General features: G+C 36.9%; 1 protein-coding gene across 1 annotated transcript; it reads left to right on the forward strand.

Moving 5' to 3' along the window:
* Positions 1-18,204: 18,204 nt before the first annotated feature.
* LOC105233444 (anosmin-1) lies at positions 18,205-22,831 on the forward strand. The gene is made up of 7 exons (XM_011215536.4): positions 18,205-18,383; positions 20,240-20,919; positions 20,994-21,112; positions 21,194-21,387; positions 22,014-22,366; positions 22,428-22,494; positions 22,558-22,831. The coding sequence occupies exons 2-7, from the start codon at positions 20,258-20,260 to the stop codon at positions 22,729-22,731; spliced, it is 1,569 nt and encodes a 522-aa protein (XP_011213838.2). The 5' UTR covers positions 18,205-18,383; positions 20,240-20,257; the 3' UTR covers positions 22,732-22,831.
* The last annotated feature ends 49,258 nt before the right edge of the window (positions 22,832-72,089 follow it).

The raw sequence follows: 72,089 nt of genomic DNA on the forward strand, positions 1-72,089 counted from the left end.
GAAGATTGCCAATCCCGTAGCAGAGTGCACGAGTGGCTCCAACGTTTCCAAAGTGGCCGTGAGGACATAAATGACAATGAACATGTGGGCCAATCAAAATCCGTGATCACCGGAAATTCCATGGAAACTGTGCGTGAATTCATCAAAAATCAGCCGTAATCAACATTGAAATTCATGGAAATGGAACTGAATATCTCCAGAACATCATTACCGCATTTTGACCACACATTTGGGATTACGAAAGGTGTGTGCAGAGTTTGCTCTGCACAAATTGACTGACGACCAAAAATTGCTCAGAATCCAACAATCGAAGGACGATTATTTGACCAAAAATCACATTTTAACCATTAACCGCTCCCAGTACTCACCTGATATGGCACCGTGTGACTTCTTCTTTTTCGGAAAAATACGTTTGCTCATGAAAGGAAAGCGTTATGCAGACGTAGAGGCCATTCAAAAGGCTTGCACCGGTATACTGGCGGCATTACGGGCAACGAGCTAAAAAACTCGTTCGAAATACTTTTGAACCGTGCAAAAAGATGTATTGAAGCAGAAGGAGACTATTTTGAATAAAATAAATTGATTTTGTCGAAAAAACCATTTGTTTTAATGTTTTTTTAAACGTAACATTTTTTAGTGTTAAAAATGAAATAAATTGTTCTCTCTCATATACCTATAACGAGTACTATAATAAATTCCAATTATTTGACTGACTTTTTTCCTCATATTACCCAGTATTTTAATTGAGTCTCTTTGATTGACGTTTGACGTTATTTCCAAAATATCTTCTTTGAGGTTGAGGATCTAATAGCATAGTAGGTAAATGTATGGAACACGAAATAAAATATAATAATAACTTGACATACATGATTGCTATCCAATCCCTGAAATTCTTTCCTAGCAAATGTGCGTTTGCACCGGAACTTAGACATTCCTTACTTGTTTAAATTGAATATTTCAAATGCATTTTTATATTCTTGAAAACTTTCTTATACAGAATCGTATTCCGTGTTTTCTTTGGTACTCTAACAGTGTTCAAAAAAATTTTGCTAAGCCATAAAGTACGATTGCTAATATTGACAGCATACAAACTACTTTTTATCAGCAAAATACATTTCTGCGTACGCTGCACACACCATAAAAACGCTATAAACGGAAAATAGCTACAAATAAGTAGTGAAAATCACGGATATTAACAAGTTTTTCGCTTTCGCGCTACCCACTCGACATTTTCCTATTTTGCTTAGTCGGTTTTGTTCCCACGCTCAGAATTCCTCTAAGTTTCGTTCAATTTTTAAGAATATGTGCGCTCAGCAGAATCGTGTAAGACAAAAAAGCGCACAAAATGACTGCAATGTTCGCTTTTTTCTATAAACTACTTCCTGCGTTTCGTACCACATTTCCTGTTGCACTTCCTTCGTTGCTGCCTCGTAGTCAGCAAGGCTCTGTAGCTGCAGCAGTGCAAATATTTGCCCACCAACACAAGCTCTTAACACCGCCACATGCGCATCCAAATGGCCAACACTCACAATCGCACAGTTTGCCGCCCAAATGAAAACTTCAAACACCGCCAACGTGGCTACAAACGCCGCGCCGTAAATAGGATTTCACATCATACCGGAGGCGTTTCCTACGCCATCACCATAGTTGGCTTATTGGCGTGGCGCCTCGGCAGCAACCAAGTCACCAAGCTTTTCGCCTAGGCGTACAGCATGGCTAGCCTGTAGTTCGCGGTCGCTATCCTACACTTTCTTTGTAAAGTGGTACGTTCAAGAAAACACAAATGTGATTCGTTGCTGCACATATTTTTCCCATCAACGGCTTACAATTCGTCACTGAAATAAAGCTCGGTACGCAGCAGGCATGAGGCAACAGATATTGCAGCCAGACGGTAATATAATAGAGGATATAATATTTGGAAGACATTTTTCATATTCGCGGTTGAGAAGTTTAGCGGGAGAAATCGTACTTGTATGAACGCTGTATACATCTACACTTTATTCATATACAAGTAGAGTTAAGTGCCAACTATTTGTTGAAGTACTTGTGCCAATTCATGTTGCTTTGGTGGATTGCAAGGAGTTTTTAATGGCTGACATTCTCTATTCGCCAGTAAAGTCAGCAGGAAATTGAAAGCCGTTTATAATTCTAGCAGCATCTTCTAACAGCTCAGTTTTATCCTCTCCATCGAATTTTCCAAGAATTTAGTTTTTTTTGAAATGATAAGGAACTTTATAACCGAGTTTACGACACTGCGCCAGTCGTTCTCACTTTTCGCTTTTTGGCGCCAATTGGAGTTTGTAAAAAAAGTACTGGTCTTAAGTAATATCAATGTGCAACACACCGCCTGGTGACCAGCACAAATGGTTTCTTTTAACAACGTAATTCGGGCTGCAGAAACAACTGCTTTGGTTACTTTGACCGGAACTATGGAAATTTAATCGACAACTAAGTAAATTCTTGTGTCGTTTTCGATAACTGCGTATTTGATTTATCATAATTACGACATGGTAAAATGGTCTCACGACGGGACACAAAATTAAGCACAAGTAAATTGAATGTATTTCCTTATTCTTATTCTTTTCATTATACCCTGAATAGCGTATATAAAGTTTGCACGAAGTTAGTAAAACCCAGAATACTGATCAGCATAACAAGTTGAGTCGATATATCCTTGCTTGTCTGTATATATGAGAACTAGTCCCTCAGTTTTTGAGATATTGTTCTGAAAACTTTCCCACGTCTCTTTCTTCCTGGAAATCTGCTCATCTGTAATTTGTCAACCGACAAATTAAAATCAATGTCCTGTATGGGTCCTGTATGGGGAACTTTTTTTGACTTTTTGGATGTTTTTTTGTTATTTGTGAACGGTATAATGTTTACTGTGCAACCGAAATTAACGTTTCTATTTCGCTTTTGGAAGCAACAGCTTGCGAGTATACTCGTATGAGCTGCTCAATACAAACTGCGTGGATGTAGTAGATGGTAGTGGCGTCTCACTTGGAGCGAATTAGAGCATAAGAAGGATATCGAACTTTGTATTTGCCGCAAATAAATGAGAGGCAAAAATTAAGAAGTTTTAGTACAAAAAAGTTGATAAATAGATCAAAAATGACATACGCCAATTTAAATACGTTAAATCTGTTATTTGTATCAATATAACAATAGCGTTTAAATACGATTTTTCACAATTTTCGAGATAAAATGATCTAACAGTGAAATTAAAGACTAAAGGCAAAATTTGCTAACGACGTTGATTCGCCCTTTTCATTGTGGCTGAACATTTGTTTGACAAATATATTTATTAAGATTATTATCGCTGTCAAAGTAGGCGCCTTGTGCCAAATCCTGCTGATTCCATATTAGAAAATATCCCGAAATGAATTATTGTATCGAAACGTCAGCTTTTTCTAAAATTCTAGGAGCTAAAAAATATCATTCTTAGAAAAATTGTGCGAAATTATAAAAATTTTAAAAGATACGTAATCATCGCTTTTATGATGAAGATCTAAACGTTCCAAAATTTGTGGTTTTATATGGCTGAACCCACACCGGATTAGTTTAAAACAGTTTTTCTTGTCTCATACAACTGCCCGTAGCTTCATATGTGACATCCTACACCGAACAAGACGAAACAAAAACGCATGTTCGACTTTTTTGAAGAGCTGTTGTCCAACTTCTTATTTATTTTCATACAGCCAACGCACACCAAATACGACAAAACCGTCTTTGTTGCAACCCACACCGAATGAAACAGACAAGACAAAAACAGAAACAGTAAGGAGGGGCTAAGTTCGGGTGTCACCGAACATTTTATACTCTCGCTCTCTGATAAAGTGATAATCGAGATTTCATTATCCGTTATTTACACATTTTTTTATTTTGTTGTAAAATTAATTAGAATTAAATTCTGAGAGATTTACCGACATTTTCGATGAAAAATTAGGTTAGGTTAGGTTAAGCACTGAGTTCTTCGTGTTCGATATATTGGAAGAAGGCGTGGTTGTGAACCGATTTCACCCATATTTCGTACATGTCATTAGGGTGTTAGGAAAATATTATATACTGAATTTCATTGAAATCGGTCGAGTAGTTCCTGAGATATGGTTTTTGGTCCATAAGTGGGCGACGCCAAGCCATTTTCAATTTAAAAAAAAAGTCTGGGTGCAGCTTCCTTCTGCCATTTCTGTTTCTACGGCAAAAATCCAAATGCCGTGGAAATCTACGGTATCCTACAGCAAACCGGAAGGTAGAAGCTGTGTCGGCTGATCACTTACATTGCGCGCCCATAAGATAGGTCGTATCAGCTGAAACGGGCCACGGGTTTACGTTGTTCGCTGATCGCTGATCCAGCTATTAGAGCACAAGACATTTTTGTGTCTTATTAGCCAAAGTTTTGATATTTTATATTTTGACTAATTCGGTGTGGCGGTTCAGCCTAAGGGCACACCGAGGTAGGCACGACTCTTCAAAGTATATTATACCCTGTCGGAACCAATATTGAACCATATCAGATTTGCAGTTCCTTTTAGTTACATCACTGCTTTCTATCATTGTGAATATTCACAGTGAACAAATCAAAAATTACACATCTATTACTTTTTCTATTACAACGAAATATGTACTTTTGCCTTTGAATTTTAATAAATATATATATATGCATATGTGAATGGCGAGTTGGCCACACGCGTTCGAAATAAAGCATTATAAAAAGTTGAACTTTGGATCTAATTATTTTATAAAAGAAAATTCAACAGACCACTATAGGCCATATAAACTGATCGCTGGAAATTAGGCGCTTCAATGGAAACCCTTTTTGTCTGACAAGGTGTCATCACTAAATTTAAGTTGAATTATTGTTGATTATCTCCGGTCAAATTGTTAGCCTGGAAATCCAACGCAGGATTACTCTTGCCAACAGGTGCTACTTCGGACTGAGTAGGCAATTGAAAAGTAAAGTCCTCTCTCGACGAACAAAAACCAAACTCTATAAGTCACTCATTATTCCCTTCCTGCTATATGTATATGGTGCAGAGGCTTGGACGATACAACAACTGTTGAGTCCATGTTTCGAGTTTCGAGAGAAAAGTTCTGCGAAAGATTTATGGTCCTTTGCGCGTTGGCCACGGCGAATATCGCATTCGATGGAACGATGAGCTGTACGAGATATACGACGACATTGACATAGTTCAGCGAATTAAAAGACAGCGGCTACGCTGGCTAGGTCATGTTGTCCGGATGGATGAAACACTCCAGCTCTGAAAGTATTCGACGCAGTACCCGCCGCGGGAAGCAGAGGAAGAGGAAGACCTCCACTCTGGTGGAAGGACCAAGTGGAGAAGGACCGGGGGTCGCTTTGAATATAGAATTTGCGCCACGTAGCGAAGAGAAGAAACGACTGGCGCGCTGTTGTTGACTCGGCTATAATCGCGTAAGCGGTTTCTACGCCAGTAAAGAAGAAAAAGAAATTGTTAATTTCGGATCACTATAATAAAGGGTGATTTTTAAGAGCTTGATAACTTTTAAAAAAAAAAAACGCATAAATTTGCAAAATCTCATCGGTTCTTTATTTGAAACGTTAGATTGGTTCATGACATTTACTTTTTGAAGATAATTTCATTTAAATGTTGACCGGCTGCGTCTTAGGTGGTCCATTGGAAAGTCCAATTTTGGGCAACTTTTTCGAGCATTTCGGCCGGAATAGCCCGAATTTCTTCGGAAATGTTGTCTTCCAAAGCTGGAATAGTTGCTGGCTTATTTCTGTAGACTTTAGACTTGAAAAAAATAGTCTAAAGGCGTTAAATCGCATGATCTTGGTGGCCAACTTACGGGTCCATTTCTTGAGATGAATTGTTGTCCGAAGTTTTCCCTCAAAATGGCCATAGAATCGCGAGCTGTGTGGCATGTAGCGCCATCTTGTTGAAACCACATGTCAACCAAGTTCAGTTCTTCCATTTTTGGCAACAAAAAGTTTGTTAGCATCGAACGATAGCGATCGCCATTCACCGTAACGTTGCGTCCAACATCATCTTTGAAAAAATACGGTCCAATGATTCCACCAGCGTACAAACCACACCAAACAGTGCATTTTTTCGGGATGAATGGGCTTTTCTTGAACGGCTTCTGGTTGCTCTTCACCCCAAATGCGGCATTTTTGATTATTTACTTAGCAATTAAACCAGAAATGAGCCTCATCGCTTAAAAAAATTTGGTCGATAAACACATTTCGAACCGAACACTGATTTTGGTAATAAAATTCAATGATTTGCAAGCGTTGCTCGTTAGTAAGTCTATTCATGATGAAATGTCAAAGCATACTGAGCATCTTTCTCTTTGACACCATGTCTGAAATCCCACGTGATCTTTGTCAAATAATGCATGAAAATCCTAACCTCAAAAAAATCACCCGTTATATATTGTATAATATAGGTATATATTTTAAGTGTTTACCTTTATCTTGTCTGCCCTTATTTCTATTGAAGCACAGAAAAGAATTCTACTGACTAAGGGTTATGATCCTGAGCGTGTTCATGGACGGAGGCCGCAGGGCCTCGGACGAACAACGCCACCTTTTCTTGATTTGTCGGTATTGTGATTTATCGATGTTTCGATTTGTCGGCATTTTGGTTTGTCGGTATTTTGATTTTTTCGTATTCTGATTTGTCGGTGTTTGAATTTACGGTATTTTGATTTAGCTGCATATTTAAATTTTGTCGGTATTTTGATGTGTCGGCATTTTAAATTTCGATATTTTAAGTGTATCCCAAAAAAATCACCTTAATAAAACTAAATATTTTTAAACAATACTAGCACGATTCGTTCACCACTTCCAAAAAGAATTCTCTTTGAACGAAATTTTGCGACAATAAAGAAGTACTCGTAATCTAATACCTGTCTAGAAGCAAAAGCTTAAGCTTTTCTCGGTCTGGACAGAGAACAAAAAATTTCGGCAGCTCCCTCTACCACTTCGTGATTCCATCTTCATCGATATTCATGGCTTAAGCTGACGGCTCTAAGAAAGCATGTCCAGGCACGATAGCAACTAGCATGATTAATAAAATAAAATATCCAACAAAATGCTTTTACAACGGCTTTTGCGACTTTTGTTTTTATTGGAAGACATTTTATACATAAGGTACTACTACTTTTTACCTAGTTGTTTTACAAGTTAAGTTAGGTTAGGTTTTATGACTTATTTTCGAGACGAGGATAACACTTGGACAGTTAAAGTCGAGGCATTTGTTAAACGAAAAGCTTTCAAAATCCATGTCATTTATAGGCAAAGTGCCTTGAACCCAACGCAAATCTGCTTTAGAGACTTATTGCGCTTCCAGCGTTTTTTAAACCAACTATTTACAAAAGTATATATCAGTGGTGTTTTTTCTTACGTCAATATATATCCGACATAAATTAAGACTTTTGGCTAACCCAGTATTAACACTTAAACGAGCGCAGACTTCTTGGACGAGTCAATCTGAGAATCTAGTTCTTTTATTAGTAACCAAAGTTGTACGAGTATATGATATTCTAATCAATATGACTTACGAGAAGTATACGCTTTATTCATTCTCTGAGTGCTTCCGTTGAAGTCCTTTTCAGCACAATGTTTCGCTGTATTCCTTACGTAAATGCGATTGTATAAATTGAGAATTTTCTTTTTAATTGCCTTGATAGAATGGACTTGTGGAGTACATGCCGAGTTGGGTGACTTTCTCATGTCTTCACAGCTCATTAAATTGAAATTGAGAAAGCGCAGTAATTCACAGGAAATTCCCAAGCGCAGTACAACAATGACGTTGTAACAAGACGAGCGCAAATATAAGAAAAGATACGGTACATGAGCACACGTATTGCCAAAGTACACTAAAGAAGGAGTCCAAGACGACGAGCAAATTAAGCGCTGCAAAGCGGTTTGCTCTTGCAAAAGCATCGTAAATTATCGACGTTGAGGTGGCGAATGACAGAGAGTGCGGCGCGTAAGAAACTTTATTAACAAAACATAATAAATGAGCTCCAACGGCGAGTGATGAAACAACGTCCGATAGCAGAGGTACGAACTCGCGCTGGCTCGGCTTGAGCGCAAGGGATGGTGCGAAACAATAACACAGCTGTCGACACTTAAAATGTCATTACGCTGAAGGCTGAGGTCTGCCAAAAGAAAATGCCACGCTATAGACTTACGGTTGGAGGCCAACTCGCTCCTGTGGATTGGTGTGTGCGAGGCATATATGTATGTAAGTATGTACGTATGTAGCTCGAACGCGTGGTCAGCAATTTCCTTGACTCGAAGCTTGCCGCTAGTGCTTGTTGCATACACTTTGTATTTGTATTGTCCCCAGTCTGCGAAGCTCCCTATAAGAACAGTGACAATCATTTTATCGGTTTTCAATCACAGCTGAAAAAATTGTGTCAGTGCGTAGAATAAGGTTTCTATAATTTTCTTAAAGGCAGTATGCTAAAACTTATGTATAGAAATGTATATGTGAGTTTTCATCGCTCTTTGATACATGTATAGGTATTAGGCATTGACATATAGTATAATATGATACATTGCTAACCATAAAGTCATCAAAGCTGAAAATTATTCCTTCACGAAAGAAAAATTCATTGATAAACTATTCCGTATATCTCCTACAGCTCATCGTTGCAACGACTGGGGTATTCTTTGTTGCTAAAGAATAAAGAACCATTAATCTTTCACAAAACCTTTCTCTATAACACTCGTAATGTCGAGTTGTTGTGATTTTCCTTGTCTCCGAACCAGACAGGACGGTAATGTTGGATGCCTTGTAGAGTTTACTATTGAGTCAAAAGTATCATCTCTCAATGCTGTCATTGTTGTCGGTGTTAATGATATTTCCCTTTGTCACATTATCCAGGCTAGAAAAAGTAGATCTAATGGAGCAGTTGTTGAGGCTGATGTCAATATCGTCGATAGAACCATATTAGCCCGACTTCTCTGCACTACGTGCGTCTTTCACTAATATATGGATAGTTCGTAATTGAAAAATGTCTAAATTAAAATGAACTTTGAAACGTATATGATTTACACCCTTAACAGGGTATAATATCTTTGGCACGAAGTTTGAAGGAAACGTCCAAGACCCTATAAAATATATGCATACATAAATGATCAGCGTGATGAGTTCAGCTTTTGAGATATCGATCTGCAGATTGTGCATACGTTCCTTTCTCCCCAAGAAAATATTTGTCGGAACCACCGATATCGGCCCACTATAGTATATAGCTGCCATACAAACTGACTGATTAAACTCAATTCCTTGTATGGAAAACTATTTTATTTTTCAATCGTCACGATATTTGTCGTACATTATTATACAAAGCATAGCTACAATATCCGAAGTAATTTTTTAGATCGGACTACTACTATCAAGAGCTTCCTGTAGGGTAGCAGTTTCTTGTAGGGCTGTTAGTCACTTTTCAGTAGTAGTAATTAATGCAATTTCAGTTGCTGCTGTAGTAGTATGCCATAGTCATAGATTTTGTGACATATCAATTAATCCTCAATTAATTTGTAGGCACAGCTGGACACTTAATTAGATGCATTAGAAATTTAATTTAGTTACAGCTAGTACGGGGTTACAACATGTCGCCAGAGTGTCAGCACACGTCCAGCTGTGAGGACGGGGTTAAGCAAACATATCGTTCGATAGATAACGCTAGTGTATGTGTATAACTAAAATCTTACAATATCGCGCTTTAAATTAATTCCGCCCACGAGCGCAACATATCTATGTATATGTATGGGGCTATGAGTTTTATGAACTTTGCGAACCAATAAAGCCAATGTAAAGTGGGCTCCCTCAATAAATTCTCACAATGCGGGCGCCCCTTTTGATACACTCATTGACTATAGAAGCGTTTATCGATGTCAATTTATTGACTAGCTAATATAAAAGTGGTCGAGCCTGTGGCCTACATACAAACGAACACATATGTGTATATACATACTTAGATGTATGTAGTTCACGAGCTAACAGCACACATTTCGCCAACTTAGCAGTGCCGCAATCAACCCCCACACAAGCATTCAGGCAGAGTTATGTCTGGGTGTGCGAGTATTTGTGACCTAAATCGCAAAATTTTGGCATCGCCATCAATGTGGCCATTTTTAATTTGCAGCTCTTGCCTCCGCCACCTACAAACACGTACCACCTTCTTCCCTCGCCATGGTGGTTCGACCACCATTTGTTGCATCCTTACGAATTGGCCAAGTTGTTGCCAATGTTGTATAGCATTGACGACCGAACCGCAGCCGCAAAGCAAAGTAAGCAGTCGTAACTTTGCAAGTTCAATATACTCGTATACTCGTAGTCCATACTTGTAGGCTTGGGTATTGCTATAGGCAGTTTTGGGAGATGCCGGCAGGTTGACGTGTTTCGCCAATACAATATCCTAAATCTTATCAATTTGACATTTTTGTCTTCTTGGATTTTCGTAATTTATTGCGAAAGTTGGTGTTGCTAGTAGAATGTGGCATGTCTGAAGCTGGAATAAGAAGGTGTACCTACATATACAGTGGTGGTCTCATAATTAAAAACGACGGTAAAAACTTAAAAATATTTATATAAAACTGGAAAAATTGATTAATGTTTTGTAATTTGTTAGATATCCCTTATTTTTAACAAGATTGTGTAGCCTTCGCGGTAAACTTTGGATTAATTGTTGGCATATGTATTTGCACTGATATGCTGTTCCAACTTTGTTGAACCATTTGAATCAACTCGTCATTATTTCGTGGTTTTTTTCCTTAAGATCTCGTTCCACAATTGCCCATAAATTTTCAATTGGGTTGAGATCAGGACTTCAATCAATATTTTTATCCGAAAGCCAGCTTTTCACTAACCTTGAAGTATGTTTAGGGTAATTTTCGTGTTGGAAAATGTAATGGACTGTCATGTTCTCAAAGGAATACGTTTCCATTACATTCTCCAGAATGTTTTTATATTGATGTTGGTCCATTATCCCTTGAACAAGCACAATTGGGCCAACACCACGAGAAGAAAAGGCTCCACAAACCATAACAGTTCCGCCACCATGTTTTACTGTTTTCACAGTGTACCTGGGGTTCAACGCCATGTTGGGAGGACATCTTACATATGATTTTCGGTCGGACTGGATTAAATTGAACTTAGATTCGTCACTCCAGAGAACTCTATTCTAGTGTTCGGGATTTTTCTTCACCATTTCCTTTACAAATAGCAACCGCTTCTCAATATTTTTTTTTTTTTTGATACAAGCGGTGTTTTGCGCAATGCACCCACGAAGTCCCGACTCCTGTAGACGCCTTCTTATCGTCCCAGCTGAGATTTCTACATACACTTCTTGTCCAACTTAGTCTTTATTTCACGCGAAGTCATGAAAGGGTTGTTTTTGCTCGTTCTACAAATTATGCGGTCTTCTGCTGGAGTGGTTTTTCGTAGTCTACTCTTCCTGGTAGGGGTTTCAAATCTCTTTGTTTTTTATACAAATGAATAGCTCCAAATACCGTTTTTTTGGAGCAGGAAAACCTTTGTGCGATAGACATTGACAAATTCTTCTTTTGATAGCACCTTACAATTAACTCTCTCATTTTGGGTGTACATGACTTTTTGGCCCATTCTGATAATTAAAACGTTTTTAATTGAACATTGTTTAATTGAAGTATACTCACTTTATCGCTAAGTTCAAAAAAATCCAAGAATCAAAAGAAAAAACTGCGCGTCTCTAATTACGTGGCCAGCCAAGAAACACAATCCGGGAAATAATTTTAATTTTTTCAATAACCAATCAGCAAATAGTCACGTGTTTATTTAACAATAACGTTCAAAGCCCACACTACGAATAACGGGGATTATAATTTACAGTGCGCGTCTTAAAAAAGTATGCAGTGTTTTGATTTTTTCTAGCATATCGTTTCTAATTATAATGCCACCACTGTATGTGTGTATATAGATAAATTCTCAATTTGATCTGTGAATATTAGATCTTTGAGAATAAAACACCTAGCCACTTTGATATGATATTTATTATACCCCGAAGAGTGATATTAATATTTCCACGATGTTTGTAACACTCAAAAGGAAATGCCGGAGACCCCATAAAATATAAGTATATTATATATTTATTATATATAAACGAAAGGTCGACGTGCTGAGTTGATTTAGCCATGTCCGTGTGTCTGTGTATACGTGAATTAGTATCTCAGTTTTTGGTTTAACGCACTGAAATTTTGTATACTTCTTCCCCTAGAAGCTGCTCATTTGTCGGAGCGGTTGATATCGAAATGATAAAGACAATAATCTCAATATTTTATACGCTTGAAGTAATTTTGCAGGCAGTTCCTTGCTTAATTTGGATTGCTGAAATCGAAACTAATAGTAAAAAATTTCTCAACGCGTAGGAGTAGTCCAAAAATCACCAATTAAAAAATTTGACAAAAATAGATGTTCGTAATGGAAATTTTTTTAACTCAAATTCGTAATTATTACATCTGAAATACCCACAGATCTCTTAGCACACCAGTCGCAAATTTTTCCTTCAGCTTTGTTGAGTAGTGTAATCCAAGAAAAAAGCTATAGCAAAGGAATATAATTTTAATTTTAACTTCCTCTGAGATATGAATGAACGTAGTTTGCCTTTTATATTTCGGAGGCTTGGCAAGCTATGTATATTGCAATCCGACAACTCACAACGTAAAATTTGACATTTTTAATGTTATCATACTCAGAACGTTTGAACATATGAGCGCGACTTGTATTGCCTACAGTACGAGTATATTAAAATAGTCATCTCGGCCAACAAATGGAATTAACACAGCAAGAGTTCATCGAAAAACTTCATTGATTTTTTGCCGATTAGGCGCGATGAAGGACCAGTGTTTATCGGTGGTATGGTGAATTGAATCGAAATCGTAGATCCGAATTGCGCTGCTGTTGTCCGAAATGAGTTGTTGTTCCGGAAACTATAGATGCTGGGCGCAAACTGATATTTCATTACCGACATTGAGCCAACCACAGGCATTACTGTTAACAGCATACATTCAATATTGCATTCAAAATTTGAATGTTAAAAATATTTATTCACCTTAGAGCCCACACAATATGTCGATCGCTCAAAAACAGGCTCGCGTAGATTGGTCGAGAGAAATTAAAAAAAAAACGATAGTGGTGTCTCGAAACACTTCTATGACATGATGTGAGGTGGTAAATTGTGCATTTATGCGTACGAGACTGAAAATGAACAGCAGTCGACTGGATGTGATTTTCAAGATAAGCCGAATTTGACAAAAGATGGGATGTTGACGCATGAAGCTCTTCAAAGCAATTGGATGCCTGTTTTTTGAAAAAACTGAACATATCGTAACCATAACACTAGATCAACACAGAACGGTAAATTCTGAGTGATACACAATCATTTGTTTTTCAGTTGTTTTTCGAGAAATCAAAAAAACCAACCGCCGAAAATGGATCTGAATCAACTGCATTATTGAGCACTCAAAGCATCGATGAGTCATTCTCCGTATAGTCCTGACTTGGCACCGATTGACTTCTTTTTATTCCAGTACAAACATAATAAACTAAGAGGTCAACTATTTTTTACATCTGAAAATGCGTTAGAAGCGTTCAGAAGGCATGTTTTGAGGATACTTTATACAGGTAGCAAAAGTGCTTCGACAACTGGTTCAAACGCATGCATAAGTTTATAGATCTTAATAAATTATTGTCATTGGCTACCGTGTTTATGAGGTACTTCTGCATACTTCCTGAATAATGGAGAAATAATAAATCAAGTTTTATTTGTTTGGAATAAATCCAGACAGCGTCTTGGTCAAATTATGAAATTACGCTCAATATCAGCTCTTAGAACTCTCTTTCGATTATTCTGACGAATAAGACTCTATGGCAAGGATAAGAATTTCAATGTATGGTCCCCAACGTGAAGCTAGCGGCACATCTAAAAAAAAGTTTTTGACTAAATTGTGCATATTTAATAGCTACTCGCCAAAATTTAAATTTGGGTTAAGCTCAAAATGCCTAGTTTGAAAATCCCCAAATTACATATCTTTCCAAAACAACGAAAAAACGAAAAAATTAGCCTAGATCGAGCTGTAACTTAAATTTTTATTTTTAAAAAGGCAATACGCCTTCACAAGATCAAAGATGAGTTGGATTTATGGTCCGACCTCACGGACAGGCCAAAGGCTTTTTAACCCATGTAGTACATAAAGGGCATATATTTGTATGTACATATATTATTTATATGTATGTATTTATATATCTCGAAAAACTGTAACCACTAACGATAACATCGCTAAAGTTCATCAATTGGTACTAGACGACCGCCGGATTAAAGTTAGGGAAATAGCTGAGATTATGAAGATGTCAAAAGAAACTGTTTGTCACATATTAAACCAAGATTTGGGCATGAGAAAGCTGTCCGCGCGTTGGGTGCCGCGTTTGCTTACGCTAGACCACAAACGTGCGCGCATGAACATTTCCAGCGCTCTGTTGGCTCAGTTTAGAGGCAATAAGACCGAGTTTTGGCGCCGATTGATAACTGTAGACGAACTTGGATTCATCATTATACGCCCGAAACAAAAATCCAATCTAAACAGTGGATTGAAAAGGGGGAACCAGCCCCAAAAAAAACCTAAAGCTGTGTATTCGGCTGGGAAAGTGATGGCGAGTGTTTTTTGGGACAGCCAGGGAATTATTTTTATCGACAAGCTAAAGGAAGAAATTTCGAAAAATCGGCCACATTTGCATAAAAAGAAAGTCTTGTTCCACCAAGACAACGCACCATCTCACACCTCAACAGTCGCCATGGCGAAAATCCACGAATTGCGGTTCGAACTGCTTGACCATCCACCTTATTCATCGGATCTAGCACCAAGCGACTTTTTTTTGTTTCCTCAACTTAAAACTGCGCTCTGCGGCCAGAGATTTTCGTCAAATTAGGAGGCAATCTCTTTCGTGAACTCGTATTTTGCAGACAAAGACGCCAAGTACTATTTGGAAGGGTTGCGGAGATGGGAGCATCGCTGGGAGAAGTGTGTGGAGTAACAAGGAGACTATGTAGAAAAAAAAAAAAAAAAATTTTGAAAAGTCGCGTGCATCATGGTTAGGTCGGTTATTTATCGGACAGCGTACATAAAGGGCATATATTTGTATGTACATATATTATTTATATGTATGTATTTATATATCTCGAAATGTTATTCAAAGCACATTTTTCAGTATTTGAAATCATTAAAGTGCACGTACTGATATTGTTTTTCGAAACTGTACGTGGCAAAAGTCAAAATATTTCCTTGCAACGCTATAATTGTAAGTAACAAATAAGAGAGAGCGAACACATTTGTTGCCATTACTGCAATATTTGGACGTGTCTACAAATCTTTATTATACAAAAGCTATTCATTATTCATTAGAAAATAGCTGAAATTGTGATCGTATGAGTTTATGCTATAGACACCGCGCTCGTTTCATATGAGTATATAATACTTTACATCAGAAGTCTCCCATATTTACTGATATTTAGATATAAAATCAATTATAGAGCCGAAAAGTTTATCAACCGGTTTATACAAGAACGTAATTTTGATCGACAGTTTGTTTGACAGATTTGTATCCGATTTGATAAATTTCTTCGAAAATTGCACCGATGCATCGGGCAATAATCCTTCCAAATTTGATGAATTATCTCATCATATAAGAAAGTTTTCCAAACAAGAAAGTGATTTTGATTGATCAGTTTGTCTGACAGCTATATACTATACTTCTCCGATCTGAACATTTTTTGGATTGTGGCGATGCTTTGAATAATAATCTGGGCAAAATTTCGTGAAAAAATTAAAATGCTTGGAACAACACCTTGGTACAGGCGTACTGAAAATACCATAAAGATCTTGGTATCTAAGCTAAAGAAAGAAATAGAAGACTGCATAACGGGACATTATACCTCCGTCCGTGCAAGATCACCAAACCCTTGACTTGAATTGATCAAACTTAGTATGTGGGCTTCTTAGTGCCAAAACAGCTAAATTACTTGTTCGAGCTTGTCTAGATGGCGTAATCGGACCATTGCCACGCCCACAAATAGTTTTATTCACTTAACGGTTGTACATATCACCTAAAACTAATTAAAGAGATATAGAATTATATATACATATCGCAGTAGTAAGGGATCTGTGAGATTTTGGAAAAGTTGACATCCGGGACTTCTGTAAGTTTAATGCATATCTCCTAAAATTGAGTAATTGATACAACCATGCGTCAAAGACGTAAACTTAATGTACAGATGGTATGAGAAAACAAAACTTCGAGTGTGAAAGATGGACGTAATCGTACTACTGGTACCGCCCACTTTTTTGTCTCGGAAAACCCGACTGACGAGTGCCATAACTAAGCACCGATTTAAGATATAAAACTCATATTTGGTACAGGGAGTCGCAATAGTGTCACGCTGTGAGAAAAAATGGAAAAGCGGACAACAACGGGGCCCCGCCTTCTAATAAGTTTAAGATACCCTCTGATTTGTTCAGTTTCCAGAACACAAATGCGTCAAAGCAATTAATATAACGGGATGTAAAGCTTATGCACTAAATGTCGATGGCGTGGTTGCCACCGTCTACTTTTTGTCAAGTCCAGGCAAAACTGACCGATTTCGACATACCTTGTAAGTTGATTTTTTTCATATTTTATGTCTATTGATCGAAAATATCAGCCAATGTGTGAGATATATAATAGAAATTAGGGGATAATCCTGCTCTTATAATGGTTTGTCTGTATGTCAAAATCGGGACAAATCGGACCAATACTTCCCTTAGTCTCCATATATTTAATATAAAGATAATCGAACTTCTGGTTGACTTTTTACCGCACGTATCGGCCATTTGTGAGTTATCTCAATGAAAATTAGCTGGCATGCTTTATTCATAACAGTGTATCTTTGTGCCAAAAATAAATATGTAAATTTGAGCGGAAACTAGACTTACCCTCCATATAACTAATATCAGGATTTTCGAATATCCGACTGACTTTACTCTATATGATTCGTTTTTTAGTATGTGACATGTTACCAGTACGTGGTATTGGGAAAAATAGGTAATATTTGGTCGATATCCTAGCCCAACGTTCATGTACTATATATAATGGTTTTAGTTTGTGTGCCAAACTTCAGATATATAAACAGACGGACAGACAATCAGTCGAATCAGCTCATAATTTATAAGTATAGTATACATTTTATCGGATTTCCAAGGCTTCCTTCCAGTCTTACTTAATATGGCCTGTTCAGGGTATAATTGACACCTTTGGCCTGATGTATCATCCTACCCAACAAATATAAATTTGTGGAGTACGAGTAATTCATTTAAGATTTAAGTGCTTTTAGCACATTAGTAGAACTATTAAATAGAAGACTTTCCGGTTTCAGTTAAGGAATCTATTAGAGAGGACCCATGCTCACTCGAGTGATCTTCTAATCCACATTTGAGTTTTGTACGACTACAATTATTTTGCTTTGCCATTGTGCAACTTTAAGAGGTTTCACATTGTTAAAAGCTGGTGCAATTTGGAGAACTACATATGTACTTATTTGTAGAAAAAAATATATATATCCGGTATATACATAGTATGTACACTTAGAAGTGTTTAATACGTCTATTCGTAAGTGCATACATACATATGCATGGTATGTATAATATGTTTGTACATACATATGTAAATGTATTGTCGTCTTGATTCCGCAAGCAGTGCGCGTCTTTCTTATCAGCCTCGTGGTACAGTGACATCGAATAGTATCAGTAATATCTCTTATGCCATGTACATAGTACAAACATACTTATACACATGCCTTCACACATAGCTTCAAGTGAACATAAGACCTTCATACAAATCTACATAAAAGTGATAATGAAAGTGCATGAATTAAACGAATTTAATCGCATAAAATAAGTATAAATATGGGTATCAATGAGCAGCTGTTATGTCTACAATGCAACTGGGGTATGCTTGTATGTAATAAAGTTTGTATATACACATATAAACATCTGAGCTAAATGCTCGCGCCAATTTCTTTAACGTGCTAGAGATATTCGCAGGCCACTTCCCACACTCTCTGCGAGACGAAATGAATTGCAATGGAAAGCGCAATGGCTGCACTCGCGAAATTTCAATTCGATCGTCAATCTTGTACATTCGATCAGAGATCAACAGAGCGACGAGCCGACACACCACTTGATCCGCATTTAGTCTTTAGTTTTGCTTCTCTTACGTTGCGTGTTGAGTGTCGCGGGTGCATCTAGTAACAATCGCACATAAAACTGCAATTTAGTGCGCTGTTAAAAAACTTACATATAATCCTATTTCCGGAACTGGGTAATCAAGTGTTGCTAGTGTTTTGCGTTTCATACTTTTCAGGATACATATACTCCAGTATTTCTCTTCAGTTTGTTTATACAACATTATAGTATATTAAAATTATTGATACAAATATTTGTCAATAGAAAAAAATTAATTTTCAATTTGGCATCTTGATGAATACAATAATATTAATTTTTAATGAATAGGGAATATGAAGTTTGGGTGTAACATCACGAGGAAAAAGTCGGAGACTCTATAAAATGCATACCTATATACATAAATATATAAAAAAAAATTAGGACGATGAACTACTTTAAGCCATGACAAACTGTCTGTCCGTCCGTATTTTTGTATGTACGCGAACTAGTTCCTTGGTTTTTAAGTTATCGATCTGAAATTTTGCTCGTCATCTTCTATTTCATTCAATCTGTAGAATGGGATCGGGTCGTTGTTCTCCTCTCCTCGTGTGTTCTACTACTATATAGTCGAGCTTCGCGAGCGCTTGGTCAGCGTTGGGCCACTATAAGTTCGTGCCTTGTCGCAAGATTCTCTTAACCCTAGATCAAGCGTAAGTGATTCGGTAAGCCTTTGTAAGGCTAGCCTTTTTCCAGTTGCGGCAGTTCTACGAGTAACAGACCATTGCGCTATCCATGCTAAAAAATTGGGCATATTACCGGGCGCAAGCTTCAGAAGCTGCCTGGTAAAAGACGAGGTGAAACATTTTTACGCTTCATTCTTGTTTGTCCCGCGTTTCAAGGTAGATGCTTAAACACTTGGGTGCTCATACCTTCTGATATTCCATCAGCTGTGGGGAATGGAAATTAAACTGCTGAACAAATCTCTAGATCAGCATTCGAATCCAAAATAACTTAGCTTAAGCATATACAAGGTGTTTTTCAAAGTAAATAAGACTTTTTTCAATCTAGCGCCCCCTGGTGGCGCCATCTATATGTCGACTGGTGCGTTAGAATCTGCTATCTTCATCGATTGTCCAGTGAGAATTTCATGACATTTCATTGGATTGCGTTTCAAGTGTCAGTATGTTTGTTTTATCGGTGCGAAAATGAGCTTCGAACAAAGAGTTAACATTAACTTTTATTTTAAAATTGGTAAAACTTTTACCGAAACGTTTCAATTGATGAAACAAGTTTATTGCGATCATAGCCTATCCCGTAGAAGAGTGCACGAGTGGTTTTAACGTTTTTAAAGTGGTCGTGAGGACATAAATGACGATCAACATGTGGACCAATCAAATTCGTGATCATCGGAAATTCCATCGAAACTGTGCCGAAATCATCATTGAAATTCATGGGAATGAAATTGAACATTTCCAAAACACCGATTTATCGCATTTTGGCCGAACATTTGGGATTACGAAAGGTGTGTGCACGTTTTTTTCCGCACAAATTGACTGACGACCAAAAATTGCTCTCATCGATCGACGCTTGTGACCGATTATTTGGCCAAAAATCACATTTTAACCATTAACCACTCACCGTATTCACCTGATATGGCACCGTGCGATTTCATCCTTTTCGGAAAAATGCATTTGCCCATGAAAGGAAAGCGTTATGCAGTCGTAGAGGCCATTCAAAAGGCTTGCACCGGCGAGCAACGAGCTAAAACACTCGTTCTTAAAGAACATAAATTCATTTTTCTAAATCTGTTAGACTTTTGTTTTGTGTATAAGTAGAGTATAGCAAAACTAGTTACTAAGTATCAAACGACAGAAACTTCTATGTAGCTTAAGAGTGTTCTCTATAGGTTAATTAGTTTATTTTTTATTTAGAGGAACTGCATAATATGTTTTATACGATACGTAATATATTTGAACTCGTATAATACTTTAAAGTCATCTCTTTTATCTGCAGCCGTTATCTACTGTGAAAATGGATAATGCGCTCTCAGTTAACCCTGTGTCCACCTCTATTTGGACTATACTTTTCCTGTTACAATATGTTCAGCACATTTTGGGCAAGCAGCTCGCTCACGTCTCGCACTATAACGCGGCAGCTATTCAACACTGCTCAGCCATTGATGTGAAGGATAAAATTGTGGAGCTACAATGTAATGCCAAATGTTCGGTCGATAGTGTGAGGACTACCATGGAAGATCCGCAAATCTGTTTTCAACAGTGCCAAGCGTCCATTTATCGTGAACCACGACGCGGTTTCTGCCCGAACAAGAGAAATTTTACACTACCCGAACTCTCGCCATTACAGCAGCTGATCTGCTTCGACAACTGCCTGTACGACTCCGACTGTCCCTTGGTGCAGAAGTGTTGCGACATTGGCTGCGGACCGGTTTGCGTCGAAGCGATCGACGTGCGGGAGGATGCATTGTTGCCACCAATACCGAAAATCATATACTCCAAATTGGGGCGCGGAAATAAGGTGGAAATTAGAATTGAATCTTCAGCAAATTCTACTTATTATTGTCATGTGGAAGTGCGGTATCATTTCGGCGTATCCTACGCTGAGCGAAAGCTTAGTCCGTGGCAATGTCAACTGGTGGAGAAAATTGCTGAGATTTCGGATGCACGCAGCAAAAGGTTTGCTAACCTAACCAAAGAATTATACCGTAAAGTTGTACTCCAACTACCAATTTTCTTTCTCACCTTTATAGAATTGATATATCGTTTAATCTTAAACCTGGTTACTGGTATCAAGCGCGTGTTGCGGCAATTAATGCATACGGTTTTCGTGGCTATTCTGAACCCTCCAAAGTATTTCGCTTAACGCATAGTGAGTATCAGCTTCCTTTACTTGTATGCATCCATTCTAGCTTAACATTATTTGTATATGTATTATACTTCAATTTAATAGATCCCAAGCCTCCCAAGTCTCCCGCTGATGTGCAAGTAGTTTCCGCCATTTTTAATGGTCACCATTATAAGGTGAAAATTGCTTGGTGCCCATCAAAGTCGAATTTGCCGATTGAAAAGTATAAAGTCATATGGTCGCTCTATGTGAGAAATAACGATGAATCAGTTATAACGAATGAAACATACGTCAAAGATGTAAGTGCTTAATCGAACCTACTATTAGTTTTTAGAATAAAGTTCCCACACATTTCTGTTTTTTGCCCACCGAACCTCCTTTTTACATCAGAGCAGTGTTAACAAACCTTCTGAATGTTGGTGTAATTGCTGATGGCATACTTAGATTAAGATATATTAGGTTTTGTTACAGATTCCCGATGGTGAGAAAACGGTGTACAGTCACAGTTATGTATATGCATTATGCAAAATTCCTGGCGGTTGGTCAAAGCTCGCGGAGTTCCTATAAGGAGAAGCTGTCCAATAGTAAACAATAAGTGGACAAGAGAACTAAACCGTCAATCATTAATCCGGAAACGGATTACTAAAATTTATAAGGGGCTAAGGACGGTCGCATGTTCCTAAAAGGCGCTACCGCATCAAGTAAACTACTTTAGTGTTGATTTGGGCGAAAACATCAGCACAGAAACTGCTTGCAGAACTTAAAAGTTATTAATTGAAAGCAAGCAAACCTCAATAGATATGCATATATATGTGCTCCTTAAGCCAGTTACATTGATTTCTTATCACAATTGAGTTTTGTTCTATATACTCGTATAATAAATAGTTTTAAATAATTTTTTCACTTTACCTGTTCTCACCATTAGGCACACTATTTCGAAATAAAGGAACTTTTGCCTGAGTCCAGCTACTACATTCAAGTCCAGTCCATATCCATAAATGGCAGTCGACGTTTGAAGTCTGACAAGTGCTCAGTACTCTATAACACGACCCAACCTGCGGAGCCCTACAGACCACTCAGGTGTTCGCATCACGGCCATGAACAAGAACAGACTATTGACACCAACAGTGAAAACCCCTTATCACGAACCAATGAAAGAGCGCCCAAGCCAACTACATTAGCAGTATCAACTGTTCAAGGATATGAAGTCAATTATCGGTTTAGTCGTAAGTTTGGCATGATTGTACACATAACGGGATTTTTACCACACAAAGAAAAGTGAGTGGAGATGGAAAATCAATTTCGAATATAAATCCAAGAAAATTTTTTGTTTATTCAGGGTTTACGAATTATGTCCAAAAGAAAGCAATTGTGAGCAGCGAGAATACAGCGCGATAAGGGTGAAGGTGAGCATTTCAAATTGTTGAAATTTACGCTGAGTTAAAAAACGTTATTCTTTTGATTCGCAGCAAGATGCTGTGGAATTTGACAGACTAAAATTTGATACCACTTATGTGCTCAAAGCTTACAGATCCAACTCTTTCGGCGAGTCAGCACGTGCGGTGAATAGTTATTTTTCATTTACGACACCGAAATGTGAGGCCTTCAAAAATCGCTTTCCAAAAGAGACTTTAAAATGTTAGTCTAACGTGTTCAATTATTATACATATAATAATTATTATTGAGTTTAGAATAAGTTCTTTTTATTACGATTTTACAATAAATTAACTGGCCTACCATATATTTATAGTGAGTGACTTATAAAGTTTTGTTTTTGTTCATCGAGAGAGGACTTTACTCCTCAATTGCCTACTTAAGCTGAAGTAGCACCTGTTGGCAAGAGATAGGCTGATACTGTTGTTGGTGTTGATACTGGTTCCATGATAGACGGAATTATCTACGACTTCGAAGTTATGACTGTCAACAGGCACGTGGGAGCCTAGTCACGAATGCGACGACGTTTTGTTTGACAGGAAAATTTCGTCCAAAGTCAGTTTACACAGTCATAAAGACAGCTCCTATTAGTGCTGTTAAAAGCAGCTTTAAAATCGACGAAGATATGGTGTGTGTGGAATCTTCTTTCACGGGTTTTTTCCAATATTTGGCACATGGTGAATATCTGATAAATTCTTGATTTGACAGGCCTAAAGCCACACTGATAAGATCCAATCAGTTTATTGACGGTGCGCTTTAATCTTTTCCACAATACGCTCAACAGACCTTATACGCGATGTTGACGAGGCTTATCTCACAGTAGTCGGCGCAGATTGTGGGGTCTTCCTTCTTGTGGATTGAGTAGAGCACACTTAATGCTGGGCATGCTTTCGTTCGACCATATTTTCCAAAAAAGCTGATGCATGCTCCTTATGCCACGTTTGAATATCTCGGACGGCAATCCATCGGCCCCACCGCTTTTTTGTTCTTCAGACGGGTAATTGCTTTCGATCTTCTTCATGGCTGAGCAATTGAACGTCTGCTCTATCGTCATCGATTGGGGAATCGGATTCGCGTTATCCTGGCATAATGCTTTCACTGCCATTCAGCAAGCTGGAGAAGGGAACACATTTTAGTACGCTCTGGGCATCATATAGATCACCTCTAGAGGTTCTACAAGAGTATGCTCCGGTCTTCTGTTAGTCGCCGCATCTTTTCGTAGAGTTTTCGAGCATTACCCCAGCTTGTCAAGCTCCAGCATTTCGTCCTCTCTCTTTTTCATCTTTCAAATATTGGCTGCGGCTAGATTTTAGGTGGTCAATTCGTTGAGTCCAATTTTCGATGACTGGGCTCAGTATTTCGACTGGCAGCTGGCGAATGACAAGCGTGGTGTTTTTCTCAAGGCCTGTATCGAAGCGGAATTGTCCGCATAAACTTTAGACTTTACATATTCCCACAGTAAAAAGTTTAACGGTGTGATATCACATGACTTTGGTTACCAGTTAATACATACCCAAATCGTGAAATTATCTGCCAACCGAAATGTTCTCTCAACAAATACATTGATTGATGCGACTCGTTGGAAATACCGCCGAGATTACGAGCTTTAATTTCAGGCATCAAATAGTCGGTTATCATGCCGCGATAACGGTTGACGGTTACGTTGCCATAATTTTTTCTAATCATTTTTGATGCATATGAACCATTGATTTCACCCGCCCATAAACCACACCAAACCGTTGTTTTTTTCTAGATAAATTGGCAGCTCTTGTCAAAAAAGGCTTTTGAAAACAGTACCCCTACTTGGATCACCCGTTTTTGTGTACTGTCTTGTATAGTATTACATTCGTTACTTTTACTTTTGCGAGCAGAGAAATAGCTATTCGTTGATTGCTGTTTCTATCTACAATATTTTTATCACCTATCACCTGTGCGGAAACAGTTTACAAAGCCTAATTGATAACACAATTACGCGCTTATCTATAGCGACTGAAGGAATTCTCTGTTCCCTTAACAATAATGAAAGGAATTTCTTTAAAATAATTTGTAAATGGGGTTAAGACGGATCGCAACAGGCTAAATATAAGCATAGTTTCGAAGATGCCGCAAAGACAGACTGCTATGTGTTTCTGAGTAGGCTTTGATTTGTTAAAGAATCTGTGGATGTAACAAAAGAGGAGATAAGTTATGTTGAAGAAAATGTCAAAAAACAAATATTTCTTTGAACATACATATATTTAAAATGACAATGGTCGATGGCAAAGTGTGCAATGCTGTAACTGATACCAAATCAACAAGCATGTGTTATATATATTTGTGGAGCCACATCTAAAGATTTTAAGAATCTGACTGAAAAATTACCGACAAGTTCCAAAACTTTCGAATTTGGACTATGTGTACTGCACGCCAGGATTAGATTTTTCGAAAGCATTTTACATCTGGCATACAAGTTACCCGTAAAAAAGTATAGACAAAAGAGATCGAAAGAAGAAAAGGAGGTAGAAGCACAAACAAAAGAAATACTCAAGAAAGATTTCGCATAGAAACTGGATTGTTGGTAGACATGCCGAAAGCAAATTTTGGCAATTCAATGTAGGAGATTTTTTAAAAACCCGCAATTAATTGGAAACTATCTCAAGTGGACATAAAATAGACACCAAAAGATTTGATGAGTATGCAATGACAACAGCCTGATTGTGTAGTGATCTCTATGGGTGGCATCCCATGACTCCGACTAATAAAATATTAATACATGGCGCCAAAATTATTGAAAATGCATTATTGCCAATAGGACAGTAGTCGAAGGAGGCGGAAGAGGCAAGAAATAAGCATTTTCGATTACATATATCAAGAAAATTATGCTAGACAATTTTCTAGGGAACAATGCAACCCTGATATTTACAATACAAGGTCTGTTGCAAAAGAAACAGGACTTTTTAAATATAACAGTTTCTGGTGGCGCCACTATTGGTGGGTATATGAAATAAAAAGTTTGATCTCTTGTTGACATTTCGTAAAATTTTAAGACAATCGGATTACAATCGATGTTATCGATCAAAAAGTGACAGCAGCTTTTGGTCATCGGTCGTAAAATGCATTTGGAACAAAGAGCAAATATTAAATTTTGTTTTAAACTTGGGAAAACGTTTACTGAAACATTTCAAATGATGAAAAAAGTTTATGGTGATCAGTGCCTATCCCGTAGTAATGTATATGAGTGGTTTAAGCGATTCCAGAAAGGTCGTGAGGACGAGAGCCATCACCAAAAAAAAAAGTCGTCTTCAGAAGTCAAAAATAAAGACAATGCCGATTTGTTCTTACGATTCCGAGGGTATTGCACACCGAGAGTTCGTCCCACCTGGCCAAACGATTAATGCTGTGTTTTACCTTGGTGTTATGAAGCGTCTTTTGTCACGCATTCGTCGTGCTCGACCACAATACCATGAGGCAGGGTCCTGGCGCCTGTTGCACGATAATGCGCCGTGTCATCGGTCGACGCTTTTTTCACACGATTTTTTGACAAAAACTCCATATTAACCATTAATCACTCACCCTATTTCACCTAATCTGGTAGCCTTTATCATTGCCCATGAAAGGACACTGGTTTCAGGACATTTCAGCAAAAGGCCAACAGGTATTCTATTGAGCATTCCGAAAAATGACCTTAAACACTCATTTGAAATGCTAATTGACCGGGCTAAACGTTAAGCACAAGGAAACTTACTTTGAAAATAAAAAATATAAAATATTTCTTTTTTTGTTGAACTCAGGCTTCTATGCTGTTAGCAAAAGAAAACTATAGTCTATAAATAACATAACTGTTATTTATTCATAGACCTTTTGAGAAGAACTTTAAACATTCAAAATTACAGCTTTGCGGTTAGTTTCATTTTATTAAACAAACCACACTACTATATGAAATCAAGAAGTTTAAAATAAATCAATGAAAAAAAACATGTATTTTTAAAGGAACTAACTCATTAAAATTATCATCGCTTTTATACGTTGAAATTGAGCAATTTTGAGAAGCGCTTGAAAAAAGTTTTGCAAACACTAATTGATTACATACATAAATATTGCCATGAAAATATGCGATGAACATTATTAATTGTAATTAACTAATTAGTGACTTCTTCGGTGTGTTCATATTACAAATTTAATAAATCGAATAAACTGTAAATTTTACAAACAAATTGCTTTAATGGCATATATCAGCAAAGGAATCAGCAGGAGTGGCGGCAGAATACTGAAGTGCCTACAAATAAATAATCTCGTCGCTCATCAGCCACAGTATGGCCGACTGTTGCACAAAAACATCCGACAATATGCCATATTAAAATTTCATGCCACTCAAATGCCAACAAATATTATCTCTGTATGAGCGGATGAGTGTTTGTATGTGGTGTGTGTAGGCTGGCGAGCAAAATACAAAACCACATCGATAATTAATTAATCCGCTTGGCATGACGTTGTGGCAGAGGGCTACATATTCGAAGCGGCTAAGCTATTTATTTGTACATGTGTACACACGTACATAAATTCATGGATACAGATGTATAAATAAATCGTCGTTCTAACAACCGACTACCCGATGTCCAGGAACCAAATGTACTTTGTAAATAAAGGGTGATGTTTTTAAAGAGCTTTGAATAACAACCCAACACCCTTATTAAAAAACAAACAAAAAACAACAAACCAACAACTTACTCATAACAACCACCACCAAAACCAAAAAACCCTTTTTTTAAAAAAAAACGCATAAAATTTGCAAAATCTCATCGGTTCTTTATTTGAAACGTTAGATTGGTTTCATGACTATTTACTTTTTTGAAGATAATTTTCATTTAAATGTTGACCGCGGCTGCGTCCTTAGGTGGTCCATTCGGGAGGAAAGTCCCATTTTGGGCAACGTTTTTCGAGCATTTCCCCGGCCGGAATAGCCCGAATTTCTTCTAAATGGTGTCCTTCTCAAAGCTGGAATAGTTGCTGGCTTTATTTCTGGTAGACTTGTAGACTTTGGACGTTACGAGCCCCACAAAAAATAGTCCTAAAGGCGTTAAATCGCATGATCTTGGTGGCCAACCTTACGGGTCCATTTCTTTGAGATGACATTGTTGTCCGAAAGTTTTTCCTCTCAAACTGGCCATAGAATCGCGAAGAGCTGGTGTGGCATGTGAGCGCCATCTTGTTGAAACCACAATGCTCAACCACAGTTCAGTTCGCTTCCATTTTTGGCAAACCAAAAAGTTTGTTTAGCATCGAAACGATTAGCGACTTCGCCATTACACCGTAAACGTTGCGGTCCAACAAGCATATTGAAAACAAAATTACGGTCCAGATGATTCCACCAGCGTAACACAACCACACCAAGGACAGTGCATTTTTTTCGGGATTGCATGGGCAGTTTCTTTGAACGGCTTCTGGTTGCTCGTCCCCCCACCCAAAGCGGCAATTTTGCTTATTTACGTAGCCATTCAACCAGAAATGAGCACCGCATCGCTGAACAAATACAAGCAGCCTGCGAAACACATTTCGAACCCGAACACTGATTTTGGTAATAAAATTCAATGATTTGCAGCAAGCGTGTGCTCGTTAGTAAAATTCTATTCATGATTGAATGTCAAAGCATACTGAGTCATCTTTCTCTTTGAACACCAAGTGTCTGAAATCCCACGTGACTCTGTCAAAATACTAATGCATGAAAATCCTAACCCTCAAAAAATTCACAACCTATTATATTCATTATTTACAAACTTTTAAACTCGGAAACTTTGTGTTCTACAAAATCGCTTGGTCACAGATTTTCCGAGAACTACTTATCCAAACTAAATGAAAATTTACACAGGTATTTGAGATGTAATTTACAAGGTCTTGAGCGAATATTTTTTTTTTGCTCATTTACAACTATTGAACAAAAATTCTACCAATTTTTACCAAAATAAAAACATGCCTAATAAAAAATAAACCTTTAACTTTTTTTTTGTTATTCCTTCGTCTAGTACATGGTCGTAATTAAAACACATATCTTTTCCTTTTTACTTTTAGTCATCCTATAACCAGTTCTACTATAAACGCAGAGACACTTTTTACGAGTGCCGGAAATGACGGCAGAGTTTTGAAGATTTTCTTTTGAAATTCTCAGAAAAAATTACTGAAAAATTAGTAAGATGTATCTTTGGAATAATGAAAAGTTTGAATAAAACATAGTATTTATTTTTATAGGAAAATATATATCGAAAATAAGCCGTGTTTTGCTCGAGGAAACCCATGTTACTCCTTAATATGGCATGGAAAATCGAAAACTCGAACTAAAACCGTTCAAAACATAAAATCAAGAAAACACGTCAGCGACACTTTTATACTCTTTACAGGTACATTTTTATAGCATAAAAGTGTATATATTTATCTGGATTTTGGTCAGCCAATTTTCATGGCAGCTATATTCTAAAGTTGCCCGATCTGAACAATATTTTCGGAGACAAATGCGATATACAAGGGTATTATACTCGTAAACTCGTACAAACGTACAATTGCAAATTTCTTGAAAAATATCAGGTTTAACAAGTAAAAATGGTATAATTTTATCCTTATTTTGGGATAATAAAATGCTTTTCCAATATTTCGTGAAGATATCTTCGTCAACTAAAAACAGTAAGGAAAGGTTAAGTTTCGGTGTCACCGAACATTTTATTACTCTCGCATGATAAAAGTGATAATCGAGATTTCATTCATCCGTCATTTACCTATCATCATTAGTTCCGTAATTGTACATTACATACATATAGATTATACAAAGAAAGGCATCAGATGGAATTCAAAAAATAGCGTTATAAATTGGAAGAAGGCGTGGGTTGTTGAACCGATTTCACCACATATTTCGTACATGTCATCAAAGTGTTAAGAAATTATTAATATGCCGAATTTCATATGAAATCGGTAGAGTAGTTCCTGAGGATATGGTTTTTGGGTCCATAAGGTGTGCGACGCCACGCCCATTTTCAATTTTTAAAAAAAGTCCTGGGTGCAGCCTTTCCTATTTTTAGTGTTTCTGACGTTTTTTGTTAGTCCGGTTTAACGCACTTTTAGTGATTTTTCAACGAACCTTTGTATTGGAGGTGGGCGTGGTTATTATTCGATTTCTTTCCATTTGTGAACTGTATATGGAAATGCCTGAAGGAAAGTCCTCTATAGAGTTTGGTTTGACAAAAAATTTTGGTTAAACGCTATATTAGTTTCCGAGATATGTACAAAAAACTTAAGTAGGGGGCGGGGCCACGCTCACTTTTTCAAAAAAGCACTACGTGCCAAAATATGCCCCTCTCTAATGCCATCCTTTGTGCCAAATTTGACTTGTAATATCTTTTTTTATGGCTTAGTTATGAACACTTTATATGTTTTCGGTTTTCCGGCCCATTTTATGGGTGTTGGCAGTGGGGCCGATTTTGACCCTCTTCGAACTTTAACCTTCTTATGAGAGCCAAAGAAATAACGTGTACCAAGTGTTCATCATCGATATCTCAATTTTTACTCAAGTTACAAGCTTGCACCGGGGACGGACGGACCGGGACAGACAGTACATCTGGAATTTCAAACTATACTCGTCAACCTGATGCACTTTCGGTATATATAACCGCTATATCTGACTCTTTTTAGTTTTTAGGACTTAGCAATCCAACCCGTTATGTGAACAAAAACTATAATACTCCTTCCTTAAGCACACTTTGTTTGCGAGAGTATACAAAGTTTAGTTTTGTTTTACAAGAACTTGATTGAGTGATTGGTGTTTGTTGTGTGGCAGGCGATTTGCTATAGTGGTCGAATATCGGCGGTTCCGACAAATGGGTTGCTTCTTGGCGAGAAAAGAACGTGAACAAAACTTCAGATCAATGTCTCAAAAACTGAGGGACGCATATTCCGACAGATGGACAGATAGACGAACGAAAATTTTCTAAATTTCAACTCGTCACGCTAATAATTTATATATGCACATATACTTTATGTGTTCTTCGACAATTCCTTCTGGGTGTTTCGTAACAAACTAAATATATTGTGTTCAGAATATAATGAAGTTTACATTAGCAAAAAAAATTTAATATATTGCTTAAGGGTTTGTTGATTTAGAAGCTTCAAAAAATCGAGTTGTTTTTTTGCTTAAATTTCTTTAAAAACATAATCTAAGAGGTATGTCCCCAAAGTTTAAATGGGAATTTTAAATATTTTCGAAGCTAAAAGGAAAAATAGTGTCCAAGCGTCTAGCAGATTATATGAGCGATTGGACAGAAAGCGAAAACTTTGACGCGCGATTTCTCGTTTTCATTTTTACGATTTTTTTTCTGGCGGGCAGGCTAGAGAAAAACTAAACGTCATATGGAATTGGGGCAAAGTTTATTATCTTCGGCATCGAAATATCTTCTATTTAAACTAAAAACTAAGAAAAGAGTCAAGTTTGTACACATTTTTAAAACAACATCAAGTAAAATTTGTTTGGTAAAAACCACCTTTTTAAATATTTGTAAAAATTTTGCAGTTTTTTTTGGAATTTTTTTAGGTTAATTAGAGATAAATTATTAAAAAATATGAGTCTTTTTGAATTTTTTGTTTCAGATAGAATTACTACCTGCTTCCTGCCCGCCGTCGTCGACAAATGCACATGCGAGATGCATCGGGCAATTGCTTCCCGAAGGCAGAATATCAAAGATTTCGTATCCAATAAATTTGTGAATGATGTTTAAATATGTATATAACTATAATCCTAGAAATTGTGCTTTAATCACTTATTTCTTTCCCTCCTAAAAGAAATCCTCAAAAAAAATCATTTTTTGAAGCCTCTAAATCAGGCTTCCCGCTTAAGCTTAAGCTTTTAGCAGGGGATCCATAATGTATTTTTAATACTCAATGTTTTTCGAAAACTAAATGAAAAACAATGCCATATATTTTTGAATATCGTACCAAAACATAAAATACTTACTTACTTACATTACTTTATTATATCTACATATGTCTCTTTAGATCCTCTATAGGATCTAATTCATGTCATAATTACATAATTCTTTATCGGAAGGATATTGCCTTTAATTCGCACAGAAGAAAGCTCTGCACAGAAATAGATGACGAAATCGTAGTTAAATCGACCAGTGTTGATTGGTTTGTACTAAACATTTTAGAAACCCGTAAAGACCTAGAATAAAGTCGGCAACCGAATTTATGAGAGAAGATCAGTGATTTCATATCAAAAGTATAGAAATCAACCGTTCGCGTAAGCGACAGGGTAACTGGAAGCATTGCGCTAATATTTAGAAGATTAAAATGTCCTTATAAAGCTTTTCCTCACACGAGTCAAAGTATATGACGTGATAACTGCTGAACGGTTGACGCCACGAGCCAATACAATTAAGTATGCCCCAAGACCTAGTCGTGAGAAACATCTACAACGTATCTACACTTGCGGACAAAATGAAAGGAGCAAATAAATGAATATCCATATAGGTATGTAAGAACATATTCGTTTGAAATGTGCAAAAATTTTTTGTACGTCTGCCCGTTCGGAAATCGCTCTGAAATTTTGTACACATCCTTTTCTCCCCTAGAAGCTCATTTCTCGCACCCGCTGATATCGAACCACTATAGCATAAAGCGGCCATACAAACCGAAGCGAGATATCTTCATGAAATTTGGCATGGATTGCACTCTAAAGCATCGGTACAATCTCCGAAGAAGTTTTTTAGATTGAAACATTATATGGTATACGCTGCCAGACAAACTGAATGATCAAACTCTAGTTCTTTGGATTCCTTTGGATTTGTGAAATGCATTATAGCTTTGGCGCAACTACTAAAGAATTTTAAAATTAAAATAATTTCAATACGACACCATAAAGCAATGAAAACCACCTAGTCTGTGCTCATGGCTCAAAGTATCGTTGTTTTAGATTGATCCCTCACGTCACTGTTGGACAGTCATAACTTTGAAGCCGTAAATAATTTCGTCTATCTTGGAAACCAGCGTGATCACCACCAACAATGTCAGCATCGAAAGTCCAACGCAGAAAAACTCTTGCCGACAGGAGTACTTCGGACTGAGTGGGCAATTGAGAAAGAAGTCCTCTCTCGACAAACAAAAAACAAAACACTATAAGCCATTCATTACTCGACGTTTCGAGTGTTCGAGAGAAAGATTCTGCGGATGATGGCCTTATGCGTCCTTTCGAACATTCGAAACGATGAGCTGTATGAGCTATACGATGACATTGAACCTAGTTCAGTGAATTAAAAGACAGCGGCTACGCTGGCTAGGTCATGTTTCCGGAATAGACGAAAAGACTTCATCTCTGAAAGTACTCGACGCAGTACCCGCCGAGGGAAACAGAGGAAGAAGAAGACCTCCACTCTGTTGAAAAGACCAGATGGAGAAGGACCTGACTTCGCTTGGAGTCTCCAATTGGCACCAAGCAGCGAAAAGACCCAAATCTAATTAAAAATCTTTGGGGAAGTATTTTTTATGAATACTTTTTAAGCAAAAGGCCGACCCGTAAATGTCCATATTTAGACCTGAACTATGACACGATGTTTTTGGAAATAGGGAATTAGATTTAATGGCGGTGAGAGAAGTCGGCCGATATCATGTTATAATACTCGCTATTGATTTTAACGTTATTTAATACCTCACTTCGAAAGAAATAAGGGCCGATGATGCCGCCATCAATGTGTCAATGTTTGGGGACCGCACGACGATTTGACACACCCCGATAACGACAATATTGTATGGGGGCTCATCTGGGAAGATAATATTGTGATTAATGTTATTATCGAAAACTTGAATTTCCGTAATAATCAAATGTTGAACCAAAATGAAACGAGACATAGTGAAATGACATATGTACCTTACTGAACGCACTGGCAAAATTTAAAACAAATCCGTCTACAAACATGTCCGTCAGGAGCTGTTGAAACCACACCATCTCTATTGGTTGACGCTGTATATTAGAGGATATACATACCTACAAATAAGTATGATATTGTAACGAGCTATGCACTTCGACTGTAGCCTCCCTGACCTAACATCACTCATACGCCACGTAGGAATTCAATATATATGGTCAGTCCAAATAAATTTATTTACACACATGCACATAAACCAATAGATGTATACATTAACATTCATATATACTTGTAATTGCCTACTGAACACTGCTATGGGGTTATTTGTTGTTGTCGCAGTCCGTTAGCTACTCAAACTACAACCACGAAATGATTCCAATTAATGTCGCCAGCAGAAGAGTGAAGTGGAAATTCATATGAATTTATATGTGCTATGCATGTGTTTGTACAGATGGCTATTTGTTTATTTGTAAGTGACCGTATGGGTATGTTGACCATATTTTAGTAAAGTGCAATAAATTATTGAGGTGATATAATTTATCAACGCAACACGTGGAATTAACGAGTTGAAAGTTCTGTTCCTCAGAAATTCGAAACTTGCAACTTTCACAGAATTTTACAACAGTTCTAATATTTAACTTCAAGTGCCTAAATACGTACGATTCAAGAAGGTGTATGTTGTTACTGATGATATTAATCATATATATGGCAAATAAGCAGTTTCTTAGAACAATATTTAATTCGTACAATTCGAGAAATTCCTTCAGGTTCTGGCAAAATTTTATTCTAAAATATAAGAGTTGAGGGGTACCGACCTGGTTTTATCAAATTTTACCAATTACACATACTATTAACGAGCCACATCTATATCTGAGTAAAGGCACCTCACTGAATGTTCGAAAATTTTGAAAATTATATTAGTTTCATAGAGGTTAGGTGAAGTTTTCACCAGATTTTATTTATTTTAGGTACAATTATACACTGTTACTATACGTAATAAAACACGCTCTTTCATTTTTATTGATATAACTCACATATTGGGCGATATATGCGACATAAAGTCACCCCGAAATTCAAAAGTATTTTGTTACCAAAATCAGCCGCGTTTTCACTAAACCCTAGTTCAGAAATAGGTATTCTCTCCGAATTTCAGTTAAATGATTACCACATTGACCGATATTTTCGTCTTAAAAAGTCAACTTAATTTTAAATACAGGGTTCACACAATCGCTAAAGGTTTTAATCCAGTAATGGGGTGGAATTTCACACTTCCGGTTTCGACAATATTGTCAAATTAAAAGGTAGCGCACTTCAAAAGCATTATTCGTGCAAAATTTTATCCCGATACATTGATTGAGCTTGATTTGTGTAATGGATAGTGAAGCTACCTATCATATGGAATTTAAGCGCACTTTCGCTTGTTGTTGACGTTTTTTCCTACATTGATTGCCCATTATTGCTATGACTATCCTCTATAACCAAATTACAGCTTCATATCTTAATTAGTGCTATATATATGGCGCTTTGTTCGGTTCAAAAATGGCGATTTTGGGCGTGGCAAATGATCCGATAACGCCCATCTTTTAATTGGAGTTTGCTTTTGTACTGGGAACTAAGAACCAAGGAGCCCACATAAAATACTAAGCTATATGGGAAGTAAAGATTATCTGCAATTTCTTCCATTTTTACAACACATAGGAATATCAACATTTCCACGTCCCAAATTTTGTGGATCATTTATACATATATATATCTATATATCTATAGGTATATAAGCCCTATATCTGTCTCAGCTCTCATAAGCCCTCTCTTAGGTGATACGTACATTAAACAGTTACGGGGGCGGGTGAACTCCAAAACTATAATACTCTGTAGCAACTGGCCCTTGCAAGAGTATCCTCTAAAAAAGGATAAATTACGCTTCAATCTTTAGCTGTATAGTTAGTACTGAGTTGTGGCTTTTATAACGTTTGCGGTTAGCGAGTCGAAAAAATGGGCGTAGCGAGTGGTACCAGTAATTCTGTAACGAACTGAAATTTTTCTTTTAGGAGGACGTCGACATACAAGTTTTGTGGAAAAATTTTTACGTCAAGTTACTACATTGCCATCATATGACATAAGTTCTTTGTCGTGGATACACATTCGTTGAACGGATGAGGGATGATTCCATGAGAATAGCACAATATTTTGACAGACCTATACTTTTTCATTTGGAGGTACTTTCCGCAAAGTATCGAAGTAGTTTAACTGGTTTGAAAACACTGTAGCATCTTACCTACATACGAGTATGTTATACTCCATGGGAAATCAATTCAGATTTCAATGAGGACAGCAAAATTCCAAAGAAGTCTCAAAAATAGTGATAGTGAACGCCTAGTTAACTGTAGTGCTTATATTTATAAGTGTTGTATCTTAGTTGATAGTGAACGCCTAGTTAACTGTAGTGGCTTATATTATGTAAGTGTTGTATCGGATTCAATAATGGGAGTTCGAGAACTGGGCACTCCTAGAAAAAAAGCCGTAACTCATTAATTTTTTACCAGTCTTGTACCGTTTCAGAATTTTGACTGACAGATACATATACATATGTACATTCGGCACACCAATTTCAATTTCATTACAATAAAGGGTGATCCCTTTCGGATTTCCCTATCTTTTTAAAGAAAAAAACACAGAAAACTCGTACTCTCATCCCACATTAGACCCAAGAGAAAAGCAGCTCAAACCGAAAGTAGAAAAAGTATGGGTTACTTGATTCCACAGTCTAAACTTATTTAGTTAGCAAAACAAAATTCTTCTCTATAAAACTATGTTGAAGACGTACGGTCTTATGGCATTCAAATCAAAGGTTTTGTCAAAAATCCTTAAGGGGTATTCTAGTCTAGAAGCATGAATTTCAGGTAATTTTTAAAATGACGTAAAAAAAAGGCAATTAATATTTTACTATACATTTTTTTATTAGTTATTTGTTTATTTAGAAGAGTAGAGAAAAAAATTAAAAACTGAAAAAGTAAAAAATTTATAAGCTGACGAAGTGGAGGGTCTCTTTTCCACGTGACCATGCCCATGATTTCAACCCACCTAGTTATCTGAAACCAAAAAGAAAAAAAGATTATTAATCTAAAATAATGTCGCAATGGTCGGAACTACGGAAAAGTGGGGAAAAATTTCTTCACAAAATAGCGACTGCCTATAAAAAAGTGTTTTTGGATCACTTTTTCTGACTCTTTCGAATTTTAAAAAAAATAATAAAAATAAAAATTTGGGGATGGGGCTAGTTCCAACCGTAGACAAGCCTTCAAAGAAGAGGCTGTAAAAATTTCAAGTAAATCGGTCCAGTAGAACCTGAGAAATCGTGGGCATCGTTCCGAAAAAGTGAGTTTTGAGAAAAACGCGTTTAAAGTTTCGCGTTCCGGCCGAACCAGTTTGAATGGCCGGTCAGCAATATACCTATATCTCCGAAAATAATTTGAATTTTGAAAAATCTTCTTGTACACATATTCTTGAATAGTTAAACTTTGAAAATATAAAAAAAATCGATTTTTTTAAATTTCCAGACTAGAATACCTCCTTAAACGCTAAACGCTATTAAAAACATCCATCTCCATAAGGCTCTTAGAATGTATATGGTGATTGATGAAATAAAAAGATACAGCTCAATGTATTATATGCTATAAACTTATTAGACAGCAGCGACGACACACGACGATTGAAAAGACTGCATCATCTAGACCTGCCATTTAGATCGTCTATCTAACTATCTAAGTACAAGTATATAATGCAAAGAATATTGATACACATTATGTACGTAGTTAGTATTACGGCCAAACTGCACTTAATACGTCAATGAGACCATCACCATTCATAAAAAAATATTTTATATTTCAGCGTGTGTCTATTTTATTCAGAAGAGCTAACGCATCCACGGATAAAGCAAAAGATATAAAGGAGTAAAAAAATATATCGCCCACAATTTTTACAAATCTTATTACAAACCTGTATAAATATTATTTAGAAAAGTTATTAAACGGTTTTTTAAACAATGAATTGTTTGCTAAGTTTGTACGGCTATTATTTATAAAGGAAATAAAGTTTCATTTTGAAATAAATCTTAATAAAAACATTAAAACAAATATTTCCTGTGAATATTATTTTTTCCATTAGGTATTTCATTTAAACTTCGCAACAAGAAGTAATTCAAAGATTTTTTCAAATAAAGTGGCACAATTGTGAAAATACAGCGATAAATTAAAAAATTTCGGTTGAAAACTTACGATCACATTTGAGTAAGACCCTCTTAAAAACAGGTATACATTATGGATGTCGATTTGACTATACATTTCAATAATTTTTACAGGAACTGTTTTTGCTTCTCCTGAACATTTGCCGTTTTCGAGTTGAGCCACTTTTGTAATTAGTGTGCAATATGTAAAAATTAAATTGTTTGCAATTTCCAAAGAGTTAAATTCTGAAAAAAGTTATGTAAATCCGATGTTTGTAATGTACTTATATAATTTGTCCCTTGACAAAAACATTCAAGATTTCTCTGTATCCAGATCTACCGTTTAAGGTAGTAGTCTAGTAACTTATGCCTATTTTCATTACTTCTCTGGAGGGTGGCTTTTTATAGGAAAATAAAAATGAATTATATTGAATATTAGAGTGTTTTTATTTACATATTGAAAAATAAAAAGATATGTATTTGAAAAAAATTTAATACTTTATTACTATTACTATTGTCACTCGCAGTTGGAACCTCAAAAAAAAAAAGCACATGGGTGGGCCCGGGTGATTTTGGCTCTTGAAGTTATCTGAAATCAAATATTTTTGTTTATTCTTAATCTATAGACATGTCATTCTGGCCGGAACTACTGAAGTTAAATTTCAAGGGTAAATAACAAAATGGCGGACTTTGAAAAAAATAGTCCTTTTATTTTAGCAAAGAAAGGGTTGTAAAAAAAAGTTAGTGGTGAAAAAAATTCTCGTTAGTTTCCACGAGAGCTATAAGTGTGTAGAACAGCCTGCTAAAATTTGAAAGCAATCGGTTCAGTAGAAAAAAAGTTAGGACCCGGGCCGACCATAAGAACAATGTTTTGAGAAAAACGCGTTTAAAATTCAACAACTCCGAGAGAGAGGACTTCGAGGCGCTCTTGGAAACTCGTTATAACTTTCGAAATATTGTATTTCGAATTTTAGTCTGAAATTTTCATAGTACATTCTCAAGACATTGTACTTTCAAATTAAGCAAAAAAATGTTTTCGATTTTTTGAACCCAAGTTACCAGACTACTACCTTAAAAATTATTGACTTCGCAAATATATAAGTTTGCAATAGCTCCTGACATGGTTCAGACGAAGGTCATAACGAGTGCATGTACCATGCTCAAGATAACCGGCCATTATTTATTACTTCAGACGCACCGAGTCGCCCCAGAACATTGCACACCTACATATATGATAGCACATCACATTATAAAACTTTGGCAACAAAAAACAGTTATATTTTATATATTCGAAAAAGTCTTGTCTTATTTGGTCAATAGATGTCGTAGCACTCTCCAGTGCTACCAAATGGACATTGTGTCATACCATATAGTGTTGGAAAGGTGAGATTAAGCGTCATTTAATCAAAAAAAAAGCAAATTCGGGGAAGTTGAAAAAAAGTTACAGCTGTTCAAAAATGAGTAGAAATAATGAATTAATTCGCTATAGTATGTATTTTGAAATTTTTGTATAAAAAAGGGAAGAATGCTACGCAAGCCACCAATGAAATTTGTGAAGTTTACGGAGACTATTCTGAAAATTTCGATGTGAAAAATGCATCTCGCTCTGATCGACCTATCGTTGAAAAAGTCGATGAAATTATGGAAAAGATTGACCATAACCATCACATAAGCAGCCATGACATCGCTAAGGAACTTAACATTGATCATCAAATGATTTTTAATTTAAACAAGTAAGGAAGGGCTAATTTCGGGTGTCACCGAACATTTTACACTCTCGCATGATAAAGTGATAATCGAGATTTCATTATCCGTCATTTACATATTTTTTTTATTTTGCTGTAAAATTAATTAGAATTAAATTCTGAGAGATTTACCGATATTTTCGGTGAAAAATTAGGTTAGGCTAGGTTAGGCCTTGAAAATTTGTAGTCCGATCACGACAATTTTTCCACAAGGGATACCTCAGCTCAAATACCGTATTTGTGTAAAGTTTTATTCCGCTACGATCATTGGTTCCTAATGTATATATTATACAGAGAACATCAGATGGAGTTCAAAATAATGTTATATTGGAAGAAGGCGTGGTTGTGAACCGATTTCACCCATATTTCGTATATGTCATCAGGGTGTCAAGAAAATATTATATACCGAATTTCAATCAAATCGGTCGAGTAGTTCCTGAGTTATGGTTTTTGGTCCATAAGAGGGCGACGCCACGCCCATTTTCAATTTTTCAAAAAAGGCTGGGTGCAGCTTCCTTCTGCCATTTCTTCCGTAAAATTTAGTGTTTCTGACGTGTTTTGTTAGTCGGTTAACGCACTTTTAGTGATTTTCAACAAAACCTTTGTATGGGAGGTGGGCGTGGTTATTATCCGATTTCTTCCATTTTTAAACTGTATATGGAAATGTCTGAAGGAAACGACTCTGTAGAGTTTGGTTGACATGGCTATGGTAGTTTCCGAGATATATGCAAAAAACTTAGTAGGGGGCGGGGCCACGCCCACTTTTCCAAAAAAATTACGTCAAAATATGCCCCTCCCTAATGTGATCCTTTGTGCCAAATTTCACTTTAATATCTTTATTTATGGCTTAGTTATGACACTTTATAGGTTTTCGGTTTCCGCCATTTTGTGGGCGTGGCAGTGGACCGATTTTGCCCATCTTCGAACTTGACCTTCTTATGAAGCCAGAAAATACGCGTACCAAGTTTCATCATGATATCTCAATTTTTACTCAAGTTACAGCTTGCACGGACGGACGGACAGACGGACGGACGGACAGACGGACGGACAGACGGACGGACGGACAGACAGACATCCGGATTTCAACTCTACTCGTCACCCTGATCACTTTGGTATATATAACCCTATATCTGACTCTTTTAGTTTTAGGACTTACAAACAAACGTTATGTGAACAAAACTATAATACTCTCTTTAGCAACTGTGTTGCGAGAGTATAAAAAGGGCTGGCTACAAAAAGAAGCTCGATGTTTGGGCACCAAATGAATTGTCCGTGAAAAATTTAATGGACCGAATGAACATTTGCGGTTCTTTGCTGAAACGAAATGAAATCGAACCATTTCTGAAGCGAATGGTAATAGGAGACGAAAGGTGGATCAAATACGACAATAATGTGAGAAAAAGATTATCGCCCAAGAGTGGTTAAGCTCAACAAATGGTCGCAAAGCCAGCATTGATCGAACGATTGATTCTACATTATACTGTCAACAACTGATGACATTAAAGCAAGCAATCGAAAAAAAAACGACCAGAACTGATCAAGAGAACCACACACATCTTTGATGGCTCAGCAAAAACTGGGAGAGCTTGACTGAGAAGTTTTGATGCATGCACCATATAGCCCTGACCTTGCACCATCGGACCACCATTTGTTTCGGTTAAGGCAGAACTCCCTCAATGAAGTAAAGGTGGTTTCAAGAGAAGCCTGTGGAACTTACTTGTCGCAGTTTTTCGGGCGAGAAACCAGAAAAATTTTACACTGAAGGAATAATGTCTCTACCGGAAAAATGGCAAAAAGTGGTAGACTAAAATGGTACATATTTGGTTTATTAAAGTTGATTATAAATATTAACTAAAATAAGTTGAAGTTTGATTAGAAATACGAAAAGACTTTTTTGACTACTTAATGTAGTGGGTAATGCAACACACATATGCACATGTTATGCTCGTAAGTGTGACTCTCTATTTGCATACGCTTGTGAATAATGCACATTGAAATATCAAAGCGTTTGACAAGCTTGCCATTTGGCATATTACCCAGCTAACGGCAAAGAGCAGGGAGTGCAGAATTGGGGGCGCGGCATGCATGAATAATAAAGTTGTCGACAACAATTGCGCGGTTGCGGAAGTGTGCATGTGTGTACTATATGTAGGTTAGTGAGAAGTGTTGTTTGGTGTAATGTCATATTGTTGTACGAGTACGAGTTGTAGAAGCTACAAAATTGAGAAATCGACATTAACAATAATGAAATTCGCTCATGAGCGACCACTCTTAAGCAGAGGATGGTAGGATGGTAGACTAGCCTAATTTTTGGTACTACAAAAAAGCGCTTAACTTTGGAAGAACAATACCAGAAACAAGGACTTAGACATGCCGTATTATATTCTTCAACGAATAGTTCAACATCCTCATGATACAAAAATTACTGAGACGATCCAAATACAAAAATGTCGACTTCTGGTAGTCGGTGTGACTTTATATTAGTCTATTATTAATGTATTAATGCAATTAAATATGGACAGTCGAGTTTACTTAACCAAAATGAACTCGAAATTAAGTCCAACCAAGAGTTGCTAACTCGGTACAATTTCTTAGAATTACTTAGGGATTTTTTTTAAGCTACAAGGCACCCTAAATAGATTATGATTCTCAATGACAAACGCCCAGATCATTCATCTCCTTCCAGAATTGTTTGAAACAATGGACCCTGGAGGAACACCTCAGGTCTTAGAACAGTAGTAACACAGGATATACCACAAAGTTACTTTGGTGTAGTGTTGATGGTGGACAGACCAAAAAGTTTCTACTTGTAGTTAAAAGTGAACTTAATAATATACAGTACAGGGTAGCTACCCTTATGATTCCACCTTCAGAAAATTGGAAAAGTGGATTCGACGCATTACAAAGCATGCGCGGAGGATGATGAGTTGTTGGAACGTTGTCTTTGTGAATGCCTGGATATATTCCACGGCTCCCAATGCTACAACTTAAGAGTCAGATGGTAGAATTTGCTACATCGAAAAGCATTGAATGAGCCATCAGCTGGTGATACCATCAAGATATAATTTCCTATTTTTTCTTTTGTAGTTACATCATGCCCACTCGTAACTTTTTAAGCTCACATTTAAAGAAGACTTAGCTAGACTTCCCTTTTATGAAGACAATAAAGACTTATTTAGAAATGTCAACAATGTTTATGATGGAAGCATTAGTTTCTGAACTTTCTATAATAAAAAAAACTGCATCTCCAACAAATATTGTACTTTCTCGAACACACTTGTGTTCAAACTGTGCGTTTCTGCTCGTACAAATAAACAAATCAATTTGAATATACAACAATTTGGAGTGCTTCAAATAAAAATAGCAACAACACAACGCTCATTGGGGATCATAACATTCCGACACACAGCAAAAACGTTTAGACCTGAAAATATTTCGCCCAAAATAAATAAATACTGTACATATGTATACTGTGTATATGAAGTTATCCTGCTTGTTCAACCACGTACAACACACAACAAATAACTGTAAAAATAAGTATCTTCCTAATGTCGTTTTTATGATATTCGTTTTGATTGTAATTAAACGCACGCAACGGGGAGCGACCGACCGAAAAGTCACTCGTTCACCTGCAACATCTGAGGCATGCGACTAGCGCTGGGACGCTTTCAACACGCAATGCAAGTGGGTCATATACATACTTGTCGAACAGACTGTGGGCACCAAATGAGTTTGTGCGATACAGAAAAAAGCACAATAAATGTGTTCGAAAGCTCAGCGAGAAGTTGCTTTGTAAACAATTTTATTGCCTCTGAATTTATGCATTTCTGATGAAGTGGTGGTGGAACACATGGAGAATTCAATAATACCAAAGAAATAAAGAGTTTTTTAAGATATAATATTGAGATGTTGTTTACAACAATTTACATAATAGCTTTTTGATACAAAAACAAATAAAGAATTTAAGCATTATTTCAATTACTTCAGTTCTCCAAACTGTGTTGGTATATACACAGAAAGTTGTAGTCATTTTTTTTTTTGGGCATATACATTTTTCTCGATTTTATTGCATACCATTTCGAAAAGTAAAGATATTTGGAACAAATCCCAAAGAGTTTCTTGTCGACGCAACAGTCAAGCTAGGCCAGCAAACACTAACCTTAGCCGAAGAGAACTATACAAAATCATAAAAAAAAAGGATTATGTCCCTTAAATTCCTTTAAAAGGTATACATAATACATATACATCAATAACCACTTTACCACTTTATATTAAGTATATGCGGGCTAAAGAAAGTATTCGTCGTTTCAAAATTTTTTGACATACAGACATAACATTATAAGACACGGATTATTTTTAATTTTAGTTATATATATCACACATTGACTGACATGTTCGATCAAAATTCAACTAGGCCACGGGGTCTAAATATTCGGTACCTAGGGGCTTGAACAGTTTTATTGAATTAAACAATTTTTGGTCATAAGGTGGTCCACACTATGGCCTAGGCGGTGCCAAGCCCATTGTCCAACTTTCACACCAGCTTTCATAAAGCTCACTCTCAGTGGCTTAGACGATGTGTACATTAAACTTGTTAGAGGGCGAGACCACGCCTCAACAAATTTTGCCAACAGGTGCGTCTTGCTACTGCTATCCTCTGTACCAAATTACAGCTTCATATCTTAATTTAAGTGCTTAGTTGTGGCACACAGGGTGGCTGATGAAAGCCGCTACCAAAAAAAATTAAATAACTTTTTTTCTATTTAATGAATCTGGTTAATTTTTTTTTTATTTTGCAGATTGACTTTTACATTTAACAAAAATGGATAACTGGGACACTGAAACAAGAATTTGGATTGTCCGCCGCTATCACGCACTGGAGTCCGTAGTTTCGGTTCAAAGAGAGTATAGGCGCACGTTTGGCGGCAATCCTCCGAGCAGATGGACCATAATGAGACTTGTAAACAATTTTGCCGAGCATGGGACAGTCAACAGAAGACCTTACCATCGAAACCCTTCAGTTCGAACGGAGGAAACAATCGCTGCTATAGCTGCTGCCATACAAAAAAATCCACGTGCTTCGACAAGAAGCTTATCTGCTCAAATGGGTGTAAACAGACAGTCATTACAGTCAATTATGCACAAAGATTTGGACTTATTCCCATATAAAATTAAAATGACCAACAAACTGAACGCTGCAGACTTGCTGATTCGCTTGGAATTTTGCCAGAAGATGCTTCAAATGGTGGAAGAGGATGGAAACATGTTGAACTGTCTTTTCATGTCTGACGAGGCCCATTTCGATTTAAACGGCAACATAAACAAACAAAATTGTCGAATGTGAAGTCTTTCCAACCCACAGATAACTCCATGAGATGGAATCACGCTGCATTGTCGGGCCGTACTTCTTCGAAGAAAACGGTCACACTGTTACGGTTACTGGAGACCGTTACTTGAGCATGTTGAGAGAGTTTTTCTATCCAGAATTACGCAGAATGAGAATTTCTTTTAACTCTGTGTGGTTTCAGCAAGATGGTGCAGCTCCTCACATAGCCCACATTCCTTTGGCCACCTAGGTCGCCTGACCTTACTGCACCTGACATTTTCTTGTGGTGTTATCCATATACGAAGTTTTGTCGAGATATCTCAATTATTACTCAAGTTACTGCTTGCACGGTCGGATGGACGGACAGACAGACAGTCAATCGGATTTCAACTTTTCTCGGCATCCTGATCATTTATAATGTACGAGTATATAACCCTATATCCATCTCGCTTAGTTTTAGTGATACCTACAACCGTTAGGTGAACAAAACTGTAATACTCTGCAGCAAACTGGTTGCAAGAGTATAAAAAGAGGCTGATCACCACTTCATTTAAAAAAAATAACCATATAAACTGAGCAATCAAAATCAAGATGGTCTTTTTATAACCCATTATATGTTCGATGCAGCCGAAGTTAACTTTTTTTCTTCGTTTTGCTTTATATAAGGTAACTCAAGTATCAATTAAGATCTAAAAAGTTGAACTTTAAAATTTAAATTGTAAAATGATCTGGCCATCTTAATGCAAACTTTTAACCAAAAAAATATGTGCACTTTTGTATGTATGTATAAACATTATGAATATTGGTATGTATGTACATATGATTTCACCTGCATAAATCTATTAGAAAAAGTGAAACAGAAAACGAATTCGGTACGTTAAGCCACATGACTAATTACTGGAATTATTGTATTTTTATATGCAAATTAAAAAAGCTGAAATAAATCAAAGAAATAAACGCTTTGAGTTCTTTTATGACATATAATCCAACCATTTTGATTACATATTTCTGATTTTTTTATCTTTTTCAATGTCTATTATGTGATTCCAAATATTTTTGATTTTGAGAAAAGTGAAGGAAATGTCAAGAGCAAAACAATGCACGCATTGGCGTTACTTCCTTCAAGCACTACGGGTTCATTCCTTATACGGTATGAGACACTGGAAGATGTATCATTAGTGCATAAATTCGCGTCAAGCGCAGGCATCTTAAAGGATTACTATTCCTCATGAACTACTTAACGGCATTTTAACTTACATCACTAAGGTCTACTCTGGTGGCTCATTAGTGTTCGAGACTAACTTAACTAAACTAACTGACTAAACTACAAACTAAATTTGGTATATAAAGGTCAAATAAAAAACGGCGTGTGGTTGAAAATTTTTAGAAGACTATGTCAAACTTACTAGAAACATTTCCTTTTATCACTTCATCATACATATCAATAATATGTAAGTTATATAAAAGCATCTCAGAGGACTTTGCTTTTTGATAATAGTGTGTTCTTGTAGTACAAATAGATACAATCTGGTAAATCTTTATATATATAAATCTTCTGACCGTGTGTTTGTATTTGAACTGCTCCTAAACGGATGGACCGATTTTGATGAAATTTTGTGTGTATGTTCAAGGAGATTCGAGAATGGTTTAGATTTACAATTTGGTCCACTGGAAAATGTTTTTTAAATAATTTTTTCATTTTTAATCAATTGTTAATTTTGGAATGTTTGACCGATAGATGGCGCTACCATCGCAGTATCCAATATTCAAACCTTAAATTGGCGTAACGGTGCAAAAAAAAACGATGCCAAAGTAAAAGGCGACATCTGTGGATCAAGTTTTTATATTGAGGACAGAGTTCGTAATAAAATGGGAGATTCAATTCATCTATGGGCAGCTATAACATTTTTTTCATACCTGCTAACTATTGGAAGGGGTATCTTGACAGGCAATTTAAAATCGCAAAAGGTCTGGTATAAAAGAATAGCGGCATGACTGAAGTGTTGATAAAAAATTTGAGATATACAGAAATCTTTTCGTAGCATTGCACAGAGCAATACAATATTTAAACGGGAATGATGAATACATAAGTATATGCGTACAAATTCAAACTGATCCTTCCTGAAAAATAATAAAATTGCTAAATATTGGGAATGGTAGAATAGAACTGCAATCAAATACCCAATGCAATGAATTAAAACTGGCTCATTTATCAGTCCATGAATAATATACCACGGGCGTCCCAAAAAACTGATGCCATAACCTTGGCAGCCGATTTTTTGTCTTTTCACGCTTGAGAACCGTTTCTTAATATGCAGTCCACCAGGCTGACAATCGATTGGACTCGATTGATTTTACTGATGCACAGCTCAAATTCAATAGTATTTTTACACCAAAAACCATGTCTTTCTTAACGCACGAAATGCTTTTTGATTCATTTTTGTTGCTTCATCAGAAATGCGATTACTCCTTAACTAATACTTATAATCTAACTAATAGAAATCATATAGATAATATTAGTAGTACTACCTATGTATCAGCCACAGTAAAACGTAGGCGGGTCCTCTAGTAACCTCATAAATCTACAGTTGAACTTCCCGATCTCTCAGTCACCATAATCCACAAAAAAAATTTAGTTAGAGCGACTTCGAGTTATTTAAGGAAATTTGTGTAAAATTTGACTTATACTTGCATTGTCAATTTAAGAGTTGAAGTTATGGAGAACTTCGATTTTCATACTTCCGCTTGGTGTGTAGTGTGCTAGATTTCGTTGGTGGAAATTGGTTTACGAATTACCCGAACACCCACCCACATAATGATTTTTGTTATATCAGCTGACTTTTTGTATAATTTATCGATCAAATTGAGAGATAACTTCATAAAGTTACTCGGTAGTTTTTTTTAACAAGTTCGGTCTGAATACCCATATTATTTATAGTTATTATGATACTAGTAGCCCTACCCCAAATATAGTTTGGGAGGTGGATGTGAATTTTCGGCTTTATATACTTTGTAACGATAGAATAAGGAATGAAAGTGATGTGTGAATGAATCAATATCGTTATTGAAACAATAAAATTTGGTATAATTATAATTAGGGTATATTAGGGTATGTTATTTCATCTTAATTTCAATGAAGAAGTTATTTTATTAATTTCATGGGGTCACACATTCACGAGTTGTATGCACATATGTAAATCCGATTCTTTAAATACAATATTTACGCGGACATAGTTCTTAAAAAAGGGACACTCTTCCATTGTGTACATCCAAATGTAATCGGTGCTGAAAAGATACTAGGAAGCTTCAATAAAAAGTACAATATCAAATCTTTTAAGTACTCCGGGTATTATAGGATAAATCATATCTTCGTCAATGCATTTTTCTGTGGAAGTTTTAATTTGTTGTTCGGCAAACCAAAACGTTACCCAAGCATTATCACTCCATTTTTTAAATATTTGTTGCAGGGTCGTGGCACCATCTTACTCCAACTTCACTATTAAAAAGTTTTACCTTGACTTACTTCCTAGCGATCAGCAAAAGGAGCACCTAAATCACTGTGAGGTTCAACGTTGGCATGATTTATAAGTTTCATTAGTAACTGCATTAACTAATTTATATATGAACGAATTTCTTTTCTGTGTGGCTGTGGGTACTAATACGGTTTACTGACATTCAAACTTCTTGACACTGACCTTGGGCCAATTAATCGTTTTATAAATTCATGCATGTTTTGGTAATGTGCAGCCCAACAGCACGAGCAGACGCTCACCAACTGGTTAAATGGCCGAACGGTCAATGTAATTTTCCGCCCACTGCAAGCGCTCTCATCTTCTCAGGTGACTAGCGTCTCTATTAGACCGCATCCCCGGTATACGCAATCACTTTTGATTATTACAAAACACACGAAAGATTGATGGCAATGACATTTGCTGCGTCATGGCGCACGAACGGGCGACAATGAGCGGCTGCAAAGTTCGAAATGGGAGAGACGTCTCTGAGATAATAAAAAGCTGTTGAAACGCTTCTGACAATCGGATAGGTCAAAGCCTTTTATTCTTTTAAACGAATGTATACGAAATTTAAACAGAAAAACTCAGAGCGAATAAGCAAAAAATGAATACTAAGAGTGCACTCGATTGAAATTTAAAAAGCTAATAAGAGAGTTTCGAGGTCATTGATATGCTGACATACATATGTACGTATACTTTTTCGTATGTAATCGTAAAAGCTTGCCGTTAAAGTAAAAAATTATTCACAACAGAAAAAGTGAAAGCTGCTAAGCAGTGCCAAATTTTAGTTAACGAAATAGAAAACCTTAAGCTACACGATGTCGAAACAAAACGAGGTGACATCTAATAGCACAATGGATCTTTTGGGTTTCACGTGCTATAAAAAGATTAAATAAATTGCATGTATATATTTATATTGGAATTGCGGAGTATTTTCTGAATGATTATTATTACTTACCGTCCGTTTTATAAGTTTTCTCTTTCAGAAAAATATGTAAAAATTGATTTAAATTAAAAAAGAATAATATTTCATTTGTATATATTTATATTTTTTATTAATCCTCTTATGATCGAATAAAATCGTAACATGTGTTTATTTTCGAAATTTTACCAAGTACGAGTACTATTGTATAGGAGAGATCGTGCTTCCACGGGAACGTCCTGCAAGAAACTTTGCGGCCTGCTCATGAAGTTTTTCTAACAAGTCATGGAAATTGCTTCAAATACTTAGTAACAAAGTCTCCAGATCTCGCGGACACAATGTTGAAGGAAGATGTTTTTGTTGGGCCAGACATTCGACAGTTTATGGTTTATTCACAGTTTATCACAACAGAATCCCCAAAGCCTTTAAAGTGGTCGTAGACAATTTTTTAGACTATAAGAAAGAGCCTAACTATAAACAAATCGTCAAAATATCAAAAACCTTTCAAATTTTAGGATGCCTAACGGTGTAAAGTAAATTTTTCTCATTCTCACTTTTCAGAAAATTGAGCAAACGTGAGTAAAGAGCAATGAAACAATATCAGGGAAGATGGAGCGTTTTAATGACAGCAAACTACTTTTTGACGCTTTGGAGGGATATTTCCTCGAAGCGAAAATGTACTAAGAGAGTTTTTGTTAAGTAATTATAATGAAAATTTAGTACCATACCCTAAAGATAAGGTTATTTTAAGGTGTTAATTTGTTTAAAGAATGTGTAACCTGACGTTACAGAGTGAAACTTTCAGATTAAACACTCCCAAAAAAAAAAATTAATTTGATTCAAATTTCTCTTCAAATTCTAGGCATTGATAAGACTATTTTTTCTTATTATTGTAAATGGAAATTGCAGATTTTCTTGTACTCTTAGTATAATTAATAATTTGTTTAATTCTGTGAAATAAATTTCAGGAGTATTCTCTTACTTTTGTCGCCATGTAATTATCGCAAGGTTCGCTTACCTCACCCATAATTTAGCATAAAATAAGTCTGTATTGTTCCACTGTAAAACCCCACAAAAAATACAGTCGTGTTTGCAAACTAAAGAAAACACTGTCTCTCGGTAATGAACTTCGTCGCCAGAGGTCATTGTTACTCATGAAACAATAATAACAAATATATTAACAATGACAAGTCTGAAATAAAAATAAAGACAAAAATTTTCAACTACCGAACTACCGAGGATAAAGAAATTTAATGCAAAGCAGTTAAATATAATTAATTCAGAATGTAAAATTATATGCACCATTAGTGATTACAGTCAAAGTAATTTGTATAAAACACGTACAAAATAATAATAATAAGTTTATGATAATGGTTTATTTGTACTGACAGTGACGGACTACAATTGTCATAATCTCTGTAAGAAGGTAAGGTGGAAAGATCTCGGCGCTTTCTTCTAAACAATCCGGATTTCGTTAGAATGAGGTTGGGTCTTATACTTTCGGCAAACCTTTGTGAACTGGACGAAATAGCTATTAGCTGCCTCAAAATTTGTTATTGGCTCAAAACGCTTCATCGATTCATCCCAACGGGGATCTCGAACCGAACCTCTTCTTTGCAGGCCTGAAAACCGCTTACGCGGTTATAGCCGAATCAACAACAGCGCTCTAGTCGTTTCTTCTTTTCGCAAGGTGGCGCCAATTGGAGATCCCAAGCGAAGCCAGGTTCTTCTCCACCTGGTCTTTCCGAAGAAGTGGAGGTCTTCCTCTTCCTCTGCTTCCGCGACGGCTACTGCGTCGAATACTTTCAAAGCTGGAGTATTTTCGTCCATTCGGTCATGTTGCCTAGTCAGCTCAACCGCTGTCGCTGAACTATGCCAATGTCGTCGTATATCTCATACATCTCATCGTTCCATCGAATGCGATATTCGCCGTGGCCGCACAAAGGACCATAGATTTTTCGCAGAACTATTCTCTCGAATCGTAATGTCGAGTCATCAGATTGTCATCGTCCATGCCTTTGCACCATATAGCAGTACAGGAATAATGAGTGACATATAGAGTTTTATTTTTTTTGTCGAGAGAGGACTTTACTTCTACGGCAGGGTTGTTAAGGCCAATGATGTCAATATCATCAGCATACGCCATCAGCTGTACACTCTTGTAGAAGATTGTACCTTCCGGTTTAATTCTGCAGCTCGAATTATTTTCTCCAGCAGCAGATTGAAGAATTCGCACGATAGGGAGTCGCCTTGTCTGAAAGCTCGTTTGGTATCGAACGGCTCGGAGAGGTCCTTCCCGATCCTGATGGAGATTTTGGTGTTGCTCAGCGTCAGTTTACACAGCTGTATTAGTTTTGCGGAGATACTAAATTCAGCCATCGCGTCATAACGGCAGCTCCTTTTCGAAATATCGAAAGCAGCTTTGAAATCGATAAAGAGGTGGTGTGTGTCGATTCTCCTTTCACGGGTCTTTTCCAAGATTTGGCGCATGTTGAATATCTGGTCGGTTTTTGATTTGCAAGGTCTAAATTCACACTGATAATGTCCAATCAGTTTGTTGACGGTGGACTTTAATCTTTCACACAATACGCTCGATAGGAACTTCTACGATATGTTGAGGAGGCTTATCCCACGGTAGTTGGCGTAAAGTGCTGGGTCTCTCTTTTTGTGGATTCGGGAGAGCACACTTAGATTCCAATCGTTGGGCATGCTTTCGTCCGACTATATTTTATAAAGAAGCTGATGCATTCTCCTTATCAGTTCTGCGTCTGCTCCATCGTCGTCGATTGGGGAATGGGGTTCGTCTTCTCCTGGCGTTGTACGTTCACTGCCATTCAGCAGTCTCGAGAAGTGTTTCCTCCATAATTTAAGTATGGGCATCGGTCACTAGATCACCTTTGGTGGTTTTACAAGAGTATGCTCCGGAGTTGAAACCTTTTGTTATCCGCCGCATTTTTTCGTTGAATTTTCGAGCAATACCCCTGTAGGCCAGCTTGTAAAGCTCTTCATACTCACGCATTTCGGCCTCTCTTTTTTTTGTCTGCAAGTGCGTCTCGTTTACCTCTTCAACTCTCGGTATCTATCCCAACCCGCGCGTGTTGTGATCGATCGTAACGTAGCGAGGTAGGCAGTCCGTTTTCTCTCAGATTAGATATTAGATCAGTCATTATTACTGTTGTTGTTGCAATGGCATCTAAACTTAAACTTGTATGGTGTAAGATAAGAAAGGCATTGTAAAAGATAGTCCCGGGAAATAAGCTATTTCGATGAAGTCTTGCTATAGAGAAAGGAATGTGAGATTAGTTTAGTTTAGGTGGTAATCCATATGGATGGATAGAGGCTCGAAAGTTTTTTTTGGGATCAAGCCTGAATAAGTTAAACTGCTACTTGCTATCCATATGCAATATCTAGAATGGGGTTGGCGCAGACTAATAATTTTTGCTTTACACACTTCAACTATAATTATTTACGTTCTCCTCTCTAGTGTACAAGAGTGTGCGAAACTTGCGAAATTTTCAATTTTATTTTGACTGCATTTAACGTGGCGATGAGCGATGTGGCAGCAATCTGCCGGTATCTATGTATAAGAATGCGAATACAAACATTGTTAAGAATCTTTCTGTTCAACTTTCTATGAACTTTGCAACGTCCGATTACATAACTACTTTCCCGTTGCCTCGGTCGCATTCTTAATGCATTGAACTCTGCGTCTACGCATTGGCTGGCTGCGGTCGATGTGCCAGGTTATCGACATCACGCAATGCGTCCATGAACCTGGCCTTACCCAACTGTAATACCTATACAATAACATCATCACATACATCCATACATATGTATATGTATATTTGCCACATTTGCTGCATCCACACGAAATTTTCCTCGCTCACCCACATATACAGAGGCAAAACGATGTCTGTGCGCATGGATTTGCAGTCTGCTCTCCGCTGTACTACTCCACAGGTTAGGTTTTGCAGCTACTTTAACATACATATTTCAAATAAAAGTAACAACGATTGTCTGCACGACAGTGCCACATACAACAACAATGAAAATTTTACGCTGTGCCAAAGTCTAGACGAAATTTTGTTTGTGCACATTGTTGCTTTTTTTGATTTTCTTGTTTCGCCATTTTTCGTTTAGTCGTTCGGTCGATTGCAACAGACCCGTACAGTTCAAAGACACGTGGGTCCTGCCGCCCAATGCATCCTTACCAAAAAATCACACCGCCAACGAAGTGTTCGTCTTCACCCACTTACTCAGAGCAACAGTGAGGACTCAAGAAACTAATCAACGAGCGAAATCGGCAAATCTAAGCAACGCCGGCACGTTGGCGAGTCGCAGGCGATTCGTGCACCCCTCGTTTCGTGCATAGCAGTCATTGCTATTTTCGCTGGCTCTGGCAGCCGCCTCTGCCATTGCGGCACTGTCGTCAATTTGCTGAAGTCAAAGCTCTATAAATTTGTCTGCTGTTTGCTTACGTCGTGTTGGAAATTATTTGAGGAAGACTGTGAGACCTACAATGAAACGATTTAAGGTTGATAACCGAAAAGGTTACGAGGCATAACAGCTGAATGTGACTAAAGGCAGCACAGTGATTACAAAGTGAGTACGTAAAAAGTTGGCAGGATTTATGATTTGTTTGTGCGAAGTAATGAATTTAAGTTATTGTAGGTTATCTGTGGCATAAGTCAGGTGGTTGTTATATCACATACACTTTTTAATTGAGATGCGCAGCGCCCCTTGTCGTTTGCTGAGCAATTCGCGTTATACTTTTATACCACTTATAGCCATTTGCTCAGTGGATTTCAAATCCCATTAAGGGGTTTTTAAGAATTTCAGAACGATTTAATTAAGCGAACATATCGAAATATAAAGAAATAAGAAAAATATCCTTCACTAATACAATAGATGTCAGTTTGTATTAGAGTTTATTTAAAGGAACAATTAGAAAAATTTGCCGGACATCGTATTCTTTCCGTGCCAATTTTCGTGAAACTAAGTAATATAGTTTTCCAAACAATGACTAGGTTTTGATTGTTCAGTTTATATGGCAGCTTTATCAAGTGATAGTCCGATATCGGCGGTTTCTTGATAATAAAGGGTCGAGAGCAAAAATTCAAACGGATACCCAGACGGGCATTGCTAATTCAATTCAGCTTCTCTGAATATTCTGTAGGGTCTCCGACGTTTACTCGTGAGCTTTTGTATGGTGTATCATTGCTATAACCAAGGTTGTTTCCTTTAATACTGTCTTATTACTTGTCGAAATTTAGTTAAAAAAATTTCCTGCACTTATTTTGTCATTTTAGTAAATAGTGGTGGTTTGATCCCTACACCCCTTGCTACAACACAAAAAAACTTAAAGTAGAAAGAAAGAAAAGAAAAAGTATCGAATTAGGCCCTCTTTTCGTAGAAAAAAGTAGGAAGATATAAAAAAAAAAAAATTAAAGCTTCCATAGCCTGATGGCGACCGCCGTTAAAAATGTTCTCTCCAAGTTGGAACTAGATATCTTCAAAACTCTTCCTTTGAGAGTGGAAACCGTTTTGAATTCTGAGAAAAACGTGTTTAAAGATTGAAGTCGTTATGTTTCCCACACTATTCCCTTTCTACAAAGAATACTCTAGCGACCATTACAATTTGAATTTCGATTTCAAAATTTCAGAGAATTTTTATTATAGTGTATACTCGTACTTATACTATCCGATAATGCAAAAATCAAACAGTGACTAGAGGCCGCTTACAGAACTGCGCTATAAGTATATACATATATGTATCTCAATATTCCTTGCTTTAGGTTAACTTTTAATCCTATCTTAACCGTTTGTGGAAATATAAAATTACATATGTTACATAATTTATTCTACCACCTATTTCCGCATCTGCTTCTTAATCTTCTCTTTTTTATCTTTCTGCGCCTATTCTGCAGGCATTTAGCTAGTAACACGCTTTTTAGTTGGCGCTTGCTGCAAGAGTGCCACGTTTACAGTATACGTATTAAAATAAATAAAAATCATTTCATTAAAAAAATTTCAAAACATTTAAACCATATTTTGGCGTAACTCCAGCCAATGTATGAATGCTTAATCAGCCAGCTCGAAAAGGGAATAAATAGTTTTTCAACGTTTTAGAGATCGCGATTTAAACCGTATGTTTAACACACTAGCTGAAAAGATTGCTAATCGTCTAAAACTTCATTAGGTGCTTTCGCACTCTGCTTATTTCTAACGATAACGATTCTTTAGCAGCGAACGATGAAATATATAACAATTAGTAGTCAACTCTGTGAATTATTAAGTTCTAATGGCTGATGAAAGATCGTCCGTGGACTTTGTGAGGCCATAGAAAAGCAGAACTTAAAAATTAGCAAAATGCTTAGTAGCCAATACAAAGTTTCATAGGCGATTAATTTCCAGCTCAATGGGATGCCTGAAGGCATGCGGTTCCGAGTGTTAAGTCTTGACCTCTCGAACTGCGCGACAAGAAGGAATTAGGGAGAGGATAGCGTTACTGAAGGCAAAGAGACCTCTAGATCTCTTCCGATCGATCTTGGGGCAAAAGGCTTTTGAGACGGCGCATGTATCGATGGTGGCACTGCGATGTTTAAGTTCCGCGAAGCCCATTTAGTAAGTAGTAGAAGACAAAAGAATACGGGAGAACCGACCCGCTCCCTTTCTACTGATAGGTTTTAGGGTGCTGTGGCACCCATACCAGTATTATCACAGACACTCGATGGAATTAATAGCGAGGTTAGGCACTCTCTGGACAGCCCTCAACGCACTGTTAATGAGTTCAAGGCTATTATTCCCGCTGTGTTATCTGAGTGGATGGTCACTTCTTTTAAGGAGGCTGCACTCCGAAGCAATAAATCTTTTTTTATTCTTTACAGCAGTAGGCACTGCTTACGCGGTTATAACCGAGTTAACAACAGCGCGCCAGTCGTTTCTTCTATTTTTCTATGTGTCGCCAATTGGATATTCCAAGCAACCACTTGGTCTTTCCAACAGAGTGGAGGTCTTCCTCTTCTTCTGCTTCCCCGGCGGGTACGGTGTCGAAAACTTTCTAGGCTGGAGTGTTTTTGTCCACTTGAACTACATGACCTAGCCTGTCTAGCCGCTGTGAACTACTATATGTTAAATGTCGTCGTATATCTCATACAGCTCATCGTTCCATCGACTGCGATATTCGCCGTTCCCAATACGCAAGGGCCATACATCTTCCGGAGAACCTTTCTCTCGAAAACTCATAACGCCGACTTATCAGATGTTGTCATCGTCCATGCCTCTGCACCTTATAGCAGTAATAATGAGTTATTTATAGAGTTTGGTTTTTGTTCGTCGAAACTTTTCAATTGTCTACTCAGTCCAAAGTAGCACAGTAGAGTTATTATGTGTTGGATTTCGAGGCTAACAATATTGTTGCTGTTAATACTGGTTTCAAGATAAACGATAGAAATATCTACGACTTAGAAGTCATGACCGTCAACAGTGACGTGGGAGCCAAGTCGAGAATGCGATGACTGTTTGTTTGATGACAGTAGATATTTCGTCTAGCTCTCGTTCACCACCAGACTCATATGCTTCGCTTCCTTATACACTGTGAAGAAAGAAGAAGCAACAGCGCGGTTGTTGAGGCCAATGATATCGCTGTCATCGGCGTACGCCAGCAGTTGTATACTCTTATAGAAGATTGTACCTTCCGTATTTAGTTCTGCAGCTCGATTTATTTTTTCCAAGAGCAGATTGAAGAAGTCGCAGGAAAGGGAGTCGTCTTGGCTGAAACTTCGCTTGGTATCGAACGGCTCGGAGAGTCCTTCTCGATCCTGACCGAACTTTTGGTATTACTCAACGTCAGTTTAATCTTTCACACAATACGCTCGATAGAACCTTATATGCGATGTTGAGCAGGCTTATCCCACGGTAATTGGCGCTGATTTTGGGGTCCTACTTTTTGTGGATTGGGCAGAGCACACTTAAATTCCATGGGTTCGTCCGACCATATTCTACAAAGAAGCTGATACATGCTCCTAATCAATTCTACGCCGCCGTGATTGAATAGCTCGCCCAGCAATCCAATGGCCCTCGCCACTTTGTTGTTCTTCGGCCAGCTTGTGAAGCTCTTCATACTCACGCATTTTGGTATATCACTTTTTTTGTCTGCAAATGCGTCTCGCTTCCCTCTTCAACTCTCGGTATATATCGCGTTATGGTTGATTGTATCATCTCCACGACTATACGGTATTCCTCATCGTACTAGCTGTTCTTGAAGCAGCTTGAAATGCCGTCCCACAGTTCTCTTAAACCGAATTGTTGACGATTGCTCTCAGAGAGCAGGAGTGCAAGTCAAGTTGAAAATCGTTCGACTGTCTGTTGTGGTTGCAGCTTCTCGACGTCGAACCTTCCATGTATTTTTTGACGTGCGTGGAGGGAGTCGAAGTTAGAACCTCGGAGCGTACGCACGTCTAATTTGTAAAAGTAAAAACACTGCATCATTAAAACGGTTTTAATTTGACTTGACGTAAATTAGAAACAATTTTAAAGTAACGGTTGTTTGTGTTAGTCCAGTTCCAACTAAATATTCTTGTGGTGACCAATATCAATCATTGGTGACTGTTTTAAAATCAATCGAAAAAAATTGTTTTTTTAGCATATCATCTAGTGACTGATCAAAGCTTGAATTAACAATTGTTACGAGATACAGTGGTGACCAGTTCAATATTCATAATCAATAGTTTTGAGAAAAATGTATTTGAAGTCTTACCATTCACGAAAGTTCTAGAGCGACCGATAACCCTTTGCTAATTGTAGAAAATCTCGAAAAGTATATATCGATTTACAAAACTTTCATCTATCATTGGAAGTGAGGGAAGCAATTGATAAACGTCAAAACCTCCTGAACTTTGACAGTTGACAGAGTGACGTTAAGCAATTGTAAACGAGGGATGGCCAAATTGAAATCTTACAAAAAAAAAATATGAAAACGGAGGTATTGATTGACTCGTTCAAGACCACTAATAAAAAATGAAAATTAAGGAAAACCGTAAAATTTATATACATTTGATGAAACGATTTGTAATGAAGTGCTTCATAGTATTAATTTTCAATGGAAAATGATTAAAAGCATTTATTAATGCGAGCTAACAAGCCTTAGTACCTTTATTAAAAATTGAAAGTTCAAAAGTCGGTTGTTTTAATATACTATAAAAAGATTTGAATATGTCCATATATTGAATGAGCACTATATGGTAATTCTTATCGAAATAAATGTTGCGAGTTTCATTTTAAATGCCCAAAAATGGTTTTTTTAGGTCTCGGAAAATATTACAAAAAACGCTAATTTTGAGACGCTTTCAAAGATTCGTTAACCAAGGCGCTCACCCTATGGCTTCATTGCTCCGTTATTGGGAGAACCTTGAGTAAAATGGCTCTTTGTGTCTACAAAACATTTTATGTGATTTTTTGTTTTTGTAGTTGTAATGTTTTTACTGTTTTCGGTAATTCCTTTTGTAATTGCTGCTTTGTGTGGATGACGGCCGAAATCGCTCGCTTAGGTCTTTAAAATGTGGCATAATTAATTATCTTTTTATATGCCTGCTTGAGTGCGCCACAGTTGCTGTTACCAACGCCTCTATTATACAAATATAAATGCGCGTACACCCCCTCTGCACACTTGCCACACAACATCACACTTAAGCGTATTTTATTACAAAGTTCTTGCTGTGCATTTACTCAAGTACCGTCGGCAATTCGTTCTTCAGCAAGTTAGTATGTGTGTACTTATGTATTTGGAACTGCTTTGCCGCTGGTGGTTGCTGCTTAACCGCAAGAATTTTTGAAAATATTTTAGGGGAAAATATGTATTTATTCATGAAATCGTTTTGTGTAAATTAACGGACGGATATGGAATCAAAATTGTGGGAATGTTTTGCTTTTCGTTCCACTATCAACTACACAACTATACATAAGAGTGGGAAGAAGACTTTTTTTCGTTGCCATTGTGTTCTTTGTTTATTTTGATTCTTTTTAAATACCTTTCTGTAAAATAATTACTTATATGTATGTATGTATGTCGGTACGTTAAAGATACTATGAAGAAGCTAAAGATATGATGAAAATATGTAAGTATGTAGCTTGGATATACATAAATATGATGGATATCATCGCGTTGTGACGCCAACGAAGAAAGGTAATAAAACACTAAATAATATCAATTCACAGAATTGACCTGCGCCAGTAATCAGTTCATTTCTGTTTCATTTCTGCGTTCGGACAGAGTTTATTACCGCTGAAAATTTATTTGCCGCCTAAAATGGGCTAAAGTACCGGAAAAGTCATTGTACGCAACAGGAACAAACAAGGTAAGACTATATAAAATGCTTTATAATGGGAGTGGACAAATCAGCCTTTATGAAGCAATACTATACTTTTTGTATGTCGCAAATTAATAACTTTACCGGGTTTCCACAAAAAAGTAGATTTTGACGACACAGTAGAAAACAAACAAATCTAGTTCGATAGTTCAATAAGATAATACTATAATACAATGTACACTTGTGCCAACGTTTTGTCCAATCCAAACAGTTGTTAAAGTCAATTTCTGGAATAGCCTTCAATTCGATAGCGATTCGAATTTAATCTCTTCAATTGACTTAAAACGGTTTTCCAGGAACGGTCGTTTGAGTTTGCTGAATAATAAGAAGTCACACGGAACTAAATCAGGTGAATACGGTGGTTGCGGCACAATATTGGTTGAAAATTTAGCGAAAAACTCACGAAAAATCAATGCAGTATATGGAGGTGCATTATCGTGGTGTAAAAACCAAGAGTTGTCAGTCCATAATTCCGGCTTCTTTTTACGAATAGATCATGCAGGCGACGCATAATACTCAAATAGTATTCTTAGTTGATAGTTTGGCCGGTCGGAAGGAATTCCGAGTGCACCACAACTCGATAATCGAAGAAAACTGTCAAACGTAACCTTGACTTTTGACCTGCTTTGACCATATTTTTTCGGCTTCGACCGATTGATCGTCTGTTTCCGGGTCGTAAGCATAGATCTAAGATTCATCGTAATAATACGTTTCATGATATCCTGGTAGTGGGAAAGCATTGTTTATCGACGGTATGGTGAATTTAATCAAGATTACAGATTAATCCAAGACAGATTTCGTGAAGGTCGTCCAAATCAGTTGTTGTTCCGGAAATTATTGATGCTGTTCACAAACAAATATTGCCAGATTGTCATGTGATATATTGTGAGATACATAGATGCAACTAATCCCACCTAATTTGTCCATTGCTCAAAAAAAGGCTCATGTCGATTGGTCGGGAGAAAAAGTCAAAAAACTACGATAGCTTCAATAGTTTCGAAATACATTTATGAAGTCGTTAAATATGATATTGATATCATTGGTCTCAACAACCGCGTCGTTAGTTTCGCTTTCTCCAGAATGGATAAGCAAAGCAAATGGGTCTGGTAGTGAAAGAGAGCAAGACGAAATATGTATCTCCTGTCATCAAGTAAACAGTCGTCGCTCTCGCAACTTGGCTCTCATGTCACTGTTGACAGTCATAACTTCGAAGTCGAAGATAATTTAGTCTATCTTGACTAAGTATTAACTGCAAGAAGTAAAGTCCTCTCTGGACGAATAAAGACCAAACTTTATAATTCACTCATTCGCGTTTTGCTATACTGTGTAGAGGCATGACAACATCTGATGAGTCGAATTCGAGAGAAAGGTTCTGCAGAAGATTTAAGGTTCTTTGGCTACGTCGAATATCGCATTCGATGGAACGAAGTGCTATATGAGATATACGACGAATTTGACATAGTTCAGCGAATTAAAAAACAGCGGCTATGTTGGCTAAGTAATGTCGTCCGTATGGATGGGTCCCCCGTCGGGGGAAGCAAAGGAAGAGTAAGTCCTCCACTCTGTTGGAAAGACCAGAAAATCCTGAAATCAAGGAATCATGAAAAAAAATGTTTTTCCAAAAAAACTAAACAGTGCGAAACGAAGTCGAATTTTCAAGTTCATAACCAGGCACCGAATCTGAAATAATATGATGATAGTTCCGGAAATAAGTAAGTACAACATTTTACAAAAAATCATTTTAAACTTTGTTGTAGATTTATTTCTATAATAATAAGTTTTCATTTTGTTATATCTTAATATTCATTTGTCTTCCAGTTATCACTGCAACAAATTCTAAAAATGATGTTTTGACGAGTTTTGACACGCTTAAATACCAACTGATTGGGCTGATTGAACTGAGCGGCAACCATTTAAATGGCTGTAACTTGAAAACTATTTGAGACATCGATTAGTGACATCAGAATGTTATTTTTTTAATAAATTAATAAACTGTAGAAATATGAAAACAATTTTTCAAACTTTTTTTTCGCCATTTTGGACGATTTTTTCACTGTATCTGTGAAAGAAATGAAATTTGTTTTGTCTTCCCTAATATTTACACGTACTTAATATACCTACTTTCTTTATTTAAGAAATGTGAAATATTTGCCCAATTGCATTTTAAGATGAACACCATTACAATTACGATTTGTTATCAATGTTAGAGTAACATCAACCACTCAATTGTACCTGTCTCATTTAACAAAAGAAAAAAACAAACCAACAAACAAGTAGTATAACAATAGCAACACTGTTGGTACCAGTTGCTTAACTCGAAGCACACCAGTATGTGCCAGAGCGATGTCGTATGGGGAGCAAGAAAGAATTGTAATCCCAAAGCAGCAGCCAAACCACCAGCCGATGATATGGCACAGCGGCACAGCGGCGCAGCAGCAGCAGCATATCAACAGAATAAGAATGCAGCACGATTACGAATCGGCAAGAAGGCACGTTTCCAGTTTGGTTGTACAAATTTCTTTACAACTTGACATCTGTCAAATTGTGGACATAAAATGTCAGTGACAAATAGCGGCAGCCAACTAGAACCGAAATTGACAAGACAAAAAAACGACCAACTCTGCTGAATTGAGTGATTTAGACACATATGTATGTATGTAGGGTAGGCCATTTAAAGTTATACATGCATCCATATGTGTAACTTTTAACAGCGCTGACAAATCGGCTAATGTCATACCGCGTTAGAAGCGTCATTCGAAGACAATTTATACCATGGAACAGTACACTCCAAAAGAACGCGCTGAAATTGTTCAGCTTTATATTCAAAATAACTTTTCAATTGTGTTAACTCAACGTGCGTTTCGCAAAAAAAATAAAGTGAAAAGTGCTCCAGTTAAGAACACAATTAAGTCTTTATACGCAAAATTTGTGAACACCGGTAATCTCAGTAATGCCAGTCATGCATCCAGACAACGCACAAGACGTTCTGATGAAAATATCGAAGCTGTACGAGCCAGTATTGAGGAGACTCCATCGACATCGAGTTATCGCCGCTCTCAGGAATTAGACATCTCTCGCACCACTCTCCGACGCATAATTCATAAAGATTTGAAGATGTTTCCATATAAAATTCAAATGGCACAAAAACTAAACCCAGCTGATTATCCGCGACGCCTTAATTTTGGCAAATGGGCCAATGGGCGATTGATATCGAAAAATGGTGATGTTGACTGGCCACCGAGATCACCAGATTTGACGCCACCAGACTTTTATTTGTGGGGTTATTTGAAATCCAAGGTATACGCTAATAAGCCAAAGACCTTAGCTCAACTGAAAGCCAACATTCGACGTGAAACAGCCGCCATATCATCCGAAACATTGGCCAAAGTCATGGAAAATGTCGAAAAAAGAGTGCATTTAGCTGTCAAAGCTAAAGGTGCCCATTTACGCGATCTAATTTTTAAATATTAGCTGAAACAAATCCCCTTGGACCAAAATAAATTATTTTTGAAATGAACAAAAAACATTGTTTTCTTTTGTTCTTTTTTTTTTAGAAACAAATGGGTCAACTTTAAATGGCCTACCCTGTATGTATTTCTGTACTACATTCATACTTATACATGCATCCATATGTGTTTCTAGTATTCTATAAGACTCTTCTGCACTTCATTATTTCATTGTGTTAAGAATGAATGTCAAGTATGTGAATAAAAAATAATGCAATTTTCTAAAAGAATCAATCAAATTTGAATTATAATGAATTGTAGGTATGTATAATATTCCATTAGAAAATTTATTTTGTTTGAAACGTTGAAGAAGAATTCTGACTAGGTCCATTTCGTACAACTACTTCTCATTAAAGTTGTGCTAACTTTATCGGTACTAAGCTAAGCAAAGTATGTAGTAATGAACGAAACCCCATCAAAGACCAGTGTTTTTCACAGGTATGGTTAATTTAATCGTGGTCGTAGATCAATCCAAGGCGGATTTCGTGATGTGAAGGTGAAGAAAAGATTGAATTGTAAATTGGGAAAACTAACCGCCGCAGAGGGATCACTTTTCACCACGGCAATGCGAGCTCTCAAACTCCGTCTAAAACAATCACTTGTTTGAGCATTCTAACCATCAATTGATGAGTCTACGTAAGCGTAAGTCTTCAATCTGGAAAACCCTCATTTGCCAGCATAACCAAAGGTACTAATCAAGTTCAGAGAGTGGTGATATTTCCGGTTATTTGTCGTTAATTGCTAACAAGCTTAATAAGCTAGAAGAGCAAAATAGACTTACTCATGAACGTCTCACTTCGCTAGAGCGACAACACAACGAAAATAACAAAACTGAAACCAATAAAAATCATAACCTGGAATGCAAATGGTTTGCTCAAACATAGAAAAGAATGCGAGACAGTATAGTATGCGAGTATATCAGAAACCCATTTTACAAATGAGACTTTCGTTAAGTTTAAAAACTATAAGACGTATTGCTCGAACCACCCAAATAACAATGCGAGAGGGGAGAGCGCATTACATATTGTTAGAGATAATGTTCTCCATTACGAAGAAATTAATACAAGTGTCCAAAAATTACAAACCACGACCATATCGGTTGATTCTAGTTTCGGAAAAATAAGTACTAGTGACCTACAGTAGTAGTATACAGAACTTATTCTAAAATATCATAGGAAATTCATCATGGGTGATGACTGTAAAGCAAAATACCCGCAATGGGTTTCAAGACGTACGGCACCGAAGGCACTGGCTCTTTAAAGCAGCTATGGACACTGGATGCGACTTAATGTCTACTGGCAAGCCGACTTACTGGCCTTCCGACTCAAAACCATTAGCTGACCTGATCGACAAATATCCAAGTCCCCCTTACCATGGAAAATGGATTGGATTTACATTCGGACCTCTCGGCAGTATATCTAATCCTAAATAGCCATCTAAAAGAAATCGACATACCGCCTTATTTTTCTAATAGACATACCGATTGGAAGTATTTCAAAGTTATACTCGACAAAAATATTGATTCTAAAGTAATTTTAACAACTCAAGATATTGCAGAATATGAAGTTCATGCATTTACGAAAACTATTCAAGAATCGGCTTTGAAAAGTACTCCTGTTCCGAAACAAAAAAACTGTTACACCAAATATCCATTAGAGATTTTAGATTTCATAAAGGAAAGGAGAAAACTACGTAAAAATCACGCGATTTGCTCAATATAAAACAGAACTAAACAGTTTAACAAAACATCTCACGTCAAAATAAAGTCATTTACAAATCAAAATATTGAGAAATTAACGCCAAACAAAAATACACATCATTTCCTTTGGAACGCTGTAAAAAATGTTTCGAAATATTGTCGAATAGATCCCTCAGAGAAAAAGCGGAAGTGTTTTCAGAGAAACTAACTAAAACGTTTAGTCCTTTTGAGTTCCATGGTACTTTACCGCAGCTGGAAGGTTCGCAATATGTCGGTGAAATCCAACCAGTAACAAACAAAGAAATGAAAAATATTATTAAAGCTAGATTTAAACCAAAAAAGGCTATCGGTTTCGACTTGGTTACTGCTGACGTAATAAAAAATCTAACGTGAAAAGCTTTAGCAAAACTTACATCGATAACAAACGCTTGCTTAAGTCTCATGATACGTCCCATTGTAATGGAAGGTACCTGAAATCATTATGGTACAAAAACCAGGCAAAAGCGCACATGAGGCCTCGTCTTATAAGAAGACTTCAAAACATATGTAATTCAAGAAAAGGGCAATTGTTTGGATTTAGATCTCAACATTCAACAATCGATCAAGTTCATCGAATAACAAGAATAATAGAAGATGCGAAGGAAAAAATCAAAGTTACACAGCTGTTTTTCTTGACATATCCCAAGCGTTCGATAGAGTATGGCACCATGGAAGTACTTGTCTCTTACCTGAGCAACCGCTACTTCAGAATCAAGCAAGGACAATCATATACAGCAAATAAAAATATATGCCCCCGAGAAGAGGTGTTTCCTGGGACCATTCTTATACATTTTGTTTACTAGCGATATGCCTACGCCGCCAAACTGCACAATCGCCACATTTGCAGATGATACCTGAATCATTTCAAACGGTAAAAATGAAGCTGAGTCGACGAACAGAATGCAGTCTTCAATCAGCCAAATTGTAGAATAGACACAAAAAAGGTTTATTACTCTAAACGAGTTGAACTCTATACATATAAACTTCATTAACAAAAGTGCTACGTATATCCCCTTATATGTATATTGAAAATGAAGTAATCCCACTCTCCACCTCGGCGAAGTATCTTGGTATGACGCAAAGTTGAAGTGGAAGGAGCATATAGTACATAAAGAAAAGTTGCAGAACTAAAACTATCCACCACATCCACCGTATAGTCCTGACTTAGGACCGAATGTCTTATTTTTATTACAGTACGAAAAAAAATCCAATAAAGACTTCAACGTTTTTCGACATCTGAAGAGGCAGTTGATGTATTTAGAACGCATGATTTATTTGGAGGAAACTCAATCGGAGTGGCAAAAGTGCCTCGACAATTAGTTCAAACTCATGCAAAAGTAGATCATAATGTAAAATATTTTAAACATAACAAAGCGATTTTTGATGATCAATATTTATTTTTGCTCTCTAATCCCGGAATGTAAAAGGCAACCTACGTATGCACATATCTACAAGTCAAGCCTATAACGCACATTATTATTGGTTTTACCAAGTTCGTAGTGATCGATGATTCTCACAAATCGACGCAAAACTCGTATGTCATCCGATCAGTGACTGAATGTGCTTTGAAAGTTAGTAGTTGCTTCATAGGACTTCGAGTGAAATTGCTGAAAGAAAGCATCGGGAATTCTTCAATTAAATCTCCCGCTTATATGGAAGGCAGGTAATTTTTTTTTTCCTATTTTTTTTTGGTACAACTGTCCTTAATTATGAAGCCAAAAATTAGCGCGATCTGTCAACCAGTGTGTTTACAGCAGATGGTCATGTCAGTCGACCTCAGCTCTCGCATCGAATTTGTTTTGATGTCTTCAATTAACTCAAAACGATTTCCCCGGAGGGGTTCTTTGAGTTAGCAGAATAACCAGAAGTTACATGGAGCTAAATCAGCTGAATACGGTGCTTGCTCAATAATATTTGCTGAGTGTTTGGCCAAAATTTAACACATTAAAACATTTTGTAAAATTTGACAAACAATAATTTTAGCTTCGAAGTGACGGATGAAACATATTGAGGAGCGTCTTTGGAAGGCTATAGTTGGTTAGGTTTCATTCACAATAAACATTCAATTCATTAATAAAACATGAAATGTTTCGCTTTATTCATTATGTTGGAGTGAACATCAGAAAATTTGACGGTTTTATCGAAGAGAAGAAAAATTCCAGGAAATTAAATTACGCTCACGTCATAAAAGTGCTTTGTTTCAGAGATATAAGGATAAAGATTTATATAAAGTCATTAATCAAGCTTTGGATACAAAAATTTCATTAAAATCTTATTAATTTTATCTTAATATTTAAATCACTGGTTTTTTGATAAATCTAGCCGTTTATTCAATTCAAAGAGGAAGTGTTTAAATAAAAATTTAGGCAAAGGGAGTCGTCTTAAGAGAAGACTGTGCATATCTGGTTTAGACCCTGACCGAATGACAAGATTTTCGCGCAATTCATTCCAATCTAAAATGAAACTCTAATCACCCATAATTTTAAGATTTATAGCTTTAAGTAACGAGTGGATTTGTTCCAATAAAAACGTTAGAGTGCATTGGTCAAAAAGAACACAGCATTGTGCACTAGTAAGTACTATGAAAGTTTGACAGTGTTTTTTTTGGTTACATTCTTTATAGCTTAGAGTAGCAAAATTACCGGTGCAGTTGCTATACATTCTCGATTTCAAACACTCAAACTCCATTTCCTATGGATTAAATATTAGTATTTATAATTTAATGTTGTAATAAATTAATTTTCAATTAATAAGCAATATATTACAAAAATATTTACTTAGGAATTTATTCTGTGAAGATCAAATAAAATGATTACATATCCTAGTAGATACTCAAGTTGTAAAGGAAATAAGAATCTACATAAAATACTGCACATTTAATCTTTTATTATATTTAAAAAATTTAAGAAAGCTGAAAATTGCAATATCATGTTCATTTCCGGCTTCTTAACTAACTTACATAGTCACACTCTCTCGTAGCATTGAATAACTGTGCCGACGAGTGGTTCACGGACCTACAAGATCTCATTATTTAACCACAACCCACGATGCAAGTGTTCTCCCCCATTTTCTATAGAAAAAAATATCAGTAATGATATTAATTTATGATTTTTATCGCACTCTATATATATACTTTGCCAATTGAAATTGAAATGTCATCCGCCCTGCGAAGACGGAGAGTACAAACAAACAACACTGCAAGAACAAGCAATCCAAAGCAGCTTTGCGTTCGCGTTGTAGGTCGCGTCTATCAAACACTTACGGTACAAGGAAATGTCGAAAAAGTGAAAAATTAAGGAAATGATTGTTTTCTGCCGTTCAACACACTTGGCAAGCGCCAAAGGTGTGCCGCGAAACCGGGACAAGGACATTCACCGAACTTTTTGTTTTCAAAGCAGCTTAGCTGGCTTGTTGGTGGGTGTACATACATATATTTGATGGCGTGAGTTGAGCAGGTGAGGGCATTATCGAAAATACGCTCTGGCCTCCGCAGGTAACATAGCGGTGCTCCACAACGCACGTGCCGAAACTCGCGAACGGTGCCAAGTTACGAGCAATGGCGCGTAGAGAATTGTTTTATGAATTATTAAAAACTTGCCTAAATGTTGACACAATTTTACTGTGATGTACATGAAAATTTAAATAAGCGGAGAAATTGGAAAATGGATTTTATTATGCGAGCGAAAACGAGAATTAGAAGCATTTTGCCAGGAATTTTAAATACTTTCAGAGCTTCGAAATAAACTATAAAAAATAGAGTTAGCCAACGAGTAACTTTGCTAGCATATTCACAAGGCTTTTCTAAGGGAATCTCATGCAAATAAATCAGTAGTTGCATAAAGGGGACCTCTGTACTCTTGAAATTAGCGGCTTCAATATAGACAGGTATATATTTTTAGCCGTTTTCAGAATTAACTAAAGGGTGATCTATTCGAGCGTTTTCTTATATTTTAAAGAAAAACCAGAACCTTTAGACTTTACATATCCCCATAGGAGAAAGTTTCACGGTGTGATATGACAATTGACCGGCCCAGAACGAGACGTTATCGGTTCACCGAAGTGTTCTCTTAATAAATTCATTGATTGCTGTGATGTGAGGGAGTGAAGCCGTCTTGTTGAAACGAAATGTCGCCGAGATCACTATTATGTTAGGTTCAGGTGCTATAACGGTCGCCAATGACGGTTACGTTCTCATCGGCATCATTGAATACATATGGACCGATGATTCCACCGACCAAAAAACCATACCAAACCGTTGTTTTTTTGAATCAAATGGCAGCTCTTGAATCTTTTCAGGTGACTCTTTGTCCCAATTTTGCATACCCATCGAACCAGAAATGAGACTGATAGCTGAACAAAATTTGGCTCGAAAACTTCGATTTTTCATGGAACTTTTCAAGAGCCCATAGAGCAAATGGATGTCTCTTTAGAAGGTCGAGCGGCTTCAGCTCTTGCGCAAGCTGTAGTTTGTATGCTTTCAATTTAAGATCTCGATAGAAAATGCGCCAAGTCGTTCCATACGTCGTTCCAAGTTGCTGCGAACCGTGTCGAATTGACTCTCCACGGTCTTTGTGTACACTCTCCACTACGTCTGCTATATTTTCGTCCATGCCTGCTGGACGTGGTTTATTCGGTCGAATATTATCCAGTATTGAATGTTGGATCTCACGATCGGCGATGGTGTTGCGAATAGAGCGTTTAGTAGGCCGATTATGTTGACCATAAGTTCAGCGTTGACAATCGGATGTATGTACCGTTGGAATAATAACAATGTTTATTCTCCAATTTAAGAGAAGAAAAGCTTTTGTTTTCGATTAGAGAAGTAAAGTTCAATGCAATGTTAAATTATAGCAGAATGGTAAATATTTTTGGTTGCTTTCACATTCCTCCTAAAAGTGAGTATAGAACACCCTTTGGTCCGAAGTCATAATTATTGAAACAAATCTAATATTGGTGGTACTTTGTATTTGTTTAAGAGTGTTGTTTGCATATGCAAACGGGAGTACAAACCACTTTTATGATCGCCAAAGAAAACATAAACTTATTTACAATGAACAATCGTTTTAATTTAATGTTTATTTAATATATGTATGTACAAATGTTTTTATAAAAGTAAACGTTTTTAATGTTATTAAAATGCGGATGCCAATCGAATTGGGTGCCCAAAGAATTTATCGCGCAGGCTCGTCGTCGTATCACGTTAGTATGGACTTGACCTAGCGCACAGGATCCATGTACCACGAAGTAACAAGTGGAAGTTGGTGTCGACGTGACCCAACGTGGAAATATCAAAACCGAAAGTTGAATGCTAATGCAGGATTGATCCGATTTATTGTGCGAGATTTTATTGCAGCCCGAGATCGGTGAACGTATGTTGTTATGCGAACTGTATGTAACGAAGTGTGTCCGCCTTTTTTTTTGTCTATCCTTTTGCGGAGTGGGTTGGTTTACAGATGTGGTGAGTTCTGTTTTAGTGTCATCTGCTGTGGTGAACTGAGCTGTTTTATTAAGGTGCGCCAGTTTTTCCGGATAGAGTGGGCGGATGCTTAACTCATTTAAACATCCTGGGCCCCCTAGGCAAATATTTTGCCTAGTATTGCGTATGTACATATATGCTACTGCATGTATTTCGGCTCGTAGAGTTGCCGAGGGCACAGAATACATGCTGTAAATCCAGAAAATGCCTTTGGTTTTAAACATAATATTTGTTATTTATTTAATTTTAGGTGCATATGGCTAGGTCTTATATTTTGCGGTTTTTTTTTAATTTCTTATTTCATCGGTATGGTATACCGGTTGCTTAGTATTTGCCTTTTCTGTATTATCGGCAATTGTTTGCATTTAATTTATTCTTGGCTTATGAAGGATAGTGACTCCACGCCTGGCTCAGATATGGCCAGAATGGGTACTCCCTAGCCCTGGAGTGAGGGCTGTGCCAATAGAGGGATCTTGCGAGAGAGTGGCCGGTGATTGCGAACGGCTTCGATTCGTGGAGTAGATAATTTTGTATACTTAATTTGAAGCTTTGTATAGCTGATTTCCATAACTCACTTATATGAGGAGCGCTTAGATAGATGCGATAAAAGCGACCATAGCCTTGTACGCGGAGGTGCGTTAATGTATCGCATTGGGAGTATTGTGATCCCTTAATTTCCTTTTTGATTTTTTTTTCCTTATATTTGAAAATTTGTGCCTCAATGGGGCATCATTGTATTTAAGGTGTAGATTTTTCGACTTTTTGAAAAATTTTGTATATGTAATATTTAAGTGCGTATGCACTAATTTGACAAGTAAGTAGTAGTGCGCCACCGCTCTAGGATTTGTTCAGATTATTATTTTTTTTTGTTTTTCCATTATTGGCGAAAGCCATCCTGCGGGGCCGAAAATTTGTATGTCCTTTTAATATATGGACTGTCAGAGGTAACTCTAACTTTATTTTTTATACCAATTTGTGGAGTGTTGGAATATTGTGGCTCTAGTGGTAGTCGTACGACGTACCGGCCATTATTTGATCGAGTAGTTGTGGCTTTAGAGAAGTGCTCACAATACCGATCTTTTATAGTTTTGTTTGTTAACGGAAGTTTCTTTAACCTTTGCGATTTACTTAATTGTGAATTAAGGCATTTGTTTTTTATTATACTCAACTTGAGTTGGTATGGTGGTGACCAGTTCTGTAACTAGTCCGTTTTGTATTTCGCTGTATAGCGTTTGAACTTTTTTGCGCCTTTGAGCAACATGGTGTCTCTTGGCTGTATTTAGTATTTTGGTTTTCTGTATTTGCTTTTGAAGTTGAACCCGTGGTTCTTTTTGTATAAGCGCTTCTTTGGGGGGGTGAGATGGGATATATGCTGTAATGACGCATTGAATGATGTCTTTTGTGACAATAGATGCAATTGAATTTGCTTTTTGCAATTTTTATATGTGTGCGCATGTGACAGGCAATTTGTGCAAAGTCGTTTTGACCTGACAAAATTATTTCGTTCGTTAACTTTTATTTTTTAAAACTTCTCGCAAGTTTTAAGTTTATGCCCTCTTTTACATAGTTCGCATGACGTATGTTTTTTTTCTGTTCGGAGGTGAACGATTGCGTTTTGTAAAAGTTTTGTTTGAATTGATTTTGTTACTAACTTGGGGTCTATTTAAGCTTCCATTTTGGTCTTGTTTGTTCTTAGTTTTGATTATTTTTTCTTCTAACCTTTCCGCAATTTCATATTGGGTTGGTGAGAAAATCTTTCATTTGTTGCCAAACGTTGGGCACTTTTTTTCGTGATGAGAGCGATTGCTCCCATAGAAGTAACGACTTTTTCTGGTAAAGCGGCGGTGCAAATGTTTACCAGAATAGGATCCCAGCT

This window comes from Bactrocera dorsalis, chromosome 4 (assembly GCF_023373825.1).
Source record: "Bactrocera dorsalis isolate Fly_Bdor chromosome 4, ASM2337382v1, whole genome shotgun sequence".
Lineage (NCBI taxonomy): Eukaryota > Metazoa > Arthropoda > Insecta > Diptera > Tephritidae > Bactrocera > Bactrocera dorsalis.

Coding starts and splice junctions, on each gene's coding strand:
- LOC105233444 (XM_011215536.4), top strand. CDS start 20,258: ATGGATAATGCGCTCTCAGTTAACCCTGTGTCCACCTCTATTTGGACT. Junction 21,113..21,193: donor AGTATTTCGCTTAACGCATA/GTGAGTATCAGC, acceptor TCAATTTAATAG/ATCCCAAGCCTCCCAAGTCT. Junction 21,388..22,013: donor ATGAAACATACGTCAAAGAT/GTAAGTGCTTAA, acceptor TCTCACCATTAG/GCACACTATTTCGAAATAAA.